Below are 72,089 nucleotides of genomic sequence, written 5' to 3'. Positions count from 1 at the left end.
ACTCACATCACGTCAGTTGGGGTTTTAAAACAGATACCTGTGGCTGGCGATTATTAGACTGGATGTCCACCAACAATCTTCTTTGTTATAACACGGGTAGTGCGACATTTTTCCGGAGCCGAATGCGATCTGTCTTGGATTTAACATTTGCAAAGGGCGTGTCAGTCTCTTCGTGGAGTACTGTCGATTGCCCGACAAATAGCGACCACATACCGGTAGTTTTTCATGTAGCTGTCTCTCCAAGTACACCGGAACGGGTATTGCGGACGCTGGTAAATTATGAAGTTATGAAAAAGAAATCGCAATCGGCTATCATATCGCTCCCGAATGAGTCTGAGGAAAATAGGGCTAAGAAGGTAACAGCCTCATTGAAAAACTCACTAAAGAAGTCTGAATTCATTGTTGCTTCTGCAAAGAGAGAGGGTATAAGCCCCTGGTGGGATCAGGACTGTTCTAGAGATTATCGGCGTCGGAAGGCAGCGTGGAAGAAGTTCATTCATAATCAGAGTCCCGATAACTGGTCAAATTTTAAATATTATTCGGCTATTTTCCGCCGAACAATCTCTACGACCAAGCAACTGCATCATTCGCATTGTTTCTCGGCGCTTTCAGATACAAAAAACAGACGTGCTCTCTTTGCTTTCTTGCGTAACCGCAAGAGTGTAGACAATCGCAGTAACGATGTTTCAGTCGTTGAAACGTCTGATGAAATCGTGAATTCAATCGAAAAGGTCGCCCAGGACTTACAACTTAGGTTTTCATCTACACTGAAACCGTAGAATGTATACCAGTTGTAGACTTCTCCCCTGTCACGATGGGAGAGATGGGGGATGTTGTTATGCGGCTGCCGGGAGCCTCCCCGGGGCCAGATGGGGTTTCTACTCCCGGGATAAAACTTTTGCTTGAGGAATCTCCTGACGATCTATTGAATATTATAAATATTCATTAGAAAAATCATGAATTCCTGCAGATTGGAAAATCGCAAAAATTGTCCCCCTTCTAAAGAACCCCAGTCTATGTGTTATTCCGGACAATATTCGACCAATTGCACTAATAGCAACCTAGGCAAATTGATAGAGAGAATTTTGTGTGGGCGATTAGCCCAGTTTTTGTCCAGTAAAAATATTCTGAGTCCGCATCAAATTGGCTTCCGTCCGGAATGCTTCATTTGGTCCGCCCATGTTGACCTGGAGAGCCGTATTCAGTTTGCGCGCCGAAACAAACAGGTATGCGCACTCGTCACACTGGATGTTGCTAAAGCGTATGACAGCGTGGAATATAGCGTACTGCTAGCCAATCTTAAGGAATGTGGGGTGCCCAAATACATTCTTTCATGGATCCAACAATTTTTAATTGGACGCAAGGTCTTTTGTTCGAAAAATGGCTTTAAATCATCGACTTTATATCAGACAAGGGGCGTCCCCCAAGGCTCGGTGCTTTCCCCCATCCTATTTACTCTACTAATGCGCTCAATCCCAACAAATCAGGAAGACTGTACTTATGTTTACGCTGACGACATAGCCTTTTTCTCTGCTGCCCAGGACATTCATGTTCTTTATGAAATGCTACAGGCATATTTGTTTTCCATCGAAAGGAGGTTAACATACATAAATTTGAAACTTAACGTCAAGAAGTGCGCAGTCATTGTTTTTCCGGTATCTGCTCCGGTTACCCTCTGCGTGACGTATCGGGAGGCGACTATTCCTCAGGTGGTGTCTTTGAAGTATTTGGGTGTAATATATGATCAGGCAATGGACTGGCGCCCTCACATAAACCATATTGCGACCAAGGGAGAGCGGGCACTTGGACTGTTGAGGAGACTCAGCAATAGGTCTTTTGGAATGAGAAGGGACACTTTACTTTTTTTTTACAGGGGGTACATGCGTCCCATTTTAGAGTTTGGCTGCGCCCTTTTTTCCGGTTCACCACATTACAAATTCAGAAAGCTTATTATGTTGGAACACCGTGCACTGAGATTGTGCCTCGGCCTCCCAAGGTGCGTCGCCAATAATATCTTGTATTGGGAGGCCCGCATTCCGCGCCTGGAGTCTCGGTTTCGGCTACTAACAGTACTGACGGTTATCAGGATTTTTGAATCTCCACAGAGCAGATATTTTTCATTAATGGTTGCTCAGCCAGCACTCTTTTTCAGCTCTTGGTGGCCTCGGTACATTCGACCACAGTGTGTTTATGCCCAGACGTTACTCTCACCATTGAGTATCAATATTCCCACAGTACTGCGTTTGAAATGGAATTCGCGCTGAGAATTCGCGCTGAGAGCTGAGAGTTCCTCCTGCGCCTTTAACTTTCCATAATATTTTCCCCACCAACGCTAAAATGCTTACTTCGCGATTTTTAACAGGAATACTCCACGACCATTTGGCAAGCTTTAAGAATTATGCAATAGTTGCAACAGATGCATCCCAGCGTGAGGAGCGAGGAGGTGTGGGAATTTTTAGTCCACACCTTAACTGGTCAGTCTCGCTGCGTTTGCCTGACTTCACATCAATATTTCAAGCCGAATTCCTTGCGATAGTTCTGGCCTTAAAAGACGTACCTCCGCAGCACTTTCACGTAGCAATAATTACTGACTACTTATCGGTTTGTTCTGCTCTGTCTTCATCCGCAAATTCCGCTCTTATTCGTACATTCAACTTTCTTGTGCCTTCCCATTTGCGGGACATCTGCCTCATTTGGGTTCCAGGTCACAAAGGCTTACAGCTTAATGAACAGGCGGATTTCTTGGCGCGATCGTCGTTAGATGGCCCTGCAGTTGACCTATGCCCTATTCCCTTCATTGTAGCAGGAGCAAGGTTTCGCACCTACCAACGCCTAGCAGGAATGCAGGAAGGAATCATCACTAATTTTGAAGATTATGTCCATTTAAAACATAATTGGAATACCCGTTTTTGTGAATCTCGACAATGCGAGGTCAGACTGACTACCTTCAGATGCCGAGTCCCCCAACTCAACTTTTATATGCACCGGGCTCGTCTAGCCTCCTCCTCCCGATGTGCTGTCTGCGGTGATTAGGAGACTTTAGAGCACTTTCTATTGCATATCCGCGGTTTTTCTATGATGAGGCAACGTCATCTTGCCAAGCCATTACGACGAATTGGCCTGCCTATTTTCATGCCCGTTCTACTATCTTTTGGGGCCACATAACTGGGATATTGTCACCGAGGGGTGGCTGCAGCCATTCATGCATACGTTTCCGAGTCCAGGCGCCTGCCCTGTTAGCGTTGATTCTGGCATGTAGTTTTTCCGCTCCAAAAAGCTCAGTTGTTCTAATCAAAAATCCAGCTATAACTTTCAACCAATTCCTTTTTTCTCTCTGCGTATAAATAGAGAGGTGTATTAGTTTCCGGTGTTTTAAGCGGGCGCATCAGCCCTTCTCACGCCCGATTCCTGGCCAATTCCCCACGTGGGTATGAGCCACATCGCCAGGAACAACAAAAACAACTCTGCCGTCGCGTGCAGCTAGGGCGAGAAGAAGAAGGAACGCGCTGAGCATCGCACGCAGCCCTCCCGGCTCTGCACCTCCAGCGAGCGAGCAGCGATGGCCAAGGACAAGAAGAGCAGCAAGAAGGGTCGCCGGCCCATGTTCCACTCGGGCGAAAACGTCGGAGCCACCGCGCCCAAGGCAACCCACAGGATGTTCCGCCTCGCCCCTCACATCATCGAGGGACAGGTCTTCCTCGGAAAAGAAGGCAAGTGCATTGTTCACCTCCAAGGGCCCTGTCTGTCGTGGCCGGCCTACAGTTTCATACTAATATATACTTGAGGAAAATTTGGCGCACTGTCTAGGCGTGCCGCGCTTCAGCGAGTGTTCCGTCATGCACCGGGCAGGCACGTTCCACTTGTCCTTGTCTTTGGCATGGCTCATGAAGAGGCTAGAAAGTTGCCTCTGGCTGCCGAAAAGCAACAGTACTAAGGTGGCTAGCCACCTTAACAGTACTACTGTGGAAGATTAACGAAATTTGTTTTGTTATTATGAAATTGAGGCCCCAAAAGATTTTTTCGTCAGTAATTATTCAGGAGCTTCATGCAAGATGAACAACAGAAATGTTATCCCCTTTTTGTTTATTTCGGCTTCGAGACAAAACAAGCCTTGTGGCTGGCCAAGCCAATTAGGCAAGGAACGTCGCTAGCTGCAATGGCGGCGGACACGACTGCCCGCGATGGCAGCGCCAGATTTCCCTCTGTATGGTGGCCTGGCCTGGCGAACACGCCGGGTACAGCTTCGAAGTCCATGGCCTTGAAAATGGCCCGGCTTCGCGAAATAGCGACACGCGAAGTAACGTTACTAGGGGTGGGAATGGAAGCAAAGGAGCGGAGTATCAGGAGGCCCAATACTGAAAAGTCGAACCACTGTTCTTTACAGCATGTCATTGTCTATTCTGCCGGCTCCGGCGGAAGAATTTACAAACTTTTAACGGTAGTGGCCACCCATTGGCTGCCTTGTCCTCTGTGCCTTTCTTTTGTCGTTGCTTTCAGTAGGTTTGATTAAGTTAGGTTTTTTTGTCGGCTGCGGTAGAAAAACAATTCCGTTATTTTACCGGCAGGTGTCATGTGACTTCTGGTAGCCAATGGGCGTTGATGAACGGTGACTGTCGGTAGAATTCTGGAAAAATTAGTATGCCATGGAGCGGTGCCAGATTAGACACCGCCTTTATAACATCGTCCCCTGTAATAGTGGTGCGCTGTCACGTGCGGTCACTTTTGTGCCCGGGGCTCAGGCCCCAAGGAAGTTATGGATGGCCGAGGATTGACACACGCCGACGCTAACTAGTTTTGGATGAACCGGAAGAGCCCCCTTATTAAGATGTAATAATCAGTAAGTACAAAGGGACCCATTGTGAAATTGCCCCCTTTATAGAAATTGCCCCTTTATAGAACAATTACTATATGCAACTTAGGAAGAGAAACAAGAGACACCGTATCCATACCTTGCGGAGCGTAATTTCCCTCTCGTGAGGGGAAATTAGGAGCAGCATAACGGTACGAGGAGTGAAATTTTGTGATCCCTCTCCCCAGGAGGGAGAGTCAGATGTGCGTGTGTGTGAGTCTGCGTGCGCGTCGGTATGTATACATTCATCATCTGGCACGAAATTATATGTATTACGAGTTATATTTATATGTATTGAGGTTACAAGGTGTATGACGAACGGCGCGCAGATGGTAGAGCCGTGTGTGGATGATAGTACCAAGCCGGAGCTCAATCTCGTTCTCTTCTTCCGTTGATGCTAGCGTCACTAAATAAGTTACGCTTAAGAGTACCGCCACTTCGTGCACCCGGAAGCGTCTGGGGGCCATTTTGTTTCTGGCTTGCAGTGTTGCCATCTATCCCAACGAAACCCGCCACCGGTTGTGACGGGAAGAACGCGACCGGCCGCTCTAGCGTGCGCGCAGCAGAGAGAGAGAGAGAGAGAGAGGTGCCCAGAAACAAAATGGCTGCGCCCATATGTAAACAAATATCACGTGCTGCCGACAGACCAATGAAAATCCTGGCGGCGCATAACAATGAGAGAAAAGAGGGCCGATACTCGGAAAGCCTTTATTTAGTGAGTCTACGTGAGACTGTTCACATGATTGTCGCTGAGATGGCACAGACGCATCGGCGGAATTTTTGGCGCTTAATGTTCGCGTAATATGCATTCGACCAAGTTTTTTCTAACTATACTGATGAAAAAAAAACGGCTGCTCTAACCGTACGCAAATGAACATTAGCAGAGGCAGCCGTTTCCCACGACACTCGAATATTTCAGAACTTTCTCCTCTGATCTGTTATTAGACCCCAGAAGGGCGGTTTCGCTGACTTCAACACGCACAATAGGAAAAAAAAGCGAAACAAACCATTGCGCCTGAAGAACATAAACGAACTCACAACGTCAAGTCCCTTTGACGTATTTTTCATTTTGTATTTTTTCGGTCGTTTTAAATATCCGCGCACCCGTTAACTGTGACACCGTGTATACAATGCAGTGTGTTGTCTCTGCGTTACATAACGTGGAAGCTTGGGTGAGTTGGAGCGTGACGGAAAATAAAAGCGCAAAATACATGGACGAGAGACTTAGGAACAACCGTGACAGCAGCGGTGACACCAACTGAAAGGTTATTGTACGCAACTGCATCATACATATAACGTCGAGAATAGGATGCTAGGACACACATTATGAAAGAACTTTTGCTGTTGTTGAAAGCAGTTAAACCAAGTTTGTCGAGCGAGAGTTGTTTTCGCGCCGAAGTCGCGCAGGGACTGCGCCCACAATTGCTTCAAAAGGCAATACAGGCGCTGGCCGTCCCAATGACCGGTGTAGACACGAACACGCAGTGAACTTGGATACAACTAGCACCTCCTATATAGTATCATTTTCTGATGCCCAGCGGTCTTACTCTTTCCCCTTATGCCCCTCTTCGCACCCTTTCTCTTGAAACGAACGAGCGATTAAACACTTTTACTGCGCAACCTCACGCGGCGCTGGCTTGACCCTGGCTGAGCTTGAAGGTCAGAAGGACACTACGGGGCGTTTTCTGGGTTTGTGCCTGCAATGATAGAGCTGTCGCCCTAAACGTTTAAGGTAGGACCAGCTGCTAACGAGGGAGTTTATTGAAGGACACGAAATCGCGGCGCTTCATCACACATCCCTGCTGTGTTAGCGCAGCGTTAATACTTTTGTTGGCGAAACAGGTTGCCTTTCTTGATGCGCAAAGGGGTCACATAATGCTTGTATTTCAATGACGATAGTCTTTTTTATACTAGCCTGTTCGCACTTTATGCTAATTTCCTTTTCTTTGCCTCACAAAGAGTCTGTCTGTCTGTCTGTCTGTCTGTCTGTCTGTCTGCCTGTCTGCCTGTCTGTCTGTCTGTCTGCCTTCCTGCCTGCACGTCCGTCGATACCTCCCCCGGACTAAAGTTAAAAGAATTCTTAAACGAGAAGTTTTAGAGGAAACACCTTTCTAAACTGCTACATCTGGTACAATATTTACTTCTTGTCAACACCGTTGAGAAAAAGCGAGCAGCCATATTTGAGGCAGAACAACAATACATTACGGCTATTAGCACTGTTTTTTTTTCATTGAAAAAATATGCGTGCTTGGTTTCTGTGATAGCAAACAAAGAATTCGCGCTGAGAGCAATGTTTTAACACAAAAGATACAGACAGGGCTCACGCAAAAGCCTAGATCTCGTGGCGGCATTCCAAGTCCAACCGTAACGAAAGGTTCCAGTAGACACTGCGCGAGCAGTGCATCTCGAAAAAATAGGATTGATTTGAGCAAACCTGATTGATTGATTGATTGATTGATTGATTGATTGATTGATTGATTGATTGATTGATTGATTGATTGATTGATTGATTGATTGATTGATTGATTGTAGGGTTTAACGCGCCCATGCAACGTAGGCGATGAGGCGCGCCGTTGTGGAGGGCTTCGGATAAATTTTGACCACCTGGGCATTTTTAATGTGCGCCGAAATTGAAACCTCCGCCGTATCTATCGCGTAGGAGCGAGACAGGAAGTGGAGAGTAAGGGGTTCGAGGAAGGAGGGAAGGGAGGCGTTTGCATGGCAGGGAGGGAAGTAAAAAATGGTCGTGAGAACGGAATAGCCGCCTACGGATGTTTTTTGTCATCGTAATCGTCATAATCATCCTGGTTGTGCCCACTGAAAGACGAAGGCCTCTCCCGAAGATCTCCAGCAACGTCTATCGAGTGCTAGCTGAGTCCACCCTTAACCCCAAATTTTCGTAGCTCATCCCTCGATCGAATCTTTGGCCGACCCCTGTTGTTGTTCATCATATCTTCCTGCTCATGGTGATACGTGTATGCTGCTGTTACGCGCAACAAGCTTTCAGGTAAAGTCAGCACGGCAGTGTTGTTCTCTCATCTTTGCCGATTGCGCAGTGAGTTGTGCTGCTTACGCACGTATACGCGCTCTATCCCCAAGTTCCCTCAAAATGGCTCAGTGAAAAAGCACGCCCTCTTTTTTTTTTCCCGTTCTTCAACTGGAAACTCTGTCGTGTGCCGCTGCAGACATCCTCCAGCTCTTTGGCAACGTGGGAAACCTGCGGGCGGTACGAAAATCCCGCGGCATCTCGACGCAGGCGATCGTCATCACAGGCATAGCAGCCATCCTCTTCCTATCCTTCATCGTCCTTTCCGTGTATGGCATCTACCGTACCAGGGCCTCCCGAGAATGGTAAGAACTCCGCGGAGGTGCCGCGGGCCACCGTATATCGTTCATCGTCATAATGGCGGTGGCTGCGAGAGTGTAAAATAGACCCCGTGAGCGGAAAGCCAAATGGAAAAACAAATGCAATAAATATTTAATCAGCTACGTAAACATGCAGGGAGGCAGAGAAGCTTGATAAGTGGGTAGAAATTCAAAACCATCTTGAACAGGAAGAAATAAACGTATACGCTTTAGCCGAGACTAACCTCCGAGAAGTAGGAGCCCCACCTGTCATAGACAATTGTGTCTGGGAAGGATGCAACGTGACCACAGGAATGAAGAGAGGGGGATGCGTTGGCGGGCTTATTAAACAAGGGACCGACTGGCAGATAATGCGTGAAAGCTGCAAAGAGCATCTATGGGTTAGAGGCATCATAGAGCGGAAAAATACATTCTTAGGAGTGGCGTATCTCTGGACCGGAAGTAGTGCTAGGGAGTGAAATGAGGAAATGGTAAACTATTTGAGAAGAGATACTATAAACGAGTTCAAAGATTCGGGTGAAATAATCTGAAACTCCAGGGATTATATGACGAGCTATTAAAGTTCCTTATAGCAATTTACTAGAGTGAACCTTACATGGCAAGGACAAATGCGCCGAGCTGGTCAACACCCATCGGGGACTGAAACACTGATGCCCTTTGAGCCCAATACTGTTGATGCTTTACATGGCAGGGTTAGAAAAGAAACTGGAAGAAAGTCAATTAGGGTTCAGCCTAACCCATATGCTGCAAGGCGAAGTGGTACAACAGCGTATTCCGGGAATGTTATACGCAGACGACATCGTTATTTTAGCTGATAACCAGACCGATATACAACGACTCATAAATATTAGCGGTCAGGACGACACTGACCTCGGGTTAAATTGTAGCGCAGAAAAATCGGGATTAATATTTTTCAAGGGCATTAGAACTGACGCAGTGTCAACCCAACATGGCGAATTACCGAGAGTGAAGGAATATAGATATTTGGGAGTGTGGATAAACGAAGGGAATAACTACTTAAAAACTCGCGTGGAGTAACTTCAGGGAAGTGAAAGCGAAACGCAGCTATAATGAAGCATAAAGCTCTGGGGAGGGGGTACAACAAATATGAAGTAGTGAGAGGAATGTGGAAAGGAGTAATGGTGATGGGTCTCACATTTGCGAATGCAGGCCTCTTCTTAAAATGAGACGTTCTAGCAGGTGTTGAAGGGAACCAGAGAACGGTAGGCCCTTTGGCCTTAGGATAGCTTGGAAAAACGACTAACGAAGCAGTGCAGGGAGATACGGGCTGGGCTTCGTTTCAAGTTCGAGAAGCGCAGAGTAAAATATGTTTTGAGAGGAGGCTGAGAACAATGGATCAACGTAGGGGGACAGCTAAAGTTTTTAGGTACCTATACATTAAAACCGTGGATACGCAGTGACTAAGGAAGACTAGGAGGCTAACGATGAAATACGAAAAGAGCAGTGAAGAATCCAAGACAGCCAAGCTAACCAAAAAAGAGGCAAGCAGATAGAAACGAATAAATGGTGAGAAAAAAATGGGAGCTATGACTTCGTTAGAGATGTACAGGGCTGAGAAATTACACATCAGAAAGGAAATATTCTAACATAAGTCCAAAGTCAGTGCTTTGCTTTTTCAGGCTAGAGCAGGTTGCTTGCGTAATAAGAGCTTTGTGGGGAAGTATACACAAAATTATGGGGTATGCGTGGTCTGCGCAAAAGAAACAAACTATATAGCGCATAGTGTTAGAATGCGAGAGTATCCATCCAAGGGAAATATTCGGCTTCCAGAAGCCCTAGGATTTAAGGGTAGCACAGAGGGAGTTAACTTCAAGGCTGTCGAGACGACGAAAAGAAGCTCAAAATACTGGTGGACGAAAATCAGAGAGGGGAATATTGCCTAGGACAGCTACCACCTGTACCAGGAAAAAGTATTTTGTGCGTAATAAGTTTTCTTTTTGTGCCTGCCCTAAGAGCAGCGCTAGTTTTAAACAAAGAGTGTATAACATAGGTATGTTCGCTTTTTTTGGTAAGATGACACGTCATCACCCCACTACAAAGGGATACCAATATCAATCAGCAATAATCATCATCATCGTACGCCTTCTGCAGGTGGCGCTTGTAGCGTCCGCCGTCAAAATAGCACTGGATGCAAGGAGCAGGTGTTATTCGGGTGGGAAATGCCTTCCCAGTTGTTCACAAAGACGGCGTTGGTTTACACCATAGAGTTTCATACTAATATACACTAGAGGGAAATCTGGCGCCACTGTCTAGGGGAGCCGCGCTTCGGCGACCATTCCGTCATGTACCGGGCAGGCACGTTCCACTTGTCCTTGGAACGGTTCATGAACCGCCTGAAAAGTTGGCTCTGGCTGAAAACAAAGAAACAATATTACTATAAAAGGTTCATCTTATAAATCTGAACTTCCAGAATAAATAATTTGTCAGTGATTATCTAGAAGCTTCATGCACGATGAACAAGAAAAAAATGTTACCATTTTTGGTTGATTTTGGTTTCGAGACAAAAAAGAAGCCATATGGCTTTCAAGCCAAGTAGGCGAGAAACGTAGCTAGCGGCAATGGCTCCGCCCTCGGCGGCCCGCGACTGCAGCGACAGATTTCCCTCTAGTATAGATTAGTATGAAAGTCTATGGTTTACACACGGCCTCCGCGATCGGCTGCCGGCGGCGCGCCGAATGGCGCGCCGTTGCTCCGGCCGTCCCATTCGGCGCGTCCCCCAGCAAAAACATGTAATTTGGCTAACTCCGCAACGCGCCGCGAGGTGGCGGTGTTAGCCGATGGTTCGGCAGCTTCCACCGACTCCCCTGGCCGGCTTTGTGGGGCCTGAGTTGCTGCGTGTTTTCACGGCCGGAATTCGCGTAACTGTGTTGCAGCTTTATTTTTGTTGAGCTGACAAACCGAACTACCGGGTCATGAAGTCAGCTTGTCTCAGAAACTTCGAGGAACAGCACTGAAAAGTTAATCGCGCAGTGATTGCTGCGCTTGATCGGTGCAGGACATTTCCGTGCGGACATTCAGGTGCGCGGATATTTCGTTGCGAAAACTTCTCGGCTACAGAATTATATTGTGCTTGCTTGTTAGAACAGCAGTTATATTTTTATTTCCGCATAGGGTGGGTTATGGACAACAATCGAGCGCAGTGGTTGCATTTTTATATTGGCGCCGTGTTTGATTTTGCCAGTTATTGTTAGAAGTTGAACATTTGTATATTTTTGCTTGATACCTCGTCCAAGGAACACCTGTTATACAGCCTATTGATTATATTCTTACACACATGCCTTTTTTTAATTTACAAGATTTCAATTTATATTCGCTTTTTGCGGCGTGCAACTGAGCTAACAATTAGCCGCTGTTTACGATGGTATTATTCCTTCTTTATGCAGTTTTCTCTACCGAAAGACACACTGTCACTATCTAAAGAAAGCAGCATTACAAGCATTCGGTTGCCGCCTAAAACACAGAAAATCTTACGAGAAGTTTTATGCAGGTTGTGCGCTGTCACACTAAAACGATTTTGCAAACACTGTTGTCGCCACCTTTTTTTTTCATACGGACAAGTCTCGCATATTTTCGTGTGGAAGAACGGGCCTCTGAAAACAGCTGCATTGTGTACATGACCAAAGCAAACATGAAACCTGTCATCATTGCTTTACACATGGATGGGCTTCGATATCAGTAATTGAAAATTTAATTGTCTTTAGTCTTGGGTCCAAAATAGGGAAAATTGGGCTTGCCTGTGGTCACCGAAATACGTTTAAGAATACAATGAAATCGAGGTGCATCTGACTTCAAGTTGTATTATTTCTTGCGACTGAAATTGAAACTGTAACCAATCGCTTAACGCACATGTGTAGAACAGATTGCCATATCTTTGAGGCTATCGCTCAACGTAATACTCTTTAAACGTGTTAATCCTAAAAATATGATGGGTGCTTTCACCCAACAGGCATTAATTCGAAGGCCTGATAATAGCGCAGCCATCCGCCGTGCCTATGACGCGATCGCACCCCGCGCTCTACTGAACTGCATTGACCATGCAGATTATATAAAGTACGTAAACGTGGATAAGAAATACCTGAAAAATAATCACCTTTTAGCGAACCGAACGTTATTTAGGCACCAGACATTTTCCATTGGTAGTAGGGAATATTGCCCGTGTGTCGAAGGCGTCATGCGGCACATGTTAAAGAAGTCGCATAGCTGCAATCATAGGTAAACTAAATTCATTATAATCAGGTTCTATGAGTCCCTTTGCATCCATAACATCAGCTATGCTTTTTTTTTATTGCGATACGAAGCGCGATAGTTGACGAAACGCCATTTCGAGAAGCGTTGCAGCATACCCCGCTTTCGTTTCAACCATCGGCTCCGCGCGCGGCGGTGCGCCGCAAAACGGCGAAACGGCCTCTTCGGAATTACGCTCTCTCCGGGCGATTGGGACGGCCGGAGCAACGGCGTTCCGCCGGCAGCCGATCGCGGAGGCCATGGTTTACACATACCGCCTTGCCAAAGGCGGTGTCGCAAGGTGGCGCAAAAAGTAAAATCACACCAGCTCTCGTCATTTAAACAAGAGCGGTCTTTACGGCCGAACTTAAGAACTACGCTGCCTGTCACGAGGAACCGCAGCCGCGCTTGTATGGGCACGTATAGCGTCACTAGATAAGCCACAGAGTACTGTCATTTAGTGTCACTAGATAAGCCACAGAGTACAGTCACTGAGGCACTCAAGTGAGCAACGGCGGCCATTTTGGTTTTTATCAGTGTTGCCACATTGCTGCCTCTGTCAGCCTCACCGATAAATTTGACGAGGTCATTTGTAAACAGCACTGCCGATGACGCAGTAACACGGCATCTTCGGAGGCACATCTGCAGCTGAAATGGTGCGAAGCGCGTTATCTTTGATTCGCGTTCGGAACGACGCCAAGCATGCGCAGCCGCAGAGCAGGGAGGACAAGCTGAGAATACCACAGTTGACCGACAGAAAACGCATAAGCAACAAAATGGCGGTGCCCGCGAACCGTCGCAATGTAAACAAATGTCACGTGGTGCCAACTGACCAATGATCACGGCGGCGGCACGGAACAATAGTAGAAAAGAGTGCCGCTACTCTGTAACCTTATCTAGTGAAAGTAGCACGGGAACGGCCGCGAAGGCTCGCTGCCAAGCTGCGAATAAAACATTTCCAATGTTGTCAACTGGATGAAAATTTTGCGTGCTTGCGGCATACACAAGACAGTCCGCGATGTTTCTATGGCAGCTTTTCGAGAACGAGAGTTAGCATTCATTGATACGACCAAACTTGACTATAGAGGTACCCTGCTATAATCGCCTTGTTGTGTTTCTTGGCAGTAACTTAGCTAGTCTGCTGCCGCCAGGCGCAAAACTAAGTGATTGGGGAGTCGCCGCTGCTTTATCTGTTTTTATCAATATCTCCGTTATTTGTCGGAAGTTTGCGATAACAAACGTATCATCGTCCGAGATAAAGCAGTCTTTTTAGCGAACCAAACTTCTATTTTGTCTTCGTTATCTCTTCATTTGCGTGTCGCTCTTTCTTGTCGCCATAAGCGCTGCCGCGAGGCATGTTGTAGACTGTATATAGCATATACAGTAACTCTAGCATGCCGTTACCATAGAAAGCATCATGACGGCACGTACTGCGCCCATATCGCGGTGCCACGCCCGAATGATTTGACTGCACAGTTTGTATAGGAACGTTGTATAGACCGTTCCATCGGGCGAGGGGGAAACGTACTCTCGTACTCAGTGGTCGCGGCGCGCGGCCGCCTTTCCTCCTCTCTGGAGTGGGCGCGCAATCACGGCGGGCCCGGCGCGGCTGCTCCTTTACCTTGACTACGCTTCGTAGGCATCGCGCGTGCGGGTTTGCCACTAATTTACGCATTCATTTAATTAAATGTTGCTAATAAATGAGCGAGACTAGCAGCTTGTTAGTTGCACACTTTAAAGCACACAAAAGGTTTGGCAATTTTGTTCTTCTCGGCTCTTACTGTCCTACCTTGAAGTAGTGGCACAAAATTCTTCTACCGTCTTTCCAAACTAAAATGGGTCACTGAAATTTGCCTGTGCCGCCGATGGTATTAGTTCCATCCACCGTTGCTCCGGTCACATTGCGGCATACCCGGCTCCAAGTATTACGTGGGCTGGAGTTGGCGATTTTCACAGTGATTACTTCCTCAATAGGTTGTACCTTTCCACAGCCAATCTGAGCGGAAGGGGGAGGAGACCACTGAAAAGGATTCCACCTCCCTTCTTCCCCCATCCCCGACTCGGGCAAAATAAAACTGTTCACTCACTCACTCCAGCAAAGAGTTCAGTGTATTACCCAAATGTGATGCCTCGTTGTCGGCACCAACAAACCTAGATAAAAGCAACGCAAAAGCGAACGCTTGTCTGGTTGCCCAACGGCGGACGCCTAATAATTAGTTGTATAACGGTGGACGCTCTCCAGGAGCTGTGATGTTCATTTTATTTATGTTGTACATTAGTTGCGCGGCTAAATTGTGCTGCAGATCAGCTTGAAATTCTGAAAAGAGGAAGTGTTGTTTATAGTTGGCGGCAGTGTTGATATATCGATAATGTTTAATACAAACTATGTAGTGTGCCAAATATTTACTAAGTCCACCCAAAACTACCTGTATTAAACCCTGAAAGGATGTGAAACCAGAAGTCTGTTTCACTGACCTCGACACGCGCTTTTGTTTGTTGCCCATGGACGCCGAGCGCATCACGTTTAGATCGTTTTAATGAACATTAGTCTTTGCAGTAAAACGATCAAAATACCCGCTTTACGTGATTCCGGGCACACACACGCAAACAAAAAAATTGTGATGAAGTACTGCAAACGTGTTCAACATGGCATTGTTTATCCATCGTGGACCACGCTGTATACCTCGAAGCGAATTTCAGCTCCACCGTGGCCTTAAAAGCCGCCAATCTAAGCCAGATCGCTTAGACCGGTTGTATGCAACAACTTTCCCTTTTAAAGTATATTACGGAAAAGAACGTACAACGCGCTACAACGGAAAATTCACCGATCTGGCGTAGGCACCCATGCGCCGCGGAGCAAACGCCCAAGCCAGCAGACCTGCCAGCTACGAGAGGACGCTGCGCACGCAAGATGGCGGCGCCCTCGTTGGAATGGTCTATATAGCACTGATGTTTTCCGTTCAAGCAGCAGAGCTATTCGTTATATACCATGGTGGTTCGGGGTGTCATTTCTTACATGTCTTCCACTGACATCGCGATAGCCGCCATGTTCACGAACCGGGTGGACGGTGAAAGGCAGTGCACTTATCTGTTGCTCTTATCTCGAGCACCAGCAGGGAAGCTGCGAGCTGTGCACAAAAAATGGTACGGTGACGTCGCGTGGAAGCTATGTATTGTGAGAAAGTTTCTATGCTCATCGCCTCTGTTGTAGCACTTAATTTACGTAAGTATCGGCGAGATACCAACCCTGGGTACCAAGAGCCACCGCTTATAAATGTTGCCAACAGCCACATCACGAGCCGGGCCACGGGCGGCCACGCAAAGAAGGCACTTGGGTAACATCATGACGATACCAACGGAGACAGCCGAAAAGTTTAAGTAGCACAGATAACAAAGACGTCAGTCGCGGATATTGCAGCCGGCCAATCAGGCAACGAGGAAGTCACGCATTCATCACTGTTCTTTATCTACCCCTTCTCTCTGCTAGCCCCGTAGACCGTTCGCATGACGGGCTGCAGCAAGTGGGCGATAACTGGCTGAGAAATCGGCACTGCTGGCAGAGCTCTTTATTAGAAAAAAATTCACGCATCTCCACGAAGTTATTCATGACGAGTGGGCGAAGCACTGGGGATTGTTCTTACCGAAAATCACACGTGGAATTGCCCACTCGCGCATGTAAATGAGGGGCAACGCGTGTGTACAGTATGTACAATTCCAATCTAATCCAATCCGATACAATCGAATTTAAACCAGTGCAATCCAAATCCAATTCAATCCATTTCAATCCAATCCAATTCAATCCAATGCTCCTCGTGCATGCGTTGCACTGTGTAGACGGACGCCAAGGTACGGACAAAGCGGAGTCCTAAGGTGCTTCGCACCTAAAAGCTGTGCGTTCACAGTGGCCTCTATCCGGTTCAGGGTGCCTATGCGGTCAGGTACTACAGCAATCCACCTGCTACTGCAAGCGTTATTTCCTCTCCAAATTTTCAATTTAGATTTTCTCAATTTGTTTTTCCCCTTTGTTACCAAGTAGACATTTGTGTGATCTGCGCCCTCAGCAATGGTGCAGTAGTATGCCCGTGCAAAATGTTTAAACACAAGCACCGACTTTGTCGTTAGGACGTAAACAAAATATCTACATTGCTCATGAAAAATACGCGCGCACTAAAAAAAGGACAAAAACTGCACGCTTTGCAGAATACGTAGTGAAACATTATGCGAACAAAAAAAAAACGCGGCGCGATATTTGCAGGGAAGGAACGATGTTAAGAATGTAGTAAGAGTTCTACCCTCTCCCACACTTTTTGACTCTCGACAGAAATAGTGCTCTGTTTAGCATTGATGGCGAGGCTATTCTATGTTTTTTTCCTAATGTATTTGTTTCGCTCTTACCGTATAGGTATTTCATAGGTGGGGTATTGATATCTCTGTTTTGTGTGTGACTTCCCTAAAGAATTTTCCCAAGTTTGCACCCTATCCATTGTTATATAGGCCGTCACCAGCGCAACACACGTGTTGCTATAGCAACCGTATCTCTGCTGTAGCAATTATCTTTGTTGCTACAGCAATAATGCTTTCTCGAACTACCATGCAGTTCCGCTAAAATTCCACTCGGTGGATGGCCAGCGAAGTTTTTTGCCCACGACGTAGACGTGACGCACAATTCAGGCGAAAAGTATGGGTACATTTTATTTTTTCTGAGCGTGAACTGTGGTCGCTCCCAAGAAATAGTTTAGCACTTCGAGCACGATACATTACATGCAACAATATTCATAAATTTTGCTGCAGTTGAACACTGTGAAGCTTGAGAAGTTTGTCGGGATACGCAGTGAACGTGAAAAAAATTGCATGGCAAGACACGGCTCGCTCCAGTGGCGTTGTAAGGGCAAACGCGCATTGAACTTGGATACAGCCAGCACCATCTTGTAGGATTTTCTGATGACACGAGCTCTAATTCTTTCCCCCATCCCCCTCTCCGCACCCCTCCGTATGAAACATAGTATTTCATACTAATATATACTAGAGGGAAGTCTGTCGCTGCTGCCGCGGGCCGCTGTGGGCGGCGCCGCGCAATTGCCGCTGGCGACGTTCCTCGCCTACTTAGCGTAGCTCATAGAGTTTCATACTAATATATACTAGAGGAAAATCTGGCGCCACTGTCTAGGGGAGCCGCGCTTCAGCGAGCGTGCCGTCATGTATCGGGCGGGCACGTTCTACTTGTCCTTGGCATGGCTAACGAACAGGCAGAAAATTTGGCTTTGGCCTCGAAAATGGAACAATATTACTGCAGAAGATTAATCGAATTTGTTCTGTTATTATAAAATTAAAGCTCCATAAATATTTATTTGACAGGGATTATTTAAAAGCTTCATGGAAGATAAACAAAAAACAATGTTACCCCTTTGGCTTCAAGACGAAAAAGAAGCCATATGGCTAACCAAGCTAAGGAGGCGAGGAACGTGGCTGGCTGCAATGGCGCCGCCCACGGCGGCCCGCGACTGCAGCGCCAGATTTTTCTCAAGTGCATATTACTATAAAACTCTATGGCTTAGCTAGCCATACGGCTTCATTTTTGTCTCGAAGCTAAAACCAACAAAAGAGGGTAATATTTTTTTCTCGTTCATCGTACATGATGCTTCTAAATAATTACTGACAAATTATTCTTTTTGGAGGCTCAATTTTATAACAAAACAAATTTCATGAACCTTCTACAGTAATATTGTTGCTTTTTTGCAGCCAGAGCCAACTTTTCAGCCTTTTTATGAGCCATGCCAAGGACAAGTGGAACGTGCCTGCCCGGTACATGACGGAACGCTCGCTGAAGCGCGGCTCCCCTAGATAGTGGCGCCAGATTTCCGTCTAGTGTATATTTGTATAAAACTCTATGGTCTCGAACGAAGGAGCGATTACACGCGTTCACTGGGCAACCGCACGAGGTTCTGGCTTGATTTTGGCTGAGCTTGAATGTCATATGCACGATACGAGGAATTGACGAAATGGGGCGTTCTCTATGTACCTGGAGGAACAGCGTTTGCTCTAGTATCTGTGCAGGGGTAATCGAGGTAATAAAATTTGAGGCAAAGAGTAAACTCGGGGCGACGGAAGATGCAAGCGATTTGAAATCTCTGGGCGAGCCCTTCGTGCAGTTGACATACGCAGGTTGCTGCTGTTGATGATGGTGATGATGACGGCGGTTTTCAGGTACGAGTGCTACACGCCGGAGTGTCGCCTGGCAGCAGACTACGTCAAAGAACACATCACAGAGGATATTGACCCGTGCCAAGATTTCTACGGCTACGTCTGCAACACTTGGGCTCACCGACGTGCATCGACGCTCTCTTTCCTCGAGGACGTAAAGGGTACGAAAGGAAATTTTAATGGCGTCGTCTTTCCCATATCGGACTCATTCTGGAGTAACTGACAGGTGAACAGGACCAGAATGTAACGTGGGTAGAACGTTGGTAATGCAACATCTTGGGCATGTTGCTTATCCATTATTTCAGTGTGACAGTGCAAAACGACGCGTCCTCTACAGCGCAAAACGGGGGATAGCGTTTTTCCCGTGTATATTCCTTGTCTTCGCCCATACTCCACGCTGCTGTTGAGCCAACTTGCCAAAACAACGTTGTCTTCACGCGAGCGCCACGAGGCAGCCCAGACCGGTTACTAGTTCCGCCTTATCAAAATGGCTGAAGAGAGGGCTAGGGAATGTTGAGTCCAAGACTAGGGAGCACACCAAGACAGCGGCAAAACCTTATATTGCGCCTTCAATAAACTTTTTTTCTCTTTCTTTCTCACAGTCTTAAAAAAAGGTTGGGGCATTCACTAATGGAACAATGACAAGTTACTTGTCCCAGTATAGACTAGGTACTTAGTAACTGGAAGTAGTAAATTTAGTACTAGTTAGGGTTACCAACTGAAGCAGGCAATAAGTACCACTACCTCTCCTAGTGATGTCCTAGTGATAACACTCTTCTGAGCTACATGCGTCTACTAACTGGCCGCGCATAACCTAGTCACAAGCACGACCTTAATCTAGTGCATACTACTCCCTACACTCCATTAATTTCCTAACCATGCAGTTGTTAGCGGTAGAGCCTACGTGCAAAACCCCGGGATAATACGGTTCTTAAGGAGTTAGTAAAAACGGCCGCAACTACCTTTTTACGACGTTTTTTTTATTAAGAGTGCTCAGCAACGCGACCTCCCCCACGTTTTCCCAGGCCCATATTTTGCGCAATCGTTCTCAATAAAGCCCGACGGGCGCGATTCCACAAGGCTCGAGTTCTGCCTACTCCCGAGTTTCCAGCTGCTTGGGTTGTGAAAGTAGCGATAGTGGAGCGTCCGATACACCTCTAGCGGAACCGGCGCAATCACGCGCAGCACGCCCGGCATATTCGGCGCGTTGGGTTGCGGCCGTTTACGCTGATAAAGTACTTGTGATATGATCCGCATGGAGCGCCACCTGAAATTATTCTGCAATAGTGCTGCTGAGCACGAGGTCGCGGGTTCGTTTCCCGGCCGCGGCGGCCGCTTTTCTGATGGAGGCGAAAAGCAAAAACGCCCGTGTGTACGAGATTTCGGCGCACGTTAAAGATCCCCAGGTGGTCAAAATTAATCCGGAGCCCTCGACTACGGCGCGCCACATCGCCTCCGTTGCGTCGGCGCGTTGCACCCTACAATCAATCAATCTGCAATAGTCATTTCCTAGCATAAACTAGATAACCCCACTACTTATTTGATATCCTGAGCCCGGCTGTTCGAGCATGACCTCCGCAGGGCGTACACCTCCTGTCTACCTGTCTGCACCCGCACTGTGCGCTTAATTATACCGTCTGCTCGCAAAACAATTTCGCACGAGGCGTTGCATGACCGCGCGCTTCATTTATCCTCAGCGCGGCCGAGGTGTTGCGTATGGCACATTTTTTTGTGAAAAGACAACTGACAGAACGCGCGTTTGGGGAAATGAGGGTGGCCGTAGGGTTTCACGCGATAGGGAGATCTGGCGCTAGTGCCTAGGCGAGCCGCACTTCAGTGCGGGTGCTGTTATTCACCTCGGAGAAACATCCCGTCCCTTCTTGGCATCGCTCACCAACAAGCTCAAAAGTTTACCCTCTGAATGCAAAAAAAAAATCAGTATTGTAAATGGTTATTTAAATTTTTTGTTTGTCAGAGATTATTTAGAAGCTTCAGACATAACGAACACAAAAAATGTTGCCCATTCTTATTGATTTTGGATTCAGGAGCGAAAAGAAGCCATGTCGAAAGCCAAGCCGAGCTAAGTAGAAGAGGAATGCTTGTAGTTGCTATGGCGGCGCCCACGACGGCACGCGACTGCACCGACGAACTGTATGGGTGGAGCCACGCTACACACGCCTCTTGTGTTTCGGCGTTGCTCGAAGCGGTCTGTTCCAGAAGAGTCCAGACACGTGGCGGATGAGTAGTGTGAAGTGACACTACTCTGCTCTTCCTATGTCTTCTTCCATGCGTGTTGTTTGTTTCCCATTTCGACGGCTTCTTTGCCATCTTAGTGGATCTTCCGGCATGTTAAGTCTTGTTGCAATCCTCGCAACCGTGACGGCAACGAAGACTGCTTCCCGAAGGCAGCGTTGAAGTCAACGACGATGCACGATGAGGCTACTTTGCAGTCTAAACCTAAAAAAAAAAACGCCAGCGTCACCTTCATGCATGTAATGCTGCGTCAAACAAGCTTGTTTCTTAATATTAACGTTTGGTACGATTTTCTTGTGCGCCTGCTCTTGCTAATTTTTAGTTGCTTAATGTTTATTATGATATTGTATTTGTCTGTTACAAAGCTGTGGTTTGGCTCAGTTAACACGTCTGCTACAATGTTTTTGTTTGTGGCAGTAGCCGCGGCACTGTTTGAAGCTTTTGGGTAACCTACAGTGAAGGTCTATATACTCCGAAAACGATTGTAACGACGAACCCTACCTACCCAAAATGAGGACTTATGTATACAAGATACACAAACGCCGAGAAAACTTCAGACCAACGTATTCCGCGCAAGTCCATGGGCGCAAATTGAGTTGTGTCTGTTTCGAAAACGTTCAATTATATTCCTTTTCAGTCGTGACGTAGATGCTCTTGCGAAAACACTGACCGATGTATGTCCAGCGTCACATCCGGTCGTCTGCTTTCAGCCAATCTGGGCTCGCTCAAAACGGACAGCGTAAAACGAACATAAAATGGACGAAGCTGGAGATTCCGCCCCTGATTGGCACCAATGTTTCCTAGCAAATGCAATGCTCCAAATCCAAAGACGAAGCCAACCTTTTTCATGCTACATGGAACTGCCCCATCCTTAGGCAGACACAGAGTGACATGCACTCCTCCCTTGAAACTTTGGGGGCGGCCCTGCAAAGTCGCGCTCTACAAGACCAGTTACAACGGGTCCACAGAGCCAAGGCCGGAGCTACTGCCACCGGGGTTATGGGCATAAGGCTGTGCCCATAGTTCCACCCTTATATCCCTCTTCCCTTTATCATAATTATAATTATTTAGGAGGGGTGACTCAAGGTATGTCGGGGATGGAGAAGGCAGTAAAGGAGGTGAGGTCGTTTATATCCTCTTGTGTATCCCCGGGGTACTTAAACAAAAGGCCGCAGGGACATGGAAAGTTTATAGTGATGACGACGATGGCCACAGTGCCGTTTCTTGTTGCTTTAGACGTCTAATGAGCAGTCTACCTTGCTGACCGCGAATTGGAACACAGCCTGCAGCATTCCGGGACTTGTTTGCGCAGATGCCTTCTGGAGCCATCTGAACCGCACCCTGCTCAGCGTGACCAATCCACAGCCTATGGACGCCGGCGGACGCCATCTTATGTTCCCCCTTTACTCCAAGTGTTTCGCGTTCATGACGACAACCAAATCGGTTCACGAATCCGTGGAACACGTCATCGCGGTCACCGAAGTTCGCCGCTTGATGCAACGGAACACTTTTCGCGACCTATTCGTGCAGATGATTCACCTGTCCCTCGTCAGGGGCGTCACCACTCTCTTCGAGCTGTCGTTCAGACGGGTGAGCGAGTACTCCAATGGCGGCCAACCTGCAGCATAGTGGGGGAAATCAGTAGCGTTCATCGAGCGAATAGTGGAATTTAGTTTTGCCGAGCAGTTGGGAATAAACGATCGATGTTTGTGCGAGTTACAAGCGTGACTGTGGCGCATAGTTGGGTGACCATACTAAACAGATCTTCATGCAGGTCATCTTCATAGGCATTGGATCCTTAAAGACCATCCGTACAGATTGTCCCTAAAGAAATTATAGACCTTACTCATAAGCCTTGTTTTAACTGAGCACTTGTAGTGGAAGATCGATGGTTGTGCGAGTGACTAGCGTGACTGTGGATTTCAATTGGGTGACATTATTGTGCAGCTCTTCCTGCAGGTCATCTTCACAGATCTTGGATCCTTCAAGACCATCTTTAAAGATTATCCCTAAAGAATTAACAGACCTTACTTATAAGCCTCCTTTTACTGAGAAGTTGGGAATAAATGGTCGAGGGTTGTGAGAGTGAAACACAAGACTGTGGCTTTCAATTGGTTGGCATTACCACACCTCTCTTCCTGCAGGTCATCTTCACAGACCTAGGATTCTTAAAGACCATACTTATAGATTATCCCTAAAGAATTAATAGACCTTATTTATAAGCGTTGCTTTAGCTGAGAAGTTGGTGATAAACGATCGAGGGTTGTGCGAGTGACAAGCGGGACTGTGGCTTTCAATCCTTCACCTCTCTTCGTGCAGTTCATCTTCATAGGCGTTGGATCATTAAAGACCACCCTCATAGATTATCCCTAAAGAACTAATAGTCGTTATATATAAGCCAGGTTTAACTGAGAAGTTGTGAATAAACGATCAAGAGCTGTGCGAGTGACAAGCATGACTGTAGCTTTTAGTTGGGTGATATTACTATGCAGCTCTTCCTGCAGGCCATCTTCACAGAGCTAGGATTCTTAAAGACCATCCTTATAGGTTATCCCTACCCAACTAATAGCCCTTACTCATAAGCTTGGTATTAGCTGAGCAGTTGGGCAAAAACGATCGAGGGCTGTGCGAGTGACAAGCGTGACTGTGCCTTTCAATGGGGTGGTATTACAAACCTCTCTTCCGGCAGGTCATCTTCATAGGCGTTGTATCCTTAAAGACCACCCTTATGGATTATCCCAAAAGAACTAATAAACCTTACTTATAAGCCTTGTTTTAGCTGAGCAGTTGGTAGTGCAAGACCGATAGTTGTGGGAGTGACAAGCGTGACTGTGGCTTTCAATTTGGGTGGCATTATACACCTCTCTTCCAGCAGGTTATCTTCATAGGCATTGGATCCTTAAAGACCATCCTTATAGATTATCCATACAGATCTAATAGACCTTACTTTTAAGCCTGGTTTTAGCTGAGAAATTGGGAATAAACGATCGAAGGCTGTGCGAGTGACAAGCGTGACCTTTCAATGGGGTGGTATTACACACCTCTCTTCCTACAGGTCATCTTCATAGGCGTTGGATCCTTAAAGACCATCCTTATAGATTATCCCTAAAGAACTAATAGAGATTACTTATAAGCCTTGTTTAAGCGGAGCAGTTGGGAATAAACGATCGAGGGCTGTGTGAGTCACAAGCGTGAGTGTGGCTTTTAGTTGGGTGACATTACTACGCTCTTCCTGCAGGTCATCTTCATATGCCTTGGATCCTTACAGATTATCCTTAAAGAACTAAGGGCCTTACTTATAGACCTTGTTGTAGCTGATTAGTTGGGGATAAACGATGGATGGTTGTGCGAGTGATACGCATTACTGAGGCTTTGATGGGGTGGCATTGCTATACCTGTCTTCCTGAAGGTGATTCTAACGCCATCTTCATAGTCCTTGTTTCCGTATAGACCACCCTTATAGAATTATTGAACCTTTCTTATAGGTCTTGTTTTAGCAGCAGGACGTACGGTAATTCGATTATGAAGAGTCATTCTATGTCTCTGAGCCGACCTCACCAACAGTTTAAAATTGCAAATGGAAGGAATGAACAGATGTGGCAGCGAATGAGATAAATTGTAATATGTTCAAGACTGGGATAAAATATTGTAGTAGAAATTTTTGTAAAATAAAACCCAGTGCTTCTAGGCAGTAGAAGGAATAGCTGTGCGATGGATGAACGCGAATTCGCAAGAAAGGTTTTGTGATTTAGACACTATTATCGACGTATATAGCGGTGTATTATAAGTGGTCTAGAAAAAGGTACGTTTCATACTGGGCACCGTTGTACCGTAAAAAATTTGCTGACATTGTGCCATATCATTGCTGTGGACAAACCGATGGAGAAATGCCAACTAGTTATCGTTCATATATAAGTGTTACAAAAAATCGTTCGCCAGTTGCAAATGCTTCGGACGTGGGAGACTGCGGAGCTGGCTTGTTGAAGGAGGCGGACGACTGCTGGATATTGAAGGTTGTGCGCATGCGTGCGTCATAATCCTCCCTACGAAAGACGAGGAGTCCCCCGCTGTAATGACTGAGCATAACTTGAAGAAAACAGCGAAACTTTGTTAGGTGACCTAAATAGAACGCTGTCAATGCTATTATGGGATATGTTTTACATGTTAGCTATAGGGGAAGTTTACAGCCAGAAGCGATTAAGAATTAGATAGGTAGTGAATTAATGGTAATGTTTTATTATTTACTAATACAGTTAAACCGGGATGTAACAAGGTTGATAAAAATTCGCATTTTGTCTTTACATGCAGATTCTCATTGTTACAGGTTCCGAGGTAAGGCTCCCGTAAATGAAGCAAAAAGTGAATTAAAATGCCAGACATCAGAGGTAATGAACTATAAACCTTTAAGAATGTATTTGACAGTGAAAAAATGCGTGCTTTGTGCCTTCTGCCTTCCAATGAAGGTAGTACACGGCACTCCAAAGAATCAAGGTAATTTACCCCTGTCTTTGCAAACGTAACATTAGTATCAATTTTGCGTTTTGACACTCTAAGGTGCCTTAACCAGTATCAAGGACCAAACGTATGCTGAAAGGGTGCCCTAACGTGATGCTCTTTGCCGCACTTAAATGGTTTGCGAGGGTGCGAGCTGGGATACTTGCGACAACGTTAATCTTTCTCGCAGGCGGAGACGGCAACTGAAATTGCGAGCTTGTTTTGAAAAGACAAAACGCCTCGTCCTGTGGCAGCAGAACTCATCACCGACGTACCGACACAGTGGAGACGCGCAACTACACACCGAGAGGAAGGCCTAGCCGACACCCCACTCACACTGGAAACGCACGGTAGTTCGCGGTGCGGCCAGAGTTTCCTAAATTAATGCATATCTCCAGCCGATTTTTTCAGAAAAAGTGCAAAAAACAATTGCTCATCAGCGTAGCGAATTTGTTACATCAAGGTTAACCATCGCCACGCAAACAAACATAACTGCCCTCGAAAATCAACTCTCGACTCTCGTAGAAGCCGCTATCGGGAAAATGACAGAGGCCGTCCCCACCCTCATACAACAAGTCGCGCGTTCCAACAAACGAACTGGCTTAATTAAGGACATGCCTGTACCCCAAAACTTATCGACGACAGATTGATCTTGATGATGATGACAGCGGCTCCCTCGCGGGATTGGAGGAGAACCCCAGGACTGGCTCGGGAGCGCCGCCATCACAATCACTTGTTAACCTGACCGACCATGGCGGGCACCTCTAAAATTTGGAAATACGAGCGATCCAACTCTGCCAACCCCATTCAAATCACCCACTGGCACTGTCCGGGCTTAAGTCCCGCACAAAGCGGGCCAACCTCCGACTTTTCCTCACGACGTTTGAAAACCTTCCTGCTGTGGTAACCCTTCAAGAGACAGGCAGCGCTGCCACGCTCACAAACTATACTACGTTTCAGCAAGACCACTATCCTGCATCTGCGTGCATAAAAATTACACGGCCAACCTGGTTGACCCTGAACTTAAGCCCAAATTCTCGTACGTGATGGTAACACTCCTTCCGCTACGCAAACAGGACCCGCCACTACACGTGCTGAACATCTATTGCTCGACGAGACTTGCCAACATTACATTCGCAGGCCTTTTTAGCCGCGCTTAAAGGCTGCGGGCAAGGAACCCTGGTGATTGGGGGCGATTTTGGCGCCCCCAGCACACTTTAGGGATATGTGCGTGAAGAGCGACGTGGACGTAAGTGGCGGAACTTGTGTCCACGCTGGGCCTAACTATTCACACCCACCCTGCCTACCCAACTCGCGTGGGTACCTCCGTGACCCAGGACACATGTCCGCACCTAAGCCTCACGAAAAACATCCAATATGCAGACTGGGTCAACACCGAGGAGACCCTCGGCAGCGACCACTTCATACTCAACACCACTAATCGCACCCGCGTCCCTTGGCAAGATCTTACGCAGAGGTAAAGTTGCCCGATTGTAATACATTTCGACAAACATACAGAAACTGCACCCCCATTAAGTAGCAAGGGTACCACTCTTGGTCCCAGCAATTGGTTTCGACCCTTCGCTCCACAGAAACCAACATTAAACTCTCGGAGATTACTTCGGAGGTGGATAACTACCTCATTCACCTCTGGGCTGCTCGGCACAGCCTCGTCCGCCGGTGGCGCCGCAAAAAACACAATCGAAAACTGAAAATTCTCATCGCCGAGCTCACCCAGCGATCGTCGGAGCACGCGGCCAGGCTCGCCGACTCTAACTGGGTGGACCGATGCAACACGGCCACGCGACAAATGTCCACCAGGAATACCTGGCGCCTCTTCCGCGCCTTGATCGATTCTACCCAAACTCGAACAGACACACAAAAGCACCTCCAACGGGCGATTCACAGCTTCGATGGGGATACGACAAAATTGGCATGCAAACTGCGAGACCAATACCTAAGCACACAGCAGGACCCCCGAGGGTCCGCGTACTCGTATGCAGGTAGCGAGACCGCGGAGCTGGATCCACCGTTCCAGCTATACGACCTGAAGGCGGCCCTAGCAAAAATGAAGCGAGCAACGGCAACAGGACGGGATCACACCATAGTGAAACTACTTGCCAATCTTCCCGACTCTGCCTACGCCATGCTCCTTGCTTACATCAACTCCATTTGGCTAGGGGAAGCACCCTTCCCGATTGATTGGAAGACCGCCCTGGTCACCTTCATACCCAAAGCGGGCAAAGCCATTGACAGGGACAACCTCCGCCCCATTTCCCTTACTTCTTGTTCGGGAAAATTAATGGAGACGATGGTGCGCCACAGGCTGTCCGAGTTTTTAGAGAACAAAAATGTATTTTCAGACACAATGTTCGGGTTCCGCCCACACCGGTCCGTGCAGGATATCTTGGTCGAGCTCGATCGTGAGATCCTCGATCCCGTCGAGTACCCTCTCAATGACAAAGTTGTGCTCGCTTTGGATTTGAAGGGGGCCTTTGATAACGTGACTCACGGAATTATCCCAACACATCTCTCACAAGTGGACTGTGGCCAAAATGCCTTCAACTATATTAAGCAATTCCTCACTGACCGAAAATCATATATTCCGATTCAGGACATGGAACACTGCCCTTACCAATTAGGCACGGGAGGGACCCCGCAGGGAGCGGTCCTCTCACCCCTCCTATTCAATCTGGCAATGATAAGGCTACCTGCTCAGTATGGCGAAAGTCAAAGGCATCCGGCATGCGCTGTATGCCGACGACATCACCATCTGGGCGTAACACGGCTCGGCAGGAGACATGGAGGCCAACCTGCAGCAAGCGGCGGACATCGTAGACGACTACGCCCGTCGCTGTGGCCTTCAGTGATCCCCGTCCAAATCAGAATTCGTGCACATACGCCCCTCACCGAAGTGCACCACCAAAATCAACCAATCCCTTCACAGCGGACCCATACCCGAACGCGATGAGACCAGAGTGGTGGGGCTCTTCATTCACAAGCATCGAAGAGCAGACACAACATTGGCCAAATTGCGTAAGTGGGGACCAGGTGGGCCGGATGATCCGCCGGGTTTCAATAAGCACCGGGGGTTACGATGCAAAGATGCCTTGTGGCTGGGGCATGCATTCGTAACCAGCCGAGAACCGTACTCGGCTCCATACCTTCACCTACGCAAGTTTGACGAGAATCTACTCGAGGTCATTCTCTGTAAAATCTACAAGCGTGCTCTCGACCTTCTGCTACACACCTCCAACCAGCGCCTTCTAGTCCTGGGAATGGTGAACACGTTCAAGGAGCTGCGTGAGGCGCACTTGACGAATCAATACACTAGACTCTCTAACACGCCGTCGGGTTGCCACTTCCTTGCCCGACTACACATCCATCACTCAATACATACGGAAAGGCGCGCTCAGATTCCTGAAGTCTAGAGATACAGCCTGCATGTGTGTCCCCTCCCGGCGAACATGACACGAGATGACCACAGTGGCCGACGCGTGGCGCGGGTAGAAGCATTGGCTTGCCACTATTGTCGTAAAAACGGAGTCTTTTACGTAGACGCCTCCGGCCCGCACCACGGGGGTTGGTACACGACCGTGGTCGTCCACCAAAACACCGCAGTGAACGGACTCGCTTTCCGTGCACACAACATTACACACGCGTAGGAGATTTCCATCGCGCTAGCCGCTGCAGATAAGGACTCGCGGGTCATTATCACCGACTCAAGGGGTGCCTACCGCAATATCGAGCAGGGGTGCATTCCGTACTTTGCTTACAAAATTCTGCAAAACAGTAACTAACTGGGTGTTCCCGCGAATCAAACGATCATATGTGCTCCAGCTCACACGGGCGTTCAATGTAACGAGGCGCTGACGCCGCTGCCCGCGCGCTCCTTCTCCGGGCATCATCCTCATCCCTTACCGATCCGGACCAAGAACCCAATCCCGCTTACACCTTTGAGGAGGTCACACAGTTTTATCAATCCGGCCATTCCGTCTATCCCAAGCTCTGTAGGGGCCTCACGAAGGCGGAGGAGCGCATCCTCCTTCGCCTTTATACCAAAACTTTCTTGTTCCGAGTAGTCTTAAAACACTTCGACCCCGCTTTACGGGGAAGTGCCCGCGGGGTGAGGAAGATTCCTCTGACATTTTCCACATGGTGTTGGAGTGCCAAAAAACCCCAAACCTACCCCCTCTACGCAAACTGTCCCATATGGACTTGGAGGCAGCCATGCTCAGCTGCTCTGACCTGACGGCCCAACGGGCCCTGGTCGGGCGGGCCAGGGCCGCGGCCGACGCCATTGGGCACCCGTAAGGGGGAGCCCCGTAGTCTTTGTACGAGGCGGCCCCTTTCGGACCGCTCCCCACCCTCCCTGTAAAAAGTTCCGTAAATAAATGTTTTTTAGTCAGTCAGTCAGTCTAAATAGGATACGCTGAAGAGTACTGCCACTTTGTGCACCCGGAAGTGTTTGGGGGCCATTTTGTTCCTGGCCTGCAGTGTTGCCATCTCTCCCAACGAAACCGCCGCCGGTTGTGACGGGAAGAGCGCGACCGGCCGCTCTAGTGTCCGCGCAGCAGAGAGAGACAGGAAAGGCGCCCAGATACAAAATGGCAGCGCCCATATGTAAACAAATATCACGTGGTGCAAGCCGACCAATGAAAATTCTGGCGGCATATAACAATCAGCGAAAAGAGTGCCGATACTCTAAAAGCCTTTATTTAGTGACGATAATCCTTACCTTATCTGTTCGCTGACGTCAGCTTTGAGACGACTGGTCAACAGCGGTTTCAAAGCATGCCAACCCACACAACCTGCGTGTAGGGGAAATGGCGACAAAATATGTGCCATCAAATAGGGAAAAATCAAAATTTCGAAGTCTGTGAATAAAACAAATTGCAAACAACTGTCTCAGCACTGCGGTGGTTCACTAAGCGGCCCTGGGTGATCTCGGGGCTATCTCTTCCCACGGCCGTTGTAGATGAACTAAAGTTCCGAACTTCCGTTTACTAATAGGCCCTGAATAGAGTGAGCACCGTCCGACGGTATTATAAGCACTCCGCTATATCGAAGTCCACCGGCGTTTTCTATGAGATATTTTCCGCGTCTCCCACTACATCGCTCTGGCGCTACAAACTTATAAGCTAAACATAACCTATCATGATCTAGCGCACACAAAGAAATCATTTAAAACACCAATGCTCACGTAGGGCATTAAAATCCTAATTCAATTTAAAGAGGAAAAATAACGAGACAAAAGCCGGTCTCGAATAACCGTCTCTGGGATCAAGGAGGCAAGATTGATCATCTACACTACAACGACAGACGCATTTGCCGGCACTAACCTAGGCTTAAATATTCGAATGTCGGCTGGCGGCACTCTAGCCATGCCTGCACGATCAGATGGAATGCCGCCGGACGAAACTCTAGACATTGCGTAACTAATAAGCGAAGGTTAAACAACTCATAATCATTATCATGGCCTCCTTCTTCAACATATGGTATCCGGGGTCCCTGCACCCTGCCGCGGCTCCCGAGAAAGACACCGAGACCCCGGAAAACCACAACTATATTGGAAGTCCCGTTCCCCAGGGCCCGTTCCGAAGCAGGTCCCGCTGCGCAGGCCTAGTCCAGCACTGTCCGCCATGTTCTAACCTAGCTCGTGTCCCGCGTCTTCACCTGGCACATATCCATCCCGTGGGATTGACTGTTGTCTGATCACCGCAAACATTACCATCATCATCAGTATCAGCATCATATCATCACACACGTATAACGCGTGCGGCGCATTAACCGCACGCGTTATGCGGAGATGTGGGTTGGACTCGCGCTCCCGGAAACAACGGCGGATTTTTTCTCTTATTTTCTTTTCTCTTATTATTTTCTTTTCTTATTTTCGCCTATTTATCACTGTATCAAAGAAACATCAATCGGCACTAATTAATATTTCGGAAACAGCCGAATAGCACTGGCAATGACGACTGCAACCTTGATATGTGTCCTTTCTGAGTTCCTCGTCCCGTAACTTTCTGTTCTGCTATATATATATATATATATATATATATATATATATATATATATAAATATATATATATATCAGAGAAGAAAAACTTCGAACAAGGTACAAGCACGATTGTGGCCTACGTTTCAGCAAAGAGAACTTGCTTTCCTCAGGGCCCTGAGGAAAGCAAGTTCTCTTTGCTGAAACGTAGACCACAATCGTGCTTTTACCTTGTTCGAAGTTTTTCTTCTCTTGTGTACTCTACCATCTTCAAAGTTCTACTACTCCCCGGATTTTATATATATATATATATATATAGATATATAACACAGAAATAAGGGTTGGCAGTCGGAAAGCAAAGGGGAGGTTGTGGTAGGTCATTGAAACAGATAAAGAATTTGGACTGAAAGAAAGAAAGCGAAGAAAAAATGCCCGCCAGGTGGGATCCGAACCCACCACCTCCAGAATACCGGTCTGGTGCCATAACCACTACGCTACCTGCGGGGCGATTTTCTCCCCCGCTTTCTGGGGTATTTATATCAATGTAATTTTTTTCCTGTGCTTCGGGGTGATAGCCAGCGCCACTCTGACTTCTCGGGGAGAAGGAGACGTTCTTTTTAATCCCCGCGCCGTGACTCGAATGTCTACGACATGTCGAGAGTTGTGAACCAGTGTTGAACCCTCTTAAGCCCCCCATGGCACCAAGACTGCCAGTGCAGAGGCCCTCGCTATACATGTAGCGAATCAGAATAGGAAATGAGGTGCTCGTAGAAATAACACAGAGATAAGGGTTGGCAGTCAAGAAAACCTCGGAAAGCAAAGGGGAGGTTGTGGTAGGTCATTGCAACAGATAAAGAATTTGAAAAGAAAGAAAGCGGAGAAAAAATGCCCGCCAGGTGGTATCCGAACCCACGACCTTTCTTTCTTCTTTCTTTCTTTCCAAATTCTTTATCTGTTTCAATTACCTTCCACAACCTCCCCTTTGCTTTCCAAGGTTTTCTTGACTGCCAACCCTTATTTCTGTGTTATATCTACGAGCCCTTCATTTCCTATTCTGATTCGCTACATGTATAGCGAGGAACTCTGTACTGGCAATCTTGGTGCCATAGGTAGCTTAAGAGGGTTCAACGCTGGTTCACCATTATCGACATGTCTTAGACACTGGAGTCACGGCGCGGGGATTAAAAAGAAGGTCCCCTTCACCCGAGAAGTCAGAGTGGCGCTGGCTACCACCCCCAAGCACAGGAAAAAATTACATTGATATAAATACCCCAGAAAGCGGGGGAGAAAATCGCCCCGCCGGTAGCGTAGTGGTTATCGCACCAGACCGGTATTCTGGAGGTCGTGGGTTCGGATCCCACCTGGCGGGCATTTTTTCTCCGCTTTCTTTCTTTCTTTTCAAATTCTTTATCTGTTTCAATGACCTACAACAACCTCCCCTTTGCTTTCCGAGTTTTTCTTAACTGCCAACCCTTATTTCTGTGTTATTTCTACGAGCCCCTCATTTCCTATATATATATATATATATATATATATATATAGTAAGGAAATGAGGGTAGGAAATCAGGGGCTCGTTGAGGTAATACAGAAAGATAGGTCAGCAGTCTACAATGCCAAAGGAGGCATAGGGGTGTGGTTAGGCTCTTTTCCTTATCATTACGGTTAATTAAGTAAACATTTTTTTAATTATACAGAAGAAAGAAAGAAAGAAAAACACGCGCCCAGAGTGGGGACCGAACCCACGCCTTTCGATTACATGTCTAATGCCTTACCAATTCGGCTATCTGGGCGACTGTGTTCTCCTTCACTTTCTGGGCTATTTATATTTACTAGAAGTGTATCTGACCCTTATATATATATATATATCTGATGCTTATATATATATATATATGTATATACGATAGAGAAGTCACATTGAAAAACATAACAATACTTATTCTAACGTTTCGACCGGGGTCCGGTCTTTTTCAAAGATACCTTTCAAAGGTATCTTTGAAAAAGTCTGGACCCCGGTCGAAATGTTAGAATAATTATTATGTTGTTTAATGTGACTTCTCTATCGTACAGTTATTCTTATAGCCAGGAACCTTTTCTGTAAAGTATATATATATATGTATATATATATATAAAGAGAGAGAGAGATCATGAGGTTCGATGGGCCAGTATAAAAATAGTGAAAGAAGTCTACTGACACGTTTCCCGTTTTTGGTTGCCAACAGTTTCGGAGTTAGAAACTTCTTATACAAGATGCAGCCCTTATTGCCAGTGCTGTTTGGCTACTTGAAGATGCTTTGTAGCGGCGAATGTCATTTTTGTAAGATACGGGAATAAGGAAACCAAAGTCGAGAAAAGAATGAGAATTGCCTCATTCGGTGCTACAAAGCACCTTCAAGGTGTCGAACCGCACTGCAATAAGGATAAGGACTGCATGTTTGATGTGTGTTCTTACGGAATACCTCGTGCCATATATTTCTGTTCCCCGCACAATACACTATATAGGTGTCTTCATCGGAGCAACTCCGTTGGTTACTCCGATGAGGACTGATCTTCCTGTCGAAACGTGAGCAAAGCAGTGTTTGTGTTTTTAATCGTGAGTAAACCATTCTCGCTAAATATATAGGTGTATGAGGTGGCGATAACTGTTCTCCCGCCTCTGGCGTTTTTTACGGTAATAAACAACTTTACTGCTACTTCGAGTCGTATATGCAGTAAAGACTCGCTATAACGAAGTCCTCGAGTCAGGAAACTCGCTTCGTTATAAAGAAAATTTTGATAAAAGCGGAATTGATTTTACCTGCCTGCACTGCAGTGGGGACTATGACGCGCCTCGAAGAAAGCTACATTTCGAATAAGGTGATTTCGTTGTAACGAATGTTTGCTCTATTTGTATCCACACTGCTCTAATCTACTGATTAGGGGCAACCGGCTTTTTCACGTTGGTGTTCCTTTAAGAGACATTCATTCAGCATGAGTCTGTTCACTTCGTACACTAAAATTTCTGAGTCCCCAGCTACACGCCTTACAAGTCTTACTGGTTCTCTGACAGGACAAAGACATATTCTTGCACGTCCTCAAAGGCACATCGCTGAGGTTCAAGGCAAGTCCAGTGTCCAATCACCGCACCTACGACGACTACCTGGGAGAAGTGATTCAGGTGAGAAGGCCCTTGCCTCCTATGGTACAGAACCTCCGCAGAAATGCTCACCTAGAAAGGCGTCATGAAGACAAAATACTACAATCTCGTTAAGTTTGAAACAACTAGCCTTTGGTAACTCACTCACCTCTATTGCGGCTACGAGAGACGTTTCCTTAAAACCGAATAAAACGCGAGAATATCAAAAAACTTTCAAATCTCGCGCTACACGACGTCAGCGGTGACGCAATAGCGCCAGCAGTGACGCAGAAGAGCCGAGTATACTACAAGCACAGCGTATTACTGCACATTAGCATTCAAGTTACTCGATCAAAAGGATCTACAAAGGCGCCGCGGCTGTACGGAGTGTCGTATAGATTATGTACATCTGCACTCATTTGTTTCTCGGTGGTGCCTCGTAGGTCGGAGCCTGCCGGTCGCACAAAAAAAGTCTCTGACTTCGAAGAAACGTCCACACATTGGGCCTGCTCGATTACCCGCGGACTGCTCGGTACATCCAGCGCATGAATTTCCCATGTATTTCTATGGGACTTCCCGTCCGAAGGCAGGCCTCGGACTGCATGCCCGCGGACCGTCCAGGGCTGGCAAATTGAGGAGGCCCATAGAGAAAAGAAAAGCTTCCTCTATACGTTGCGGGAAAGTGGCTGCGGACTCGCCATTGCCTCATGTGTTCTCTTCAATATGTGGGTAATTAGTTTGAAATGTGCGATAAGATCGGGGTCATCGTTATCGGTACAAAGTAGTCCTCTTAATGAACCAAACCTTGTGGAATAGTGTGGTTCCTCAGGGCGACCTAGTGAGTACTCCGGCGTAGACCACCACGCGGGCTCCCGAGCCTACGCCAGCCCATCGCGGTTCGCCGATACGAGAACACAGTAGACAGTAGTGCCGAAGCACAGCCCTTTATTTTGGAACTCCCAAAGCATGCTAGCACAAGGGTCGTGATCGCGAACAGGAAGCAGCCATTCGCGGCGCGCGACAAACAGTACCCACCTGAGATGCATGGTATCCGCCACCAACGCGCTGTTCCGCCGATGTTCACCAGTCCGGACCTCCGGACCGACTCTCCCTTCCGCACGCGCAAATTCGCACTTTCCAGCAACGGTGGCGCCGCCGCGCGCCTTTTTGCCGAAGCTGTTTGTAGATGATCGGCCTCCCGGGCGAAGGCAGACGGAGCGTTCGGAAACGTGGGAATTGAGCACGCATTGAAAACGTGGGAATTGAGCACTCAACTACAGACCGATATCAATAACAAGCACTATTTGTAAACTTCTCGAACACATCATCCACTCACAGGTGATTAGCTACTTAGAAGAACATAATATCATCTTTAAATACCAACACGGGTTTAGGAAAGGGCATTCGTGTGACACTCAGCTCGCTGGTTTTATTAACGATATTCCCTCTTCCGTTGACGCTGGGCTTCAAATCGACTCAATATTTCTAGATTTTTTCAAAGCTTTCGACCGGGTACCTCACCACAGATTGCTAATCAAACTTACACAACTTAATATCCACCCTCTTGTAATTGCATGGGTTAAAGATTTTCTGTCATCAAGGGTTCAATCACATCTGCTAATAACGTTAATTCTTCTTTCGGTCAAGTACACTCTGGTGTTCCTCAAGGCAGTGTCCTGGGACCTTTACTTTTTCTAATTTATATCAATGACTTACCTAATTGCGTTTCTTCAAGGATCAGGCTGTTTGCTGATGACTGTGTTATTTACCGTACAATAACCTGCTCTACTGACCAACTGGCCCTCCAAACTGACCTTGACTCTAAATCTACTTGGTGTTCCACTTGGTTAACGTCGTTGAATAATTCTAAAACTAAACTTATGTCATTTACAAACCACGCATCGCGCATTCAAACTTCCTATTCCTTAAATAACACAACTGTTGAGCTAGCAGACACCTACAAGTACCTGGGACTTAACCTGCACTGTGACCTGACATGGAATCATCATATCGACATCATTCTTGCATCCGCCAACCGCTCATTGGGTTTTTTAAAGCACAGACTAAACATGCTCCATCTAACCTCCGCAAACTTGAATACACAACTCTCCTCAGACCTAAAATTGAGTACGCATCTGCCATTTGGTACCCTGACAAAGCATACTTAGTTGACAAAATTGAATCACTTCAAAATCGTGCCGTTCGTTTCATCTTTTCAGATTATTCACGTCATACCAGCGTCACGGCTCTAAAACATCGCGCATCTTTACCTATCCTATTAGATTGACGTAAACTGTCACGTTTATCATTGTTTCATAAACTGTACCATCACTATTCTCTTCATCCTGATTTATTTTCATCGACACCGACCATCTTTCCCCGACGGGACCATGCCTTAAAAGTGACGCGTGTGAAATGCCACACTTCCAAATATTCACAATCCTTCATACCTCGCACAATTGTGGATTGGAATGCCCTACCATCTCACATTGTAAATTTTACAGATCCGACCAAATTCCAAGAACTTTTACACACTTACTTCGTATGTTAACTTTACTAAAAAGTGCTTTTATAGGTTCTAGAGCTCCTTCAAGATTTTTTGTTTGTTTTCCTTCTTTCTTGGTTTCTTTTTTTTTTTCTTTTTTTGCCTAACACCCACTTGTATTTATTTGTTTGCCTATTAACGTGCTTCTAGTATTCTTTTTTTTTTCGTTCTCAGTGTATCCTGCCCCCTATGTAATACCCTCCTAGTGAGGGACTTTAGGGGTATTTTTGAATAAATAAATAAATAAATAAATAAACAAAAAGAATCGAATGTGCTGTGTACCGCAGTATAGTTATCGCTCAGTGCCGGAAAAAGACAGCGTTCATACCTTTCTTGAGATAAAAAAGCCCGAAAGGTTTGGATAACTATGCTCCGCATTGGAAAAGGTGTCAGCAACACAATGGGGTTTGCAGTAGTCACTTCACGAGAGCTGACTTCTTCTGGAGCAAAATCCGGAAGTTTAGTTCGCTCTCTCGTTATTGATGCTGTGTTTTTCGTGCAAGTTGAGTGTGTCGTCTAATTATAGATGGTCTGCAGCGACTGAAACCGCGGTTGAAGAAAGGCGCCGTGCCACCACTTAACATTCTTATGCGCACGCACGAGAAGAAAGTGAAGCCAAGAATCAACAAGAGAACGTCATTGTTCTTTCATTAACGCGCTGGTTCCGTTTAAAATATGCTGCCGCTTTCCATTTTGTGCTTTGTTGGGTTGTTTGTGCTTCGTTCTCTTTTTAGCATTATGTGTGATTACTGTTTTGAACTTGCTTCTTTTTTTTCTTTCTCGAACCCCCCACAGGAATGGGCGATGTAGGTATTTGTAATAAATAAATAAACGTGTTACTGGGGCATCGTCGTTTCCGACAGCGCGCTGAAAGCACAGCACAGCTGACTTAACAGGCCCTGCCGTAGAGGCATCAGCGTTTGATATTTAGTTTCGCTATTTTTATTATTATTTGTAACCTGCATAAACGCCGTTAGAGCTTTGCTTGTAAAAACAGCCCACAAAATTATAATTTACTCGCATTATTCGAACTTAACCCGCCACAATTGCGCAAGGGGCGATAACAAAACGCTGGGCTCGGTTGCGTCTACCGAGCTCCGCTTGGTGCCTAATGAATGTTCGTAAAGTATGCTTGAACAGTTTTACGAGCATGGATGGAAGTGTAGCATCCTCTATAGAATCTGCGCCAAGAAACGTTCACGCTGCATGGTTGGCTGGAGACGCCATTCGGTTGCAGGCACAATCCGTCGATGCCCAGCTTGTCATCGGTGGCCTCCCTGATGCCGCAAAACACTGCGACTGGCGTTATACACTGCTTCGCCTTCGACAGAGCACCTTCGTGTCTCATCAAAAAGGGAAAACGTACGTGGCCTCAAGAGACACTAATGGGCCCGGATCGGCTTTTTCCCCCAGACGTGCGTGCTTAGGCGACGTCCCGATCATCGTCCCATCCTCCATTTTGGATACCCCGTCGCGCCACCTATATTCGCTAGAAAGTGCGACGTTCGCACTGTCCAGCGAATATAGGTGTCAGCATCGGCTGCATCGGCGCCAGCATCAGTCAACATAGGTGTCAGCATCGGCTGGGCCGCGCCGTGTTCGGCGGCGTGGTGGTATTTCGGCCGCCGCGCGTCGGCGCGCGCGTCGTTACCGAGATGCCTCGAGCAGCACACCGCCGTTGCCACCCCTGCCTCGGCGGCAAAGATTGCTCGTGTTTTCACGTCTGCAGTGTGCTGGTGTAATTTTTTTACATCGAAGCTGTTTGTGGATATGGTCCGCAAATTTCAAAAAGCTGTTTAGGTCTTGGGTTCCGTGTATTGGGGCACCGCGGAGCCAAAAAATACATTGCGGCGAAGTCAACTTTATCGCGTACTGTCAACTTTTGGCGCCTGTAGCTCTTGTTTAACGAAACTTTACCAAAAGCAATATTATGACGATTGGACGCAAGGACAACTTCATAATTACTTCGAGTTTTAGTTGCGACAAATTAGTTCACAGTGAAGTTCTAAACGTTACAGAATATTTCCCGTCTGCTTTCGATACATGGCCTCGAATGGTTATATACCTACATGGCCTCGAATGGTCTCGGTATGGTTATAAAAACAGCCTCAACACTTGTTGAATAGAAAGTCGCATGAAAAGTTATATAACAACTGGCTGCTATGATGACTATTACAGTATGCCGAATTTCAGTTACTGGCGATAAATACTTAGCCGAAGCTGTAAACGTACGAGCGGTACAGAAAGCGACTGTAACCGGTGCTTTGTGAAAATATCTAGCAAAAATGTATAAGACAATTAGCCGCTGAGAGGACCATATCAATACGGGGAGTTCTATTTTCTTTACTTAATTTGTTAGTTGAAGAAAATTATTTTAAGTAGCAGCATCTACTTCAAGCGTCCTATTGCAACAAGTAAATTTATTATGTATATGTTTGCTTAGGGAAGCTGTCAATCGTACCCTCTGCGTGTAACATGAACTGCACTGTATGCCATCACGCGTGATACAGTCGACATTGACATAGGGAATATTAATTAAATTACTGTAAGGAAACAATTTTCTCTTCGTTACTAAAATAACTACAATACTCTGATAGGAATGCGTCAGTAACAAGTTCCAAGAAGAACTCAAATAAGGCGAATCGGGAATTAAGTAACGATTAGCCTTGCAGGTGAGTCGGATCCTGGCTAAATTACTGGAATGGCACCCGGACTCAACAGATCCTTGCACATTGTACCACTTCAGCCAGTTTTTTGTTTTGTCTTGTTTTTCACCATTTTTCTAATCGTGCGAGAATCAGGAGGGGGAAACTAAGCCCCTTCATTTCAAAAAGCGTGTGCGGGGAGCTTGAGCCTCCGCGGCACTCCACCCCCCCCCCCCCCCCCCGGAGCCCCTGTTGATATGTACACATTTTCCAACCATGTTTGAGATGTGCATTGCATACAGCTTTCTAGTCACGCATCCACCTTCACGGAGGAAAATATTTGCTCGCAATTTCTTGTGTCCTTATACAGTCGGTAAAGCGCTTGCCTATAACACTGCTTTCGTACTTTCAGCCTTATCCTGCCTCGCCCGAGCGGGATTTCAACTACTACTGGGATTTGAGCGGGAACTACTGCGGTGTTCTCTCGCGTCTAGGCCCACCCCTCTTGTCTTCAATCTGTTTCTAAAGAGAATATCTCGGAAGTTCTTAGATGTACCTAGTTTCAGTTGAAATATCAAATTAGACAAAACGTTTTACCGACTACACGTTTCCTGCTCTGTGGCTTATGTCCTGATCCCTCCTTAACAATATATTATAACAGTTTCAATCGCGTATTTGATATCCCAATCTGGTGATGTTCGAAATTGGTATAGTTTCGGGACACTAAATGTTATGACTTTATCTGTGTTTGCTAATCAAATACTGACTGTGTCTTCACTTGCTATAGCCTAGTTTGTAATGTTGATGCACATTTTCTGCCTACCTTTCCTCCTGAGGGTGTTTTTAGCCAATTCAGACTTCGCAGTCTGTGTCAAATATACAGAAAAGCTTGCACGAAAGAGAACTTCCTTTTTAGATGCGACGCATCTCATTCACCCGCCTTGTCCATGCATGCATGCGTCCATCCGGCGTCGTTGTCCGCGCCCTCCCCCATTCTCCTCGCCGCGCCAGCTGCGCTCTCCGCCGCTCTCACCGCAGCGCCATCTGCGGTTTAGCGCTCGCTCTTCGCAATGCCAGCGGCGGGTTTGCGCTCGCTCCTCGCAATGCCAGCTGTGCGTCGGCGCACGCTAGCGCTCGGTTAACGCATGCGCATGCGCTGCTCTCTCTCATTCCCCTCACCGTTATGCGGCGGTATAAAACGCGGTACCTGCGCCGCTCCGCTCCGTCGTTCCAGCGCCGGTGCTCCGATGATCAACGCTGCTTTGAATGGAGTCTAACGACAACAAATTACGCCAACCTCCCCTCGCGGGTACCCCGCAGTAGACGGAAATGCATCATACGCGTTCACGGCACGTTTCACGCGATGGCAGGATCAACCCAACGGAAACGCCGAGGGAAACTCACGATGCGTCGAATCTAGACACGGTTCCCGCGAGGGGAGGTGATCGCAATTTTTCGACCTACAATTCCTTCAAACAAGCTTGTTTTTGTACGGTTCGTGCTGCGTGTTAATCTGAGCTAAGACATTTCTTGAACACTTTGGCACCAAAGCGAAAACGGCACGGATGTTGTTTTGGTGACAAGCTCACGGCAAGTCACTTGATTCGCTATCCTCCAGCACTTCGCGATGCGAGCGTCGCAGGCAGCTAACATACAAGGAAGAAGTTCACGACGTTAGTTTTCAGCGCCAATACACGTTTTGCAGCAAGCAGTCAGGAAAGTATGCCAACTAGCGTTTATTATAAGACCCGACACAACCGCATTACCGTGAAACAGCTGCGGCGAAAGGTGTCTGCTACGGGCGGGGGCTCGCACGGGCATCTCGGAGCCGACAGCAGTGCCGCCGCATCGGGATGAATTGTGGGTGCCTCTCCGGCGCGCCGATGCTGACACCTCCCCTTCTACCCTTATAGCCACCATACCTATGCCGTGCACGTAGTATTAACTCTATGCCCGCACGGAACGGTGGTGCCACCTCTCCCGGGGGGGGGGTTGGGATGGAGGCGACGAACCACTGGAGCGCGGCACCAGTTTCAGCGCAACGCGTCTATCCCGAACCGCGCGCCGGCTCGGGATCGCGCGCCGCGGTTCTCCACGATTCCCACTACCTGTATTTTGCCTGTAAGTGCTCACGAAGGCTGCTTTCTGGCAACCTGCGACGCAGGTCCTGAATGTTGGATCTCGGTCCGCGGGAAAAGACGCCCTTGACTACATCCTCAAAAAGGACAAGGAGATCGAGGGCATCTTCTCTCGCCAATCCCGCACGGAGACGGGGCCGTTCTACATTCTGGGTAGCCTGCACGACTCGACCCCCGAGAACGTGTGGATGGACTCCATCAACAAGAACCTGGTCTCCGACAGCTACAAGCAGACGGTCGACAAGGAGATATTCGTTACCGGCCTCGCAGAGATCAAGTACGGGAGCCTCGAATCTATGCAGCCAAAAAAACCCTCTCCATTCTATTACTGCCAATGCGGCTGGAAAAACCAAATGGAAAAATTCAGTTCCCTTGCACTCGATGACCAGCAGAGCTCGCAGCAGACAAACAAGTGCACGAAGCCAGCACAGGAAATTCGCTGTAATGTTAGAGTCGTACTAGCGGGTAATTTTCAAGATATCTACATTAGATTTAATTATAAGTACGGGAGTCTGCAATCTGTGCAGGCAAAAAAAAAATAAACTCTCCATTCTTTTACTACGAATGCGGCTGGAAAAACCAGATGGAAAAAATTAGCAGTGGCTTAGCTCGGCTATGCCAGGATATACTTAGCGTGAGCTAAGGTTCAGCTGGTCATTCTTAGGCTTCCTGGTGGTCTAGGATTAGCTGATTATCATGCTTATTGCTGCTAAAACGATTTACAATCCAATCTAATCCGGTCCAGTCCAGTTCAGTCCAATCCAGTCCAGTTCAGTCACTGCTCCTCGCACATGCGAAGCGCGGCTCTCCAGGAGCCACGAGAAACGGCTATCAAGCGGCTCCCGCGCAGCGTCAGACTTGTCTACTGGGCAACCGAGGCGCACAGCTAGGCACGCGTCGGCGCCAGTGCGTCTGCCGTGGCAAGGACGTCACTCCTCTGGAATGCGCAGACCACCGAATGTGAAGACCCCATTCTCCACACACCCGTACTCCACTTGGATTGGATTTCCAATACATACAATCCATTTTAATCCAATCCAAATCCAATCCAACCCAATCCAATGCTCCTCGCGCTTGCCCAGCACGGCCCTTCAAGGTCCACGCGAAACTGCTCAACCTCGGCCAGTGTAGCTTACGCTACGAAATTCAGGTCCCTTGCAATCTTAGAAGAAAGATGACCAGCGGAGCTCGGCGCATACCAAGAAGTGCACGAAGCGAGCACGTAGAGGAAATTCGGTGTGATGATAGAGTCGTCCTAGTGGGTGGTTTTCGAGATGTCTACATTAGATTGAGATGTACAGAACGTTAATCAGAAAGCTGGCTTTTCCACGAGGTGGAGTTTTATTGACGCGACTCAATTTTGACGCATCGCTTCGGATTCCCGCTCTCGAAATTCGGGTCTTGTGCGTCGTCAGCTCTGCCGTTCTGTTCCGCGCTCCCGCTGCCGCTCGGGCCATTCGCAGGGCATTGGGTGAAAGGTCGCCCGCCGGCGATCTACCCTCTCCTCCTTCAGAGCTTTTTCTGATTACCCAGCACCATCGATGATGATGGCGATTGCTATTGAGTTTCCCTTTGTAGCGAGGTGATGATGTGTCATCTTAATAAAAAAATTTCACCATCTTCCCGCAGGGGAGCCCTGACTAGTATGCGAAGCAGCCATGGGGTCGACTCAAGTTCCCATTAGTTTTCAGTTCGATCGCGGCGTTGCGGGAGGAGAATGAGGGTAGCGGAGCGAGCGCGCGCGTCATTTATACCACGGAGCTTCAGCGGCGCCCACAGCGGAGAATGCAGCAGCTACTGTCACGTCTCTAACCCTAAGCTGCTTCGCATTATCGCACACACAGCCGCAGGTGTTGCCATTTGTTGCGCGATCCCGGAGAGGAGAGGAGCTTCGGTGAGGAGAGGATGAATGCCGGTGAGAAGAGGAGCGTCGGAGAGAAAAAGAGGAATGCCTCGCATACTACTCAGGGTCCCCATACGGGAAGATGACGACGGTGGTTGAACGCGAAGCTATCTCGTGATGAATTCTTTGGTTGGCCAATAACTAGGCGCATCCTGCCACAATCATCATCACCGGTGCCTGGCCAGGCACGCGCAGTGGGGGTTCGGACGGCGGACAACGACGAGGGAGGGAGGGACACAGCCCCGAGCATGAGATGCTTCGCATCTAAATGGACTAATATACCTATGTTTTATCATCATCATGATCATCATCATCATCATCACCAGCCTATCTACGCCCACTGCAGGGCAAAGGCCTCTCCCATAATTCTCCATTTACCTCGGTTTTGTGCCAACTGTGACCAATTTATCCCCGCAAACTTCTTGATCTCATCTGCCCATCTAACTTTCTGCCGCCCCCTGCAAGGCTTGCCTTCTCTAGGGGTCCACTCCGTTACCCTTAATGACCAGCGGTTATCTTGCCTTCGCATTACATGCCCTGCCCACGTCCATTTCTTCTTCTTAATTTCTACTAATATATCTTTACACCAGTTTGCTCCCTGACCCACTCCGCTCTCTTCTTGTCTCTTAATGTTACACCTATCATTTTCCGCTCCATTGCCCACTGAGTAGTTCTCAATTTAAGTTGAACCTTAAGTTGAACCTATGTTTTATACTTATTGTTTAATACTGGCGCTGCATAGGGCAGGCACAAAAGACTTATTAGGCACAAAATACTTTTTTTTCTGTTACAGGTGGTAGCGGTCTTAGGCAATATTCCCCTCAATGCTTTTCGTCCACAAGCATTCGAAATTTATTTTCGTCGTCTCGAAAGCCTTGAACTTAAGTTCCTCCGTACTACCCTTAAATCCCAGGGCATCTGAAAGCCGAATATTTACCTCATGTAGATTTGGATAGATACCCCCGCATTCCAATACTATGTGCCGCATAGTTTGTTTCTTCTCCGCAGACCACGCATACCCCGTGTTCGCAAGCGACCTGCTCTTGCCTAAAAAAAGCAAAGCACTGGCCTGTGAAGTTTCCTTTTTGATGTCAAATTTCTCAGCACTGTACATCTCTGTCGGCGTTTTAGCTTGCATTTTTTTCTCTACATTTATTCGTTTTTATCAACCTTGCTACTCTTTTGGTTTCTTTGGCTGTTTTGGCTTCTCCAGTGTTCTTTCTGTATTTCATCATTAGCGTTCTAGTCTTCCTTAGCCACTGCGAGTCCATGCTTTTCAAGTATAGGTACCTAAAAACCTTAGCTGTCCACCTATGTTGATCCATAGCTGTCAGCCTTCTCTAAAAGCATGTTTTACTCTGCGCTTCTCGAACTTCAAACGACGCCCAGCGATCGGCTGCCGGCGGCGCAGTGCGCTGCCGCCAGCCCATCACGGAGGCCGTGATGCTAAAGCAGCGGACAGGCGACAAGGCCCGACTTAGAAGAGCTCAGCTGCTAGAACGAGATGCTCGCCGCCTTGGAAAATTGCTCTGAGAAACCAAAGTAGAAGAGATACAGTAATTTTGGAAAAGGAGAACCCGTATTCGAAGATGTGAAAATTGGGTTATAGGAAACAAGAAATTAGAGAATTCATCGAGCACTTGCTCCCGTTTTTTCGAAGGCCAGCGACTCTCAGAAATTCTCCACTGCTGCATCGCGTTTGCGTCCCTCTCGTCGCTTTCGTTTCTTCGTAGTTTGACGCGAATTACCCCCGAAATATTTTGCGAAAATTTGACGCGAACTGCCGTGCACCTGCAGCCACGTGTACCTGTCATGGCGCACGCATCAGGCTGATTCTTGTTCCATTCTACCAGGGTGCCGGGTTGACGCTGTGGTTAGAGCACCTGCCTGCTGCTCTGGCGACTCGCGCTCAAATCCCACACGAACCCGATTTATTAGGGGCGAAGCACCTTACGACCTCGCTTTGTCCGGTGCTTGGCGTCCGTATAGAGTGTTGCGCATGCGTGAGGAGCAATGCATTAGATTCATCATCATCATCACCAGCCTATCTACGCCCACTGCAGGGCAAAGGCCTCTCCCATTATTCTCCAAATACCTCGGTCCTGTGCCAACTGTGACCAATTTATCCCCGCAAACTTCTTGATCTCATCTGCCCATCTAACTTTCTGCCGCCCCCTGCAACGCTTGCCTTCTCTAGGGATCCACTCTGTTATGCATTAGATTGGATTAGATTAAATTGAATTGTATCGGATTTCATTGGATTGGAATAGTATATACTGTACTCACGTGTTGTCACTCATTTACATGCGCTAGTGGGCAATGTCACGGGTGATTTACGGTAAGAATGATCCCCAGTGCGTCGCCCACTCATCATGCTTCGCCCACTCATCAGATGCGTGAATTTTGTTCTCTTTTACAGCGGCGACCATTTGGTTTGATAACAGCGCTAGGACAGGACACAGAGAAGGCGACACGAGAGTGGGCGCTGCCTTGTTGCCTTCTCTGTGTCCTGTCCTAGCGCTGTTATCAAACTAAGTATGTACGAACAAGCCCGCAATAACACAGTTTTTCAGACCATTTTGGTACCGCTCTTGTTGAAAGGCCGACGACGACTACTGTCATTTTTCACCGTTGAGGGGATAGCTAAGCCATTTTACGTCCGCGACAGAGACCGTGCATTCGGAAGCGCTCAATTTCACGGGGCGCTCCACACCACGAGCCGTTTTGTAGCGCGAGCTTAAAGGGACCCTGCCACATTTTTTAAAATTCTTTTTTTACAAATATTAAGTGCTTTCAAGCCGTAACCGATAAACCCATTCAGTACTTAGAGTAGAGAACCGCAAACTACCTCAGCTAAAAACTAGTGCTCTATGCCTATCAGATAACTTAGAAACTTGCTCAACAGATTTTTCTCTCTTGCTCGTTCTGGGCTTTCTTTGACCGCTGGAATTACGTCATTAGAGTGGTGTAGCGGCTATTGGCTGGCCTCCTTTCAGTTGCAGCAATGAACGCGTTCGATAGCCAGTTTAAAAAGAAAGTCACAAAATCAGTGCAGAAACGCAAGGCGCATCTACTGCAAAGCGCGGATCGCCTAGTGCCGCTCCGTGCTGGCGATAACTATAGCTTTCCCAGTGCTTCCAAACGCGAAGTAACAAGTGAAAGGGCTTATCGGAAGTATTGCAGGGTCCCTTTAAACTCGGCAGTGGCGACAGGTGGGTCCTTCCGAAGTGTCACTTCGCGTGAGGCGCTCGACACCGGGAGCTTGAACTCGGCAGTAGCGAGAGGTGGTCGTCCACGTCAGTGCAACGGTAATGGGAGGATCGGAAGAATGCAGCCGAACGAGCAAATAGACAAACAGAAAAATTCACCATCGTCGTAAGCTCTCCACTACACTGCGGCAGGAAGGAGCAGAGGCGCAACGCGTAGGAGACAGACCGAAGCCATTCGTGTGGGGCGTTCAATTAGACATTCATGTTTTTGCATTCAGCACAAATACGAAGTTCTTAGGTTTCTTTTAAAAGGCTAATGAAGGCCAAACACAACTTTGCCTGATTTGAAGGCAACTCACTCAGCTTCATTCTGGCCACGAAAGATGGTTTTTAACCAAAAAAAAAGGTTGGCTGCAGTCCACGCTGTGAAGGTGGTTGGAAAGTAGAGCTTTAAACGACACTCACAACAATTGCCCATGCGACCTCACTTGAATTCATACATGTGGCTCTGCAAAGAGCGAAATTAGAGATTCTGCAGCCGTTACCTCCAACTGCGGCGTCCCGAACGCTGCAGCAGCGTCGGCATTGACCGGGCTAGAGCGGCGGACGCCGCCGCCGCTGTAGCCCGGCAGTGAGTTGGAAGTGAAAGAAAACGGAGAGGAGCGTCTTTCGAAGGGTGAGACAGAGGAACCTAGCCGCCCTGACGTGCTAGCTTGGGGCTACACCACCGCGCGACACAAGCGCAGACAACGAAACTATTCTGTATGTCAGCTTAGTGATTCCCATTTATGCCGATTTAAACTAGTTAGATTAGTAAGTTTGAGATTCGCGAGAAAGCTGAGGGAACTTTTTATAATCGCTATTTAGCAGAACCGGTTCTCATTTCGCCTTTTGTAATACATCTTAAAACACAACCGAATCGGTATTCACCGATTTAGAAAACGTAGTCCCATTCGTGGCAAGCAGTGCTCAAATGGTAGCCTTTCTCTAACGGTGAAAGGTCTGTATATGGTGCCTACATTTTGTTTTCCCGCCCTGAAAACCAATCCTTAACAGATCTTTGCCGTACGATCATCCTAAATCCGTCGGGTCCACGTTACGCAAGACATGCTGTCGAACACGTTATTCCAGCCGTGCGAAGGAAGCGCGCAATGGACGCGAAGCTGCTCCAAAACAGGCCCACAATTGCCGCCTCTGAAGCAGACGACAAAGCCGACGGAATGCGTTACGCTGTCGCGCCCTCCGGGCTGAGAAGGCTCCGGCGCGCGGGGAACGCTGGATACTCCGGGAACGCCGCGCCATCTACAGTGTGCTTCGTGAGGTAAACCCTCCCCCCGCCGCCGCCTCCTCTGCAGCGTTGAGAGTTCGTTCTCTTGCACGCCACTAAAGAACCGTTGATTGGTAGAGCTATAGAAAGCTTCACTTTAACAACGCAAGAAATTGAAAAACTTTCAAATGTAGCGCTTCACGTTGTGGGTAGGGACGCATTAGACTGAAACACTAAAACACAGTCATCAGTCTGTTACCCGCACACTAGCATTCATGTGATACGATTACACGAAACTAAAGGAAGCACTACCATCGCACTACCATCGTTGCTTGGCGGTGGCTTTGGTCGACCGTCGCTAACCACACAAAGAAGGTGCTGTGACATCACAAAAAAAAATCGTCGGAAAGTGGTTGGTTAGTCGCCACTGCATCATATGTCCTCTCCGATGTCTCGTTTTAACGGCAGAGCTGTTAAAGATTTTAGTTCGTGTTACCTGAAAAAAAAAGTACCAATAAAAAAGACCGAGAGCTCGTGAGCATGCGCCTCGTGAGCAGCTCCCGGCGTCGTGCAGGGTTGTGCGTGGGTTTGCGCCACTTCAGGAGCTCACAAAAATACCCACAAAAATTACCCAGCGCTCGTAAGTGAGCGCCTCGCGAGGAGCGTCCGCGGCCTTCGAGAACACTCTGCCCCTGCAGCGTTCGTGGCGTGCTCTTCTCATCGCCAGTTCACGTGCGCTTGCGCCTGAGGTGGGGAACACAGAATTCACCTCGAGCTACAGACGCCGAGTTCACGAAGGCGGTTCTAGCGCGTGCTAACGCGGTCCACTTCGAAAGAGATGTGAAAGCCTGCGGACAAAACGTTCCGGGCTAGCTGCCAGTGATGGAAAACTTCCAGCGGCAAGTTCGGCAATTCACGCGAGCTGCAACAGCCGTGTCTCCGACGAAGGGAGAGGGGACACCAGCTCTGCTGTTTCTCCAGGCTTGCACCACCAGTGCAAGCTGCGCCAATTTTTCGTCTTCGAAGTTAGCTGTAATACTGATATCGTTGCAGTCGGGACACAGCGGTATTTTTAATGAACCAAACTTGTGTTTTGTCTTCACGGCCCCCCCTTAGCCTCCACGCGCTTCTGGGTGAGTCTTCGAGCGCTGCCCGCGTGTTTCCCGCGCGCCGTGCAGGAAGGTGATCGACCTGCTGACCGGGGACAAGGAGACCGCCGTGCACATGGCGACCTACCTGGCGGTGAACGTGGCCATCGACCTCCTCCGGTACGACTACTTCCGCCGCTACGAGCAGCAGCACGCCCGGGACGTGGTCGCGCTGTGCCTGAACACCACGCGCCGCTTCCTCTACTACTCGTGGGCCTACCTCGTGGCGAACCTGACCGTGAACGCGACGGCCTTGGACAACAGCCTCACACTGTACGACGACATTCTCCACGGCGTCGCCGAGCACATGAATCTAACAGAGTGGATGGAGGTGCCCTCGCGCCTGGAAGCCGTCAGGAAGGTGCTCGAACTGTTGCCCATCGCTCTGTCTTCCCGTTACTGCAGGGATGTGTCTGGAGCATAGAGTTTCACACTAATATACACTAGAGCGAAATGTGTCGCTGTAGTCGCGGGCCGCCGTGGGTGGCGCCATTGCCGCTAGCGGCGTTCCTCGCCTACAATTAGCTAGCCATATGGCTTCTTTGTTTGTTTCGAAGCCAAAATCAAGAAAAAAGGAACATGTCGTTTTCTTGTTCATTGTGCATGAAGCTTCTACATAATAACTGACTAACTAATCTTTTTGGAGGTTCAATTTTATAATACCAAAATAAATTTGATGAACTTTCCACAGTAGTATTGTTGGTTTTTTTCAGCCAAAGCCAACTTCTGAGCCTGTTCATGAGCCATGCCAAGGACAAGTGGAACGTGCCTGCCCGGTACATGACGGAACGCTCGCTGAAGCACAGCTTCCCTAGACAGTGGCGCCAGATTTCCCTCTTGTATATGCTAGTATGAAACTCCGGTCTAGTGTGCCGTCCGATGAAACTATTAGCACTCAACTAAAACGGCGTCCACCGGCGTTTCGATGAGAAAATGCCGCGTCTGGCACTACTTCGCCCTTCATTATCGTAACTAACACAAACTAACATAACGAACAGAAAACAAATCTTTTAAAACTTCGAAAACTAACCCAAGCCATAAAAATTATGATTGTACCTAAAAATATAAAAAACTAAATAAAGGAATTAAGAGCCAGACTAAAACCACCGTACTCAGTAACACGAAGCTGAGACGGAACCTCTGCACCACAACGGCAGACTTTCTTGTATCAGCCCAGTCTTAAAAATTTGTGGCCGGACGGCACTTTAGCCGTTGCTGTGGCTATGAGCTGGAGTGCCATCGGACGGCACTCTAGACACTGCGTTACTGTAACCCAACGTCACCCTAAAGCGAAAGCAAAGACTACGCACAGTGTTTTGTGAAAGTTTGCCTTTTCTTGGTGTTTCGCAGCCTGCCGTCTGGTTATCTGTACTGGATTGTTGGATTCATCCTTTCACTTGCGCCGAGGGTACACACAGACAAACCAGGTGGGGCGCCATCGATAGCCAGACGGAAACACCAAGCGCAGGCAAAGCAGCGGTTTCACTCTCGCCTAGTCACGTGATACAGCAGAAGCGAGGCTCCGAGCGTGCGAAACGATCAGAATGGCGCGCTGGGCGCGCCGGCTGCTGAAGGCCACTTGCGACGCGATGAATGACCTTAAAAGCTGTAGCATTGTAGACCTTTCGCTCTAATATACACAACTGAAAACGAGGATTGGTGGAATGTTTGAACCCGCCGAACCACCTTTGGGCTTCAACCTTTAGAACATAAGCTCCCCCCGACTACGAAGTAACTTGGCTGCTAACAACGGAGCCACCGTAGGTCATTCCGCTTTCGCACAACTTTAAATTGTTGCCATTTACGTATATTTTTGTAACGAGTATCTGTGTACGACGATCACAGGTGTGGTGTAACACGCTTCACAGTTGGGCATTATACTTGCGTGCGTGTGTCTGTGGAGGGAGTGCTTGTATATTAGAGTGTACGGCAAGGTGTGTAATATTTTATCTGCTTTACGAGCACTATCGCTGAAATATATTACTTGTGAGTCGTGTCATCGCACCTTTTGCTTGTTTTTCGTTCTCTTGCGCACCAGCACAAATGCTGTTCCTGGACATGCTACTAAAAGATTTATTGAATGATTGATCGATAGATTGATTGATCGGTCGATCAATTGATCACTCGATTTATGGATCGATTGATATATTGATTGATTGACTGATCGATTGATCGATTTAATATTACAAAGAAGTAGTAGACACCGAAGACAGACTTTGTTAGAAGCGATGCTTTGTTAAACCAGGTGATAACTTGCTCTCTGCGTACTGCATTTACGGCCACGAAACACCATGAACAAGGCGCTTCCGTTACAACGGAGTTAGTGCCCGTTATGTGAAAAAAATTAACGCGAAAGGTACAGCCTCCCAAATTTCTAATAATATAGCCGGAGCGGCGACCGATCGGCATGTCAGCGCCTTATCACGGTGTTCACGGGGAAAATACGCAAGGGTACGCGCACGTGCACAGAACTATCTGTTGTGGGAGCGTCGTCTGCTCCGCTGTTCTCAGGGCAACACACCCCCTGTTTTTCTTATCTTGCTGTCTTGTGCGATAAAGCGGCAAGGAGTTGCTACGAAGATATTTATTAACGAGAGCCCGCAGGACGTTTCCACAGCGTAAGTTTAATGAAAAAGGAACAGCAGAAAAGGCTAGATGAGGATGTTTGCACGCTGCACGAGGCAAGTCTTCTTCCTCCCTTCTGTTGTGCCTTGTGCGGGAGATCCGCTGATGATGATCTTGAACACTTGCAAGGCCGTTTCGCTACCGCAACAGGTAGCTAAGCAGCGTGGGGAACAGTCATTCAAATGCAGTGGCAGCGGATGTATCACTCTCAAGGAAACAGTGCAGCAGACGACACTCATACAGGAGATAGCACTATGCGCGTGCGCGTACTCTCGGCTATTTCGCTGCTGAACACCGTGATAAGGCGCTGACGTGCCGATCGGTCGTCGCTCCCGCTATATTACTAAAATTTGGGAGGCTGCACACTATGCTCGCCTGATAACCATTCTGATAATTAGGCGCTAAAAAGCGACCGTTTCGACGAGTGTCCTTCTGGTCAGGGTTGCGTCCCAAGGAGTCACGCTGTCGCAGGTGAAGGCATCAAGCTCGTGCAACCCAAGACGGTCCTCCCGGCGGCCCTGAAAAGCAGCGTGAACTACACTTACGTGGCGAACGCTAAGCACGACTTCGTGGCCACGTACATGGAGACGGCGCAGGTCGACGCCACGCTTCGTCGGGATGTGGTTGGTCAAGACTTCCAGGGCGATTACGGCAAGTGAGTGGGGCCCTTGAAAGTTTAGCAGTGAGTTTCTTCGCTTGGCAACACTGGAAACGGCCACAGACATGGCCGATTCGCCACGCGGTTGGACATGGCGCTGCTTGGGCCACCGCACCCGCACGCCGAAGAAAAAAAAACCACCAGCGTCCATCGTCTGCTCATTTTCAACCCCATTCTCAACGGTGGTGTAAACAGAAATGTTATTACTCGCACTCAAAGTGGACTCGTGGCAATACTTTGCGTTTGGTGAGGTAGAGATTGTAAGGTGCAATGCAGTCATGTGCTTAGCCCAGACAAGTACCGTCATCCCGCGGAGCCCGACGTAACGAGTGACGGCGCACTCACACGGTTACCTGCATGCGCGCCTCGCCAGTGAATACAAGCAATAGGTTTGGGCCTTTAAAGGGGCAGACAACCAATTTTTGTGGAGTACACGCCCTCTAGCTCATATGAAAGCTAGTGTTCTATATACTGGGTAACCACAAGAAGTTTTTAAATACACAGGTGGAAATAATTTTAATTTTGCACTAAAATTTCTGAACTCGGAAAGGTGGCGCCATGTAGTGTCTAAACGTGGCACTACCGTAGCTGTCCAAATAACTCTGTCGGTTTCAACGCGTGATTCAACAACCGAATAAAGGAATAAGAAACGATGCACCTTAATGTTTTTCTAGCCGGGAACAGGTTTATTTAAGCACCTCTTCTAACCTCCCGTGCAGTTAAAAGTATGTTGCCGCACGGATCACTGTCACGGTTGCCAGTATTCCTTTTGACGGGCCATGTACGGCTGGTAGATCTAAAAATATAGATTTCAGAAGTTATAGGGCGCTATCAGCAAAACCTCTTCGGGTTAAAGTGGCAATGCAAACAAAACACTAGTTTGGTTCATTCAAAAGATTACCTCGTTAGAATCATACTTACACCACTTTTAACGTAAACGTCTCTCAAATAAGCTATACAACTAGGAAAAAACAATGGCCATGCGACAAACTAGCTCATTTCGCGCAACAGAAACTATGATGTCATACCAGCCAGCTCTACGATTGGTGGAGGCCGGCATAAGCAAACGAAAATTAGGCAGCGCTTGTAAGCTTGCCGAAGGAGCTATTTGCGCTTAAATAAAGGGCACATTCTTTTTAAAGCAGTACGAATGGTGGGACGAACAGTGGAAGTTACGGAAGCACACGTAAACAGAAGTACCGATGCGTACTGCTGTTGGTACCTGCGCGCACTATGCCTGGTTTAGCTGCACAGCACTTCGGGGCTTTGGGGTTGTCTCAGACGATACTGGCCGATTGACGCAAGCAACGCTGTCTTACGTGACCATATTTGTCGAGCGAGCACTATGTTTCACGAAACAATTATTTTCTCCCTGAACAAAAACAAGCCAGATTTAAATACGGTCAAAAACAAACCAAACGCAGTAAAGGGCTTGCCGAGGTATGTTGACGGCATCTAGGTTCACTAACGGTAAACCAGGCTTCGTAACCGGCTGCAGAGCGGTTGGTTCCTGTGACGTCATTGCAAAGCATGAAAACACACGATATAGCGGGAAAATCAGGATTTTAACTTAATATAATGAATTTCGCAGTGAATAAAACTTCGTTTGCATCTGGACGAGCGGTGGGGAGGGGGGGCTATGACACACAAAATCTTTCGAATAAAACAAACTTGTATTTTGTCTGCATTGCCCCTTGAAGGTCTTTTAAGTGACGCCCTTTCATTTCAGACAGACAAAATGTACCAGCAAAGATCGGTTGTCTGTGTTGTCGCGCCTGTCGTCACAACCAGGGATTGCAGTCCTGGTAATTGAAGCTCCAGAAAGATTTATTTGTGAGGGCTTATTTAGAAGCTTCACGCAAGATGAATAGGAAGACGATGTTACCCTTTTTTGTTGAGTTTGGCTTCGAGACAAAAAAGGAGCCATGTGGCTAGCCAATCCAAGTAGGGGAGGGACGTTGGTCGGTCGGCACCACGTGATATTTGTTTACATATGAGCGCAGCCAGTTTGTTTCTGGGTGTATGTCCTCTCTCTGTCCATCTGTCTGCTGCGCGGATTCTAGAGCGACCGGTCACACTCAGCCCGTCACAACCGGCGGCGGTTTCGTTGGGAGAGATGGCAACACTGCAAGCCAGAAACAAAATGGCCCCCAGAGTCTTCCGGGTGATCAAAGTGATTATTTAGCGACGCTAGCTGCAATGGTGACGCCCACGACAGCCCGCGACAGCAGCGCCAGATTTACCTTTAGTATATACCGTATTTACTCGCCTAATGATCGCACTCGCGTAATGATCGCACCCCTGGAGTTCGTCGACGAAATACTTTTTTTTAATTTCCCGCGCAATGATTGCACCCTGAACTTGCCGCAGACATATGTCGTATGTGTGCAAAGTTTGATGACAATGGTCGTGCTTACCTTAGTGTCCTCCTCAAGCAAAGCAGACATGGCTACGTTATTGACGCGGATTTGATGATATGGCGATATCGGCAAGCATGAGTTCAATATTGGTGCGGAAGAAACTCTCACTAAATACACATAATGTACTCACGAGACATATAAAAAACGCGCTCGGCTCTGCTCCGGTAGCCGTGTGTTGATGTCCCACACTGTGACAGCAGCAGCCACTTATTGGTCGACTCGTTCTCACCTCGCAGCAAACTCGTTCCGGCGCGTTCCGTAATTCAGTAATTCCGGCACTTTGCGTAATGAAAACACGGCATTTTGCGCCACTAGGTGGTCATTCGGTGGTCGGTGGAGTTTTTATTATGTTTTATTTGTTATGTTTGTTTTTATTATGTTCATGAGACTTATCGTAAACATTCTGACCTGCAACTTGCGTTTTCTGCGCTCAAACTTCTTTTCGCGAAAAATTTACCTCGCGTAATGATCGCACCCCTAAAGTTGCATCATATTTTTGGAAAAAAAAGTGCGATCATTACGCGAGTAAATACGGTATTACTCTGAACCTCTATGGGGTCTGTTAGCAGCATCACTCTGTTGAAATGAGTGCAGGCTGCAGCTGGCCGGCGACGTGATGTACCTGGAGGAGCGGGGCGAGCTGTTCATGCCGACGATCATGATGCACGAGCCGGTCTTCTACCCGAAAGGCGTGGGCGAGCCCTTCAACTACGGCACCCTCGGCGCGCTCGTGGCCAAAACGCTGAGCGAGGCCATCGGACCCGCAGGCGCGGCCCGCAGGGCGGACAAGATCGAGACGCTCTGGTGGACCGACCAAACGGCGACCGCGTACGCCGAGTCGCTGCGCTGCTTCGAGGAGCAGTACCGCCATCTCGAGAACACCACCCTGCCGATGGCCAAGGAACTGCGCGACGACGCCTTCATCTGGGTTCGCTCGGCGCGCATCGCCTTCGACAGGCAAGAGCACTCTCGCAGCGGGATGTGACGACGGAAAGGCTGCGTATAATCTCACGGCAGCCGTGAGAATCACCTCCGAGAAATTCTCACGGCAGTTTCCATAAAAGCTGGCCGGACTAAAATTTGCTGAATAATAGTACGCCCCAACGTATCCTCACCGACCCTAGCGTAACCTAACCGAACGCGTCATACCCTACCCAAATTCAGTACAACTGCAACAAACTTTAACCCAGCCCAACGAAGCAGAACACAACATACAATAAACGTAATTCAACATTCCTGCGCGTGGATCTTTTGATATAGTAAAAACCAGAGTAAAAAAATGTTAACAAAATCACGATGACCGAAAAATTCTGAATGTTAAAAAAAAGTAGCAATATCGGACTCGAGCCTGAGACTTCTCGTTTAAAACCAAGTACTATACAACATCGTTACAGGGACTTTTTTGATACAGAAAATTTATTTACACAAATTTACATATATTAATGATACACAGGCACGAACAAGGCATTGACAAGTGTGCGCGTAGTCGCGATCAATTTCAAGGTGATCATGGCAGCATCGATTAGTGGGCCTTTCAACGTACACAGTGGCTGTTTGCAGGACTTTGGCTAAACAGGTAACAGTGCGCTCTTCCCCTCGTTGGTTCTTGCATGATACAACCCTGATACAGGTCGTAACATGGCGCTGCTGCTTGTTTATTTGCCACCCCAGCGATCACTTTCAAACTGATTCCGACTGTCAGTGCTCACGGATTGAAACGCGACACTGCGAGAGCGTGGCCTGCGGTACATGCAGCGCCGCCCGTGGACGCCCTTTGAAGCTAGGTGTTGCATTGTGGTATACCACGAGGGCGATAGTGTTTTACCCGTAGGCTTGCTGCTTCCGGTTGCCAACAAGCGGGGCTGTGGTTCGCCGCAGGGAAAGTGGTGCGCTGCGAGCCTGGGGCGCGTTTGTGCGCTGCTGGTCGCCGCCCGGCAGTCGGCGCAGCCAATTTAGCGACATAGTCTGCTCGGGCGCTCCTCTTACACGTGCCCTTCCGATGCGACGCAGATAATGTCCATGTAAAGCACGGTCACACTTTTCTCAATAAAACGAGCGTCTGCACAAAGGAACAGCCAACTTTAATCCATGATATAAACTAAAAATGAGGAGAGCCGACGAAGTATTAATGCACTACACCACACGCGAACGTGCCTGCAAAGGCGTCTTTCCTTTTTTTTTTGTTTGCACCCAGGAATAAAGATTGCTGTTCCTTCGTACAAAAGTTTGTTTTATTCAGATGAGCGTGACTGCATTACATGGACATTACTGTGCCGCATTGGAAGGGCACGCGTAACAAGAGCTCGCGCACATGATGCCGCAAAATCGGATGCGCGCACAGCCGGGCGACTACCGTCAGCGCACAAAACGCGCTCCAGTGCTCCAGGCTCGCAGCGCCCCGATGCACTGCGGGGAACCACAGGTCCCGCTCATTGGCAACAGGAAGCAGTAAGTCTACGGTCAACACGGTCTCATCCTCGCGGTATACCACAATGCAACACTCAGCTTCCACGGGCGTCCACCGACGGCGCTGGATGTACCGACGGCCACGCGCTCGCTGTGTTGCGTTTCAATCCGTGAGCACTGTACATACTGTCGCGACATAACCTTCGGCCATCTTCAAGTGAGTCTTCGCTGAGTCACAAAATACCAATCACATGACTGCGACTGCAAAATTAGTTACAAGCACGAAACCATGACATTGCCGAATACCGTAAAATTTACGGACTGAACACAGAACGCTGGAACAGAAGCGAGTTCACAGGCGGATGTATACTCTTGGTTGATGTGAAGAACGTCTGATAAGTGGAGTACAGCGTTGAGAGACCGCAGTGGTAGGACCACGCGCGAGTCACAGCCGTTGCCAGCGTCGCATTTCTTTCGCTTTGAACTTATCCGGGGCTCGACATCCCTTTTGCAGTGAGTCGCGAACGTCTGTGTCGGTATCTGGTTCTCCCATCGCTCTCACCGACCATTCAGCCTGTGCTGTAAAGTGCCACCAGGCAGGCTTGGGGCTCCGAGCGCACTCCACGGCGTCTACTCTGGCCCTCGATCCACACTGCAGAGAGTGGAGCCCGATGACCACTGCGCAGTGTCGAAGCGCCTTGTTCCTTGTAGGTGCACTCAGGCGCCGGAGGTCTGACCACGACAGGTCCCATCGCTCAGTGAACGCAGTCTGCAGCTCGTTTCAGAAGCCGGACGCGGTGTAGCACACAATGAGGACGTGCCCCGCCGTTTCCCATTTTCCGCAGAGAAACCAGCCCGCGCCGCTATGGAGAAAAAAAAACCTTTATCTTCCAAACGTGCCTTCGCCGCAGCACTCCCATGTGGAGGCGGAAGAAAAAGTCATTTGAATCTGTGGGCACAGGGCGTCTTCTTACCCGTTTCAATACGTCGTCAGTAGCTGGGGGTTGTAGATAGAGAGGGGGCGGCCGGCCCTTCTCCACGAGGTCTTAGTAGCTTCCTGGGCTTTGCTTTGATTAGGTACTCCCAAGAAAAATGATGCTCGAGCAAGGGCCAGGGCTAGCGCAACTTCTTTATAGAATCCGGTGGCGCTTGTGCCAAAGCAGGGAGGTGCCGTGATGGCGGTCCACGGTGCCAAACGTCTGGCACCCAGGCTGTTCGCGTCGGCCACAAGGAACCAGTCCCTTCGATCCAGAAAGTACAGCAGTCGCTGGACTGTCATTTGAGCTCCACGTTGACGAGACCGAACCCACCCCTTTCCAGGCTCCATAAAAGGTTTTAGCGGCGCATGGGTTCGTACGTGGAACGCCAGAAGGACACCGCCCAGGACCCGTGCAGCTTGGTCAGGTAGCCTGCGTCAATGGTTGTTATGCGGGCTCCATATATACAGCACCGGGGCGTATGCTATTGCGTTGCATACATGGGCCCTCGTGAATAGAGTGATGTGTCTGTTTCTCCACGGTTGGAGCTTTCTTTCCGCCGCTGACAGCTTGGGTTTTCATCGTTTTGTGACTACGACGCTTTGGTTGAGGTCGACGCCCAAGTAACTGGTCCTCCCTTTTCCCAGGTCACTCCAAATAGGCAACGTGGTTTGGAGGCCCGTTCACCCAAGCAGGCTTCCCTCGACTTAAGTAGGATTAGCTCTGCTCCTGAAAAGCGTCAAAACTGATTCGCTAGCCTGATTACTTCGCCCACTTGTGATCTGTGTATGCAAACGAAGGCCACATCGTCGGTGTAGGCGAGAACACGGAGCTCCTCACCTCCCAGCATGAGGGCATTTATGACCTTAGAGGTATTTATGACCTTAGAAGTATAAATAAGATGGGTGACATGGGGCAGCCTTGGCATACAGACCTAAGGATGTCTATGGGCGTGCTCACCGACCCATCTATTACTGGTAGAAATGTCCGCGTAGCATATTTTGATCCACTCAATCATTGTTTCCTCAATGTCGCAGTGTTGGTGGAGATCAACTAAAAATCTGTGGTCCACCAAATCAAATGTATTCCTTAGGTCGCGCTGAACAACGGCCAGAGGTAGAAAGCCTGATCCTGCCGCCTCACAGGCTACCCTCATGCGATGTAGGTTTGAGTTGATGGACCGCCCTTTGAAACCGCACGTCTGGTGCGGACTAGAACCACTAAATACGCTAGTGCGGACCTACCACTGCGCTCAGTGCGCTCTACTGTCGTCCGGCTAGAATTCGGGTGAGGATCGTATAATATGTTGTGAGGAGGCTGATCAGCCGATAATCAGCGAAATCGGGTACGGAATCGGTGGATACTTTTTGCGGGGATTAAGGCTAAGTGGCTCGTGCGTATTTAGGGCGGTAGGCGTTCTTGTTTTCTTATCTTTTCAAAAACCATGGCGAGGATGGGACTCAGTTTCTTCCTAAAGGCCACAGAAAACTCTCAAATAATGCCATCCGGCCCCGGAAATTTGTTTCGTGGGAGATTCTTGATGGTGCGCTCATTTTCCGCTTCTCTTATGGAGGTGTTGATCACCTTTACTCTTTATTCATAAAAAACCTTACAGGCCCCAGTACAGGGCATTAGGTAAGGAGAAATCGGGAAGGTACAGAACAGATAACGTACAGTTTACAGGCATGGTCAGTGCAACAACAAAAAACATAATTGAAATCACATATGCCCCGGTACAGGGTTAGGTAAATTTGAAGATGCACAACTTGCTCACTTGAACATGACGAAAGAGGGATACATTTTCAACAAATAAAGGACAAGGGAAATGTAAATCGCCGTAATACGCAATTCAGTCAAAATTCAGGAACATGGTCACATGTTAAAGAGAGTGAGTAGCTGACGGCGAAATGTGTCGGGATTAGATATGGAGGCTAGGCAATCAGGGAGGTTATTCCAAAGACGAACGGCCCGAGGCAGTGGTGATGAGATAAATGCATTAGTTGTACCGTATATGCGCATGAAGCTGAACTGATTAAGCAATCTGCGCCAAAAAGAGTGAGGTGTTTGAAGCTGAACCCGCGTCCGTTTATTAGAGGTAATATATTTCTGGAACATACAGAGAAGAGCAATATTGCGGCGGTTATCTAATGGCGGCAGTTGAAGGTCTAATTTAATTTGTGTTATGCTTGAGCCGATGTCGTAGTTACGTGATATGAAGGGGGCAGCTCTATTTTGAATCTTTTCTGCCATTATGATTAAGTAGTTTTGATGAGGGGACCAAATTGCTGAGGCGAATTCCAGTATTGGCCGAATAAAGGTGAGGAAGGCTAGTTTTCGAATTTAGTAGGGGAATTTCGCATGTTGCGGCGTAGGTAGCCTAATGAACGTGATGCTTTGGCACAGGCATACGCGATGTGTGAGGCCCATGAAAGATTCTCTGTGAGAAGAACACCAAGGTATTTGTAGGAAGAAGTGTGGGAAAGCATCGTGTTGTTCAAGTAATAGGAAAATTCAGAGTTTATGTTTTTACGGCTGAAGGACATTACCTCGCATTTTGTAAAGTTCAATTTCATGAGCCATTTGTCTACGCAAGTTAGAAATATGGTTAAGATCTGCTTGAGTGGTTAAGTGGTCACTACTGGAGTTTATGGAAAGGTATATTATACAATCATCGGCAAAAAGACGCATGCAAGAAGTAATCTCGGAGGGTAAGTCATTAATGTAGATTAAAAAGAGGAAGGGCCCAAGGACGCTGCCTTGCGGTACGCCCGAACTAACGGAAGAAAGAGGAGACACGAAATTGTTAACAACAGTGAACTGTTGTCGGAAAGAAATGAAGTTACGAATCCACGATAATGTTAGAGTCAAGTCCTAGAGCAGATAACTTAGAGATTAGTTGGCAGTGGGGCACGCGATCAAAGGCTTTAGAAAAATCAAGAAAGATACAGTCCGTTTGAAGGTTGCTGTTCATGTTAAAGTGTAAATCGGTGGTAATTCAAACAATTGTGTGTCACACGAAAATCCCTTTCTGAAACCATGCTGATTAGTAAAAAAGAAATTGTTCGTCTCGAGGTGATTTTACACGTGTGAACTTATTATGTGCTCAAGCATTTTGCAGCATATGCAAGTTAAAGATATGGGTCGATAGTTGTCAGGCGAGTTAATATCTCGAGTTTTGTGAATTCTTTTCATCTTTCCTATTAACCAGTCGTCAGGTAGCATGCCAGATGTTAGGGATTGTTCAAAAATTTGGCATAATATTTTGCTTGATATGGGGAGGGTGTTCCTTAATATCTTGGAATTAATGTTATCGATACCGGCTGAAGTGGATAATTTTACGTTACTAATGAGTGATTCAATGCCTCCAACTGTGACAGTAATGGGTTCCATATAGGCGGCGTCAAGTTCAGGAAAAGTAGGCACATTGGAATAATCCTCCTCTGTGAAAACATATAAGAAGAACCTGTTGAAAACAGATGGGCAATCGGCGCTAGGATTGGCTTTTTTATCAATTCTATGTAACCTCTTTAGTTTCTTCGGGTATTTTGGGCATTTCATTTAGCATATCTGCTGGGATCGTGTTGGGACCGTTCTTAGGGAGAATAGGTCGGTGTAATAGTCCGCGAAGGATTTAGCTACTTTTTCTCTGCCTGTTGCTAAGCCCGAAAGATGCTTGACCTCCGTGATGGTTTTGCGCGCCGTGTGCTTCCTTTGGAAGGCTGCAGAAAGCTTCGACGGCCTTGGTTCAAACTCTAACCTTTGTTCCCTGCTCCGTATATACCAGAGCACCCCAGAAACATTTTTCCAGCTCTCCCGGAACTCTTCTTTAATTAACCGGATGTCCTCTCTAAACTCCCCTGGCATCTTTTCGGGTGTCTCAATGAGCGCGCAGATGGTCTCGTTAAGACGGCGCCTCTTTTCTTTTTTGCGGGCAGCCTCCTCACACCCTGTAGTGATTGCGAAACTTTTTGTCTGTGCTTCGAAAGTGTCCCACTTTTCCACACCAATAGTTCACGACCGCAGTGCTTTGATTTCCCTTTGAACCTTTTCGATAAATGTCTCATCTTTAAGCACAGTGGAATTCATTAGCCATTACGTACCAGAGTTCTGCTTTGCACTGTACCTGATTAATGCGGACTTCTGGGCAAGTTGGTATTCCATAGCTGACGAGTAACACGCAAAAAGTCCACGAGGGACAAAAGGAGGACAACAGCGCGTGTCTCTGTTGTCCTTCTTCCGGCCCTTGTGTACGTTTTGCGCGTTACTCGATCGTCGGCTATGCTGCACTGTATGTCCCGAAGGCCCCTGTGCATGGTAGAAGGCCGTAGTCGGAACAAAAAGAATTCACTCATCTCCACGAAGTGAACCACGCCGATTGGGCGAAGCACTGGGGATCGTTCTTACTGTAAATCACACGTGGCATTGCCCACTCGCGCATATAAATGAGTACAACACGTGTGTACAGTACATACAATTCCAATCCAATCCCATAATACCCAATCCAATCTATTTCAATCCAGTTGACATCGGGGAGCACGTGACTTTTTATCGGCGGCGAACTCGCAGCAGCCGCACAGGGAGGATCGTGCGCTCGTTTCCTTTGATGCACCTTTCCAGCGCTTCAATCATGTGACCAGTTCAGCTTGGGGCGACGCGTGGTGGAGAGCGGCAACGCTGGCAAAACATGCTCCGCCGCGGCTCTGAGCTTTCTAGCGCTGGCGCGAGTGCCTCTTTGCCTATCTCAAACATAGAGGTTCGGTTGCCTTGGCAACAAGGCACAAACCGCCCTCGAAGTCAGTTACGGTTGCGTGATCCACGTTCAGCTTGGGGCCCCACCTCGCGACATGTGGGCACAGCAGGCGTACCACTCGCTCCCACTGGGAAGTGCGCGATGCGTTTGACATTGTAGAAATACAGGAGACGATGGTGTGTGGGTTGTGGACGCGTTTGTTTCGCGATGAAATGCGAAGTCTGCGGGTGGATAGTGCTTCCCATGGTTTGGATTATCTTTCTCGAGCGACGTACGACTCAACCTCGCATGTGGTATATGTGCAGTTTGCGTGTTTAAAAGCCTTCTTGACTTAGTCGCCAGAGCTAAGTGACTTGCTGTTCGTCCCCGCAAACCGCGCGCGAGCTGAGTGCCGAATTTACGACGGGCAGGAGGAGGCAACCGATCGTCCGTCAATGGCGGTTCAAACTTCCAACGCATGTTGTGATGTTGTGTTTGTTCGAAACCCATCTCTGGATAGTTTTGAAGTTGAATGAAATGTATGCATCAAACCCGGGCATTCGGCTCAGGGCGTTCTCTGCGATTGCACGAAAAAAGAGCCACGGGGTTTCAATGCTTTCTTTATGGAACGTATTTAGGTAAGAGAATATCCAGGTCATGTTATGGCTGTGTTTCATTCAATACAAACGGTTAAGTGTTTGTTTACACTTTTTTGGATAGTCGTAAAATGTCCAAGCACTCCGGCACTCCACTGGCAGATCAGCCGGCGAGCCGACGCTGAGTAGACGACACATCTCTTTCTCGGAAGTGCGTGAAAAAGTCGCTCAAACACAGGATGTCTACCTCATGACGAACATCTAAGAATCGGTGACGTAGACATGTGAAGATGGCGGCGTCCAAAAACACGCGGGAAGGGTAAGACAAGAGCGACAAACTTTGCAACAAAAGTGCGAGCTTTGCGCTGCGCGTAAAAGAGTAATAATTGGCACAGATGACGAGGACGACCAGGTCTAACGTTTGCGCTAGTTTATTTAGTGTGCTCAAAACGGCTTTCAGGGCCCCTTTAACTTCTTGTCATGAGGGCACTGACCTTATCATCAATCATCAGGCTAGTTCACCGCCAAACTAGACGATCATCAAACTAGTAACTGCGTAACCAGCTCCCTCTGACTCAACCCTTGCGCAGGTACCGGATCAAGTATCACACTCGAGCTCAGCGATCCCGAGAGAGACGCCAGCATGACCAGGCCTTCTTTATACGGTTCTGCCTGCTCACGTGTAGCACCCACGAGGACGCGAAGCAGCTGCTGCCTCGGCTGCGCTGCCACCTGGCCGTCGCAAACATCCACCAGTTCTTTCCCGCCTTTCAATGCCGCGGGATAACCAAGCTGAACATGAACAAGTGTCCCTTCATCTAGTGCAGTGTGGTCATGGCGCCGCAGCTGCTGTCAACTGGGTCGGTCGCGGTGTACCGCGAGATGTGTTCACTTGCGGACAACTTCGTTTTTTTCCTTAAATTACTCAATGTTTTGAATATACATTTGCGTTATTGCCCGAACAATGCAAGAACGGCTAACTGTGATGTGGACCGGTCCTATCGCCTTGACGTGTGGCCCTGTTCCAATGTCGAGTGTTGACGAAGGCTAGCGTCCCACGCGCAAGTTACTCTCGCAATAGGGTTCTTTAGCTTTGACAACTGCCACGCCATCCCTGTGCGAACGAAAGGTGTCCGATGTTTAGTGCTGTGATTATTTGTTTAGCTGTTTTGTTTGTACTCGCTTTTTCAGCACCTCTGGCCCGACCCCATCAGTTTGCGAGAATTTCGGAAGCCTTTTTTCTGCCAAAGGCGTGCTGTGCGCCTTAGGCCTGTACAGCGAACTGCATTACGTTGCCATGGGATCTATTGCTTTCGAAACTGAGCATTACCTAATATTATTTTCTGTAACTTTACTGAGCAAACGGGCATGAACAGCGAGCTATTAACGCCCCGCGTAGGGTCGTGGCTGTGCGTATCAATTACTGATGTATCGACTGGCGGGAAAACGCAGCGATTCTTGCAAGTAACGAAATCAACTTTCTTCTTTGCGGAGTCGCCCTCATTGTAATTAAAAAGCGAGCTTTCTTCCCTCGGTTTTTGTATAAATCACGTCGAGTTGGACGACCCTGTAACCTACTGTTCTTATTCGATCCCCAGGAATGTCCCGTGAAGGGGCTTCAAATAAGATTTATGCCTTCTTAACAGACTGCCGATAATATGTTGACAGCAAAATTCACTCCTTGGATGGCAACGCGTCCTTGGAGGACGTTATTGTCGCATAGCAGTGCCTTTTCTGTGGACCACTGGATGATGATGATCATAAACACAGGATGTGCAGCATTAATTTGTACAAAACAACGGATGTCGTTTCATCCTATCAAATTATAACCGCACTGCCAGTGTCTCATCCATGAAATCTACACTGTCTTTACCTTGTCTATGGCTTCGTCGGAAAGTTTTTCGCCTTAGTCTCTTTTTCAAGATATATAATCATGCCTCACTTAAACACAATCTCATCTCGCTGCCTGCGTACCGCTCTGCTCGTATAGATCACCAACATAAAGTCGCGATAACACAATGTCGCACGAATACCTACTTTTATTGTATTTCTTCCAAATACGGCAAATGACTGGAATCGTCTACCTAGCGACATTGCGCAGATACCGAACTTTACTCTTTTTCGACAGACTTTATGTGCTTTTTTCTTGGGCGACGATGCGGCATGACTAATTTTCATACTATTATGTTACGTGTGCGGATTAGCACGGCTTATGCTATCTTTTGGGTTATTTTTGCAGTGCTGCTGTTCTGTCAATTTTTTGTATTACCAGTGCAAGATTTCAGCCCACGTGTTTTTTGTGAGTGTTTTGTTATTGCCGCAGTTGTGTTCCTTTACATTTTCTGTTTTTTCTGTACCCCACTCCCCTTTACAATGCGTAAGCGCTTGAGGGTATGTGAAATAAATAAATAAATAAATAAATAAATAAATAAATTATTCTGTGGTAATGTACAAGTTTATTCTGTGGACGGTATCATGGCATAGTTGATCCTTATTTGTCTAAAGCAACCTAAGAGACACCAATCAACACAGGTTCCAGAAAAGAAAATAGCAGTGGCTTAGCTCGGCTATGCCAGGATATACGTAGCATGAGTTAAGGTTCAGCTGGTTATTATTAGCTTTCCTGGTTTTCTAGGATTAGCTTGATTATTATGCTTACTGCTGCTTCAATGACACACACACGGTATACGCATTATGTGACACGTGTATATTTATCGAGCGGCTCCGGCGCAGCGTCACCAATCGCCCCAGAGCTAAGCAGGTTCCACAGGCGCACGCTCGTGTCGTGTTGCTGCGACGCACGAGCCATCGGTTGCACACCAGGCCACCCCTCGCATGATCATCCAATGCACCGGGCCGCCATGTTGCGAACGGAGGTCGGTGAAGACGCTGGGCGCGTGGGGTGTGGGTGAGACGCCGAACAGCGAGGAACGTTCTGTGCGCGGTGTGACGTCACTGCTCCTCGCGCTTGCGAAGCACTGCTCTCCAGGAGCCAAGCGTACCTGCTCAACCTCGGCCAGTGTAGCTGACGGTACAAAAACGACACAACTGCTGGGACTCAAACCCAGGGCGTTAGCGCCAAAAACCCGGGACTCTACTACTGCGCCACTGAGTAGCTTTTTTATGTAACAGTAATTTTATTTAGAAATATACATACAGGACCAGATGGAGTGATTGCAGTGGTTTCATAGTAGAGAATAAAATATAGGCGCACACCTAAAAATCAACGCGTTCAGGAACCGTGAAAGCTAAGAGAAGCGCCAGCATGTTTCGCCAGGGAAGTGAAAACCATTCGAAAGCAGTGCCAGCAAAGCCGCGTAGAGGTGGCGAAATTTATGTTAAAAAGATTTCCAAATCTGCACTGGTGTCATTTGTTTACAATTGAAGGGAACGGGGTAGGGGCAAGGAGATGGACATTGATGTTCTGGAGAAAGTCGTCAATGGACAAAACTGGCCTATTGTGCTTTCCGCTTCCAGACCTCAGCTGTCAAGTACGATCTCCTCTGCTGCTCTACCTTAACCTCCATGAGAGCTCGCGAGCCCCCGCGCCAGTGAGTCACAAAGGTCAGTGTCTGAATCCGGTCTGTCAAGAGCGGCCACTGCCCATGCACTGCGCCTTTTGTCGCGTAAGCTACACTGATCGAGGTTGAGGAGTTACGCGTACACACGGGCGAGTTTGCTTTTCGCCTCCATCAGAAAAGCGGCCGCCGAGGCCGGGAATCGAACCCGCGACCTCGTGCTCAGCAGCGCCGCAATGCCTTAGCCACTCAGCCACCGCGGCGGGTACGACCTACATGGGACTTCCGATGCGGCCGGGTACTGTCGACGCGGCGGCGTCGCCTCGTAGGTCGTAGCGCGATCCCTCGTAGTCGCCCTCGCCGGCGGGAGTGACTCCGGGAGTAGCTCCGGGCCCCGGATGCTGCCCGGAGCTACATGGACCACCGGGCGGCGCCGGCGAACTCGAACGAGGGTCACGCCTCTCCCCGGACGCCGGTCGGGATGCCGAGCCTGTTGTGCTGCGTCCGGAACTAGTCGTTTCGCCAGGAACTGGCGTCTTCCCTAGCGGGACCGTTCACAGCGACAGACGTTCCGCCGCAGACCTTCCGCCGTATCCACACACTCGACTGATTCCTCTCGCTCGGCCACTCCGGCACACACCTCCTTGGGGATTTCCCAGGGGTCTTGCTGCTTGGGGGCTGCAACTCCTCGCCTTTCGGCCACATCATCACGCTATTCATAGGTCCTGCTCAGGCGGGGAAAGCGCCGGCACTCCTTGCAAGGCGAGCTCCGTCCGCTAATGTACAACCGAGACAGAGGCAACAAAGCGGGACGAAAAGGCAGCAAAAAAAAATTCCCCCGCGCCTCCCCGAAGGGAATCGTGCAGAAATGCGAATGCATTGGGTGCACCGATGAGTGTGTTGCGAGTAATGGCGCAATTAATGACGGGAGTGTGAACGTTATCATTTATTCATCAGCACCTGTTTGTGTTATCGTTGTACCTGACGGCCACAATCACTGCCTTGTGATCGCTAAGGTGCACGGTCAAAGGGTCCTTCAGAAGCATACGCGCGTCACAGTTTCGCGTAAAGACCAGATCAATGCAACTCCCGTGAATGGTAGTGGGGCACGTGTCAAAGCCGGCAGAGAGACAATGCATAGAGTGCCTGGTCTGCATGTACTCGACCAGCCACTCGCCACTCTTCTTGCGCACGTCAACGTTGAAGTCGCCAACCAAGACTATGGGGTCAGAGGGTTTGGAGCGCGCGCGCACACTTTCCATAGCCGCGTCCAGCTGCGCGGCAACGGCGTCTCATGCGAGGTTGGGCGCGAGTGTGTAGGCAAGGGTGTACAAGTCCTTGTACGGAGACGTGTCTCGAACGGGAGACGTGGCAACAGCGTGCGATATCAAGTTACCTCGGGCGTGTCCTCTCCCCTTGTCCTAAGCTCCTCCCGCCCGAGCTACCACCTGCTCCGGTTGCTAGGCGCGCCACAGCTGTTGCTAGGGGCGAGGAGGAGCGCGGAGAGATAACACCTGCGGGCGCACGCCGACGGAGCACGACAACCCCCGACTAAGAAATGCATTCTCATTTACGACGACGACGACGACGAAGGCAGAGCTACGAGGCGCGCGCTCACGTGCGCTCGCGCTGGAAGAATGCAGGCGCACGCCGGCCAACGGAGCAAGACAACCCCCGGCACTACGAAGACGAAGGCAGAACTACGAGGCACGCGCTCACGTGCGCTCATGCCGGAGGAATGCAGGCGCACGCCGGCTAACGGAGCAAGACAACCCCCGGCTAATAAATGAATTCGCACTTCAAAAATCTCTTGCTATTCCGGTGCACTGTCCCTAGCCCGTACACCTGCATTCAGTTTCTATTCTGTAGTGTTTGAAAATGGCAGCATCTCCACTCCGTGGATGATGGCGAGGGTGCGGAGTACGGGGACTCGAAATGACATCCAAGTTGCGCCGCGAGTGACATCCGATTTGCGCCCCGACCGTCATTCGATTTGTGCCGTGAGTTGCACCTTGATTATTCCCCAAATAAAAGTGCAACTCACGGCTCAAATCGAATTCCGCTTGATGGTGGTGTGCGCGCGGATGGACGCGGACGGACATTGGGAGGTCCTAAGGTACTCCGCACCGTTACAGGCGAGGGAGCAGGCCGTTTGGCTCTCGGGAACCAACTCACGGTAGTAGTCCAATGGGCAAGGCCACTGACACTAACTCTATCTGCTCTTCCAGACACAGGCTCGAATCCTGCCGGTGCCTATGTGACTTTTTGCGATTGTAAATGCTCTGCACACAGACGCGGACGGATATTGTGCGGTCCTAAGGTACTCCGCACCAACCTAATAAGCGTCGGTTACATGCATCCCTTTAGCAATGGCTACACCGTCAAGCATCTATGCACAAGTTGTCAAGCCGGCGGTTTGATTCTTATTGCAGGGTTTCCCGCGCCGACGCAACGCAAGCGATCACGCGCGCCGTAGTGGAGGGCTCCGGATTAACTTGGACCACCTGGGGATCTTTAACGTGCGCCGAAATATCGAACACACGGGCGTTTTCGCTTTTTACCTCCATCAGAAAAGCAGCCGCCGCGGTCGGGAATCAAACCAGCGTCCTCGTGCTCAGCAGCGCAACGCCTTAGCCACCGAGCCACCGCGGCGGGTGTCATACCGGCAGACAGATCCGGAAGGTATTGCCGATGATGAAAGCGGAACTGTTCTGCTTGGTCTGATATTGGCACCACTGGCGCCCGCGATAGGAGACCACAGGAAATTCATGTTCGTTTCCTAGGGAAGGAAGCGTTCCACAATATCTTTAAGATCATGACGACAGCACCGAGAGACGGCTGCTGCACTCCTCAGCTGGACGTCTCCCACGTTGACTGTGTACGAGCTTAAGCAACGCTTGCACTACAGGCGGGCTTTGATTACCTGCACAATGACCTCTTCTCCAGATAAACATACATTCCTAAATTGGAGTGTGTACAGGAGTGAAAATATTCTACTCGTGGCTCACAAATAACATCCTGGTAAAGATGATGGTTATACTTGTGGTTATGATTCTCCAATAGCCCGTATGCGGTACATTTTCTATTTGTTGACTTGATTGTAGGGTTCAACGTGGTGACGCTACACAGGCGATGAGGCGCACCGTAGTGGAGGGCTCCGGAACAATTTTGACCACCTGGGGATCTTTAACGTGCAACGGAATCTCGAACACACAAGCGTTTTTGCTTTTCGCTTCCATGAGAAAAGCGGCCGCCGCGGCCGGGAATCGAACCCGCGTCCTTGTGCTCACCAGCGTAACGCCACAGCCACTAAGCTACCGCTGCGGGTATGTGGTACATTTTCAAGCTACCGCATACAGTAGACGATTTTGTATACACCACCCGGATGTTATAAGTTTGTGCTTATAATGTGATATTCGAGCTAGCATAAAGTGGGCAATATCGCGCGCTGTGCTTGTTCAAGGCCATCGGATTGCTGGTCAGCAATACTCCACCGCTTATCTGTAAGCACCTAAAGGGACCATGACGACACGTTTGTTTTAATAAAAGGCTGCTTCGTCTTGATAATGGCACCGGTCTTATCGCAGACTTCAAACCAATGGTTGAGATAGTAAAGAAAACAGATGGTGCATTGGCGGCCCCTCAGACACTTTCCGGTGACGTCACGGAATTTCGGTGACGTCAAGGAATCTTGTTTGTCAAACTGGCGGCCGCCGACATAAGCCAGCACCACGAAACATGACTACGATTGTAGTGGGGCCCGTTCCGGGAGACCTTATCATTTGAATGTAAACGTGCAGTAGTCAGGCTCTTAATTTTTTTTTTGCTGGCCCATATTACGTTACTGCTGCCCATATTGCCTTACTCTGGCGCGAAATTTAAATTTTTTTTTAAATATTTCTTTTTTTTTTCAATTATGAAACGTTTCTTGCGTCTGAAGTAGAGAGGACCGAGTAATTAAAGGCTAGTTCTTTCGACTTTAACAATGTTTTTTTTTTGTCTTCTTGGCCCCCTTAGGTACATCACGCAGTCTGCATCACATAATTGATTGTCTTGAATCGCACTTTGCAATGCTTGCAGATCTGTGGTAAAAAAATGCCTCTTATACCAAATGTGAAAGCCGGTGATACCTTATGGAGGTTCGATGCGTGATTTGACAGGCACCTCGAATTTACGCGCGCTCACTCTTTGTCAAAATTTTCTAGGCCAAGCACAAATAACGCAGGCCACAAAAAATAAATGAACAAGCTTGCGTCCAGAGCGAGGCTGAAACGTTCTATGCCGGAAAGCTGGATAAAGCGCCTTTCTTTCTTACTATTATAAAAATATTTTGTCGCATTTAAAGATAAAGCTTATTCTTTGAATTCTGTGTGGTCCAGAAAGCTTAGGTTTGGCCTAGAAAGTTTTAAAAAAGTGTGTGTACATCGCTCTTCATAAAAAGCACAAGTAATTCTATTTTGTGTGCGTGTGTATACCCCAAACCATACCAAACAACCTTGGGCGAAGAATGATAAACCTGACTCTAGTAGGCAGATATCCCTCAATCCTATGACCGCTGCCTTCGATAGCTGATGTGGTTATCAAAAGGGACCAACACAAACGCGCAGTCGGCCCGCTACCGTGACTTGCGACATTCTGTACGTATACCTGCGAATCGGGTCATCGTTGAACAAACACGACGCAAATTAACGCCGTCCAAAATAAACCGCACCACGTGCTTTTAATTTAAACACCGAAGTAAACACCCCAAACGATGCATTTTGTAACAACAGGTACCAGGTAAAGAA

General features: G+C 48.1%; 1 protein-coding gene and 1 pseudogene across 2 annotated transcripts in view; one reads left to right on the top strand and one right to left on the bottom strand.

Moving 5' to 3' along the window:
- Window positions 1-18,647: 18,647 nt before the first annotated feature.
- On the top strand, window positions 18,648-64,606 carry LOC144163857 (neprilysin-1-like). The gene is made up of 8 exons (XM_077694537.1): window positions 18,648-18,815; window positions 22,445-22,504; window positions 34,453-34,560; window positions 41,873-42,123; window positions 49,404-49,768; window positions 52,470-52,653; window positions 55,671-56,033; window positions 64,375-64,606. The coding sequence occupies exons 1-8, from the start codon at window positions 18,648-18,650 to the stop codon at window positions 64,604-64,606; spliced, it is 1,731 nt and encodes a 576-aa protein (XP_077550663.1).
- A 7,446-nt stretch (window positions 64,607-72,052) lies between these two features.
- The window catches only part of LOC144163856 (uncharacterized), an 18,564-nt pseudogene continuing 18,527 nt past the window's right edge, over window positions 72,053-72,089 (bottom strand). The window contains exon 3 of the transcript XR_013320972.1: window positions 72,053-72,089. This exon is cut by the window's right edge and continues 475 nt beyond it. The product of XR_013320972.1 is annotated as an uncharacterized LOC144163856 (transcript).

Source organism: Haemaphysalis longicornis, unplaced genomic scaffold (assembly GCF_048455015.1).
Source record: "Haemaphysalis longicornis isolate Haplotype H1 unplaced genomic scaffold, Haemaphysalis longicornis Haplotype H1 scaffold_13, whole genome shotgun sequence".
Lineage (NCBI taxonomy): Eukaryota > Metazoa > Arthropoda > Arachnida > Ixodida > Ixodidae > Haemaphysalis > Haemaphysalis longicornis.
Note: the sequence above shows the minus strand (reverse complement) of the source record. Positions and strands in the feature narration are given on the sequence as shown.

Excerpts from the sequence above, each read along its gene's own strand:
- LOC144163857 (XM_077694537.1), top strand. The coding sequence starts at position 18,648 with ATGACGGCGGTTTTCAGGTACGAGTGCTACACGCCGGAGTGTCGCCTG. Across the intron at positions 42,124-49,403 it reads ACCGGCCTCGCAGAGATCAA|GAAGGTGATCGACCTGCTGA; the intron begins GTACGGGAGCCT and ends CGCGCCGTGCAG. Across the intron at positions 56,034-64,374 it reads GCGCGCATCGCCTTCGACAG|GTACCGGATCAAGTATCACA; the intron begins GCAAGAGCACTC and ends ACCCTTGCGCAG.